Source organism: Microtus oregoni, unplaced genomic scaffold (assembly GCF_018167655.1).
Source record: "Microtus oregoni isolate MIOR12 unplaced genomic scaffold, Mior012 000036F_ref0000092, whole genome shotgun sequence".
Classification (NCBI taxonomy): domain Eukaryota; kingdom Metazoa; phylum Chordata; class Mammalia; order Rodentia; family Cricetidae; genus Microtus; species Microtus oregoni.
This window is the reverse complement of record NW_024543095.1, coordinates 4,954,974-5,026,880: the sequence shown is the minus strand read 5'-3', so window position 1 is coordinate 5,026,880 and position 71,907 is coordinate 4,954,974. Positions and strand designations below refer to the sequence as shown.

The following is a 71,907-nucleotide window of genomic DNA, read 5'->3' as shown; positions in this document are numbered from 1 at the left end:
TGTTATCCCAACAACCAGTTATAGACTGAAAATGTCTCCTAACAATCTTTGAAAGTCATCAAGAGTCCATATCCAGTCTCTCCTAATTTGTGCCTTTTGTGTTCTAATTTTCTGTGAACCTATTTTATAACTTAGGTAATTGACAGAATTTCCTCTCTGTATTTTTTCAGGAGCAATTTATAAAACCCATTTTTGGCAAAACTTTTTTTAACTTCTTCAAACATTCTTTCTAAAGTATCTATGTTTGAATCAGATAGAAAAATTTCATTCACGTAATGGTAAATTGTAGACTTAGGAAATTGTCTGTGTGTTATTTCCAATGGGTGACTTACAAAGTATTGTCAAATAGTGGGGATATTGAGCATTCCCTATAGGAGGATAGTTCATTGATATCTCCTAGTAGGCTGGGAATTATTATGAGTATGCATTGTGAAGGCAATTTTTTGCCTATCCTTTTCTTGTAAAAGTATAGTGAAGAAACAATCTCTCAAATAAATAATTATAAGAGGCCATCTTTTGGTAATAGAGAAGGCAGATGAATTCCAAGTTGTAGAGGGCCCATAGGTTGAATTACCTTATTGACAGCTCTTAGATCTGTCACCATTCTCCATTTACCAGATTTCTTTTTAACAACATGCAGAATTCCAAGGGCTGGTTGATTCTTCAATATGGTGAGCATCTATTTGCTCTTGTACCAGCTGTTCTAAAGCCTACAGCTTTTCTCCAGTTAGAGACCTTTGCTTAACCCATATTGGTTTCTTAGCTAACCATTTTAAAGGTTAAGCTGTTGGTACCTCTAAAGGTTTCCTAGGTGCTTTATGTTCTTGTACAGCCTGATTGGCTGGTGACCTTTGTGTATAGCACCTTATAATATCCTTCCCAGAATTATGAGTTCCTGGGACTGCAGGAATGTTAATCTGGGTATTCCATTGCTGTAGTAGGTCACAACCCCATACATTTACTGCAATATTAGCCACATCTGGCCTCAGCTTCCCCCTCTGACCTTCTGGCCCTATGCAGTCAACCCAGCTCGTGCTTTGTTTAACTTGAGATATGGTTTCAATTCCTAGTAATTGAACATTTGCCTCTTGAAGAGGCCAATTTGGATGCCAAGATTCTGGAGTAATGATACTAACATCTACACCTGTGTCTATCAAACCCACAATTAGTGTCATTTATTAGCACTCTTAGCTTTGGTCTTTGATCATTTATAGAAGTCTTCCAGAATATATGTTTTCTATTTCCTATTGGAATTTTTATTTATCCTCCATGTTTATGCCATTATGTAGAATAGTATGGTTTTTTTTTTTTTTTTTTTTTTTTACAGAAGGCCCTGGGTTTTTAAATTTTCCTGGTGAGGCATGTCCTCCACAGTGACTGGGAATGACTGGGCCACTTTTTACTTGGGGGTCTGTGAGAGGCCTCTCAGAGAGTTTCCCAATGGTATCAGGTTGCCTTGTCTGTTACTCCTGTTTGTACAACCTTAGTTAATCTTTGTAAAAAAAATCACTAAAGAGTTCTCTCTGGCCCCATTTAACCCTGGTAAATGATTCAGTTCAATTTCCTGATTCTTGAATTCTGTCCCAAACATTTAAGGCTGCTTTGTGGTATAATGACAAGATTTGTTTATTGTAAAGAGCTTGAACCTGTGGGTCAGCATAAGTGTTCTCACCAAGAATTTGATCTTGGAAAGTCTCAAGTCCTTTTGATTTTTCTTGTTATTCTAAAATTTTAGCTGCTTCTCTGAAATAACATTTAAACATCGTTTGAGGCCCATCATCCAGGACTGCTGAAACTAACTGAAGCCAGTCATGTGGCACCATCTTAATGCTAGAGGCCGTTTTTATCATCTCCCTAACGAATATGGAATGCAAGCCATAAGTTGTGACAACTTGCTTAATTTCTTTTAGATCATTCATTCCTATAGGTATAAATCTTTGGATCCTTTTGGGCCTTTAGAACTTGATGCTTTGTCAGAGTAGATTACAGGGTAGGAAGCTAAAACCCTGGGTAAGTCATCTCTGACATCTACTGGTGATGTTGAATCCTGTCCTTGTGCCTTCTTTCCCTGTTTATCAGCTCCAATAATTTCCTCAATCACTTCAAATCTTTTTACTATTGTCTTTGGTTAATCCTGAATCTCCTGGCCTGTATATAGTTCTAGTGATTTCATTGAGGCACCTAGCCTCTAGTCTTATTTCTGCACATGTGATTCCAAGGTCTGAAGTTTCTCCTTTAAAGATAGCACCTCATTCTTGGACATTATTTGGATAGCATGTAAATTGCCATCCTGGAGAGATACTCTTATCTCCTAACCTATCATAACTTTTTAACAAATTTTGATTGTCAAATTCAACAGTATGAATTTCTTCAGATAATCTTCTCAGTACCCTTAGACATGGGTTCAATTTTATCTGTCAAATTAATGTTACCCTTTTCAATAGTATTAATTTTTTCAGGTAACTTTTGATTTTCGATGGTATTAATCCTGTTAACTAGCTGTTCATCGTTAATCTGTAAAGACCGTATCATTTGTAAAAGTGCCACATTATTTCTTAAGGATATAATATGAAGAAAAAAACTGAGTCCCAATATCCATAAATGGATGTATTATATAACCATATAAGCCTTGCAGAATACAATCCATAGCATTAGCAAAAAAGTTACTAAAAGTTTCAATGTTAATGTAGTCTGCCATATTGACTTATTAATTACTTGTTTTGAGATCTGGTAAATTGTTTTAGATATAGTAATCTTTACTGTCCAGCAGGTGTGTTGTGGTTGCAGAGTCGTGACTAGCAGTGATGCAATTGGTGGCAACATGTATGGTCCTGAGCCGCTCTAGTTTCCTGCCTTGATAATGGTTAAACACTGAGAAATATGCTTTCCTTGAAAATTAAAAGCAATTAAATCAATTCCATACATGGAGCAAGAAGCCCAGAACTCACGGGCAGGGAGTATAAACTGGAAGCTGCACAAGAGATGCCATGCAGCAAGGAATGCGACAGTGGGAGCTGGAGAGGGGGTTGTGCATGCTCTTGGGCAATTTCCAAGTCACTGCATGCAGTTAGTACAGCTGTGGTGGGGTTCAACAAAAATCCGCTTAGTTAAAAAAGGCAAGGCAAGCCAGCAGGCTTGGGAGACTTTCTGGGCTGTGGACAAGTTAGGCCCTCAGGCCGTCTACCAGGTAGGTGTGGAGTCTGAATCTACATGAGGCACCAGATGAAGAAAGACGCTTAAAAGAAATCCTGCACTATCTCAGAATTGAGAATAATAGAGGGTAATTTATTTAGGGGTAGATTCATTCACAAGTCACAATCCTCTGCTGGAGCGGAGAACAGCAACTGAATCCCGCAGCTGGAAAAGAGGCCAGACATGTACTTTACATGGGCATAAATAGTACAAGAAGCCATACACCAAGTGAGCCATAGGCTATTGGGAGTATGAATTTCTATAGCAGGATTTTGTCTGGTGTGAGCTTGTACAAGTCTTGTGCATGCATTCACAGGTGCTGTGAGCTAATGTGTACAAATATTGTTTTCCTACACATGTTCACTTCCCCTGGCTCTTAAATTTTTTTCTGCTTCCTCTTTCATGATGATCCCTGGGCCTCTGGGAGAAGGCCGTGTGATAGAGATGTCCCATTGAGCGGAGCACTCTGTGGTCTCTTATTATCAGCATATTGACCAGCTGTGGGTCTCTGTGTTTATCATCACTTACTGTAAAAAAAAGTTTCTTTGATGTAGATTGAGAAACACATTCATCCATGCCAAGACTGGCTGCATTTGCAAACTCAGGGCAGCTGTAGGAAAATGAAGTAGAGTGGGCAGATGCCAGTGAGCAATGTTGAGGTCAAAGAACTTTTGGAAGAGAAATGGAGCCAGGCGGGCATGTTCTGATGGCTTCTCAAAGGTTTGTCAAACTGTGGTTAGTTTTGTAGGGTGAGAAACTTCATTTTCTCATAAGTGTCTGGCCTCAATGCATCTAAGGAAAATTCTTTTTTTATGATATTTTTTATTGTTTTTATTGAGCTATACATTTTTGTCTTCTCTCCTTCCTTCCTTTCCTTCCCCCTTTTACCCTCTTCTATAACCTCCACGATCCCAATTTACTCAAGAGATCTTGTTGTTTACTCCTTTCTATGTAATTCCATGTATGTCTCTCTTAAGGTCCTCTTGTTGTCTAGGTTCTCTGGAGTTGTGGACTGTAGGCTGGGTTTTCTTTGCTTTATGACTAAAAGTGAGTACATATTATATTTGTCTTTCTGGGACCGGGTTACCTTACCCAATATAGTTTTTTCTAGACCCATCCATTTGCCTGCAAATTTCAAGATGTCATTATTTTTTACCGCTGAGTAGTACTCCATTGTTTAAATGTACCATGTTTTCTTTATCCATTCTTTGGTTGAGGTGCATCTAGGTTGTTTCAAGGTTCTAGCTATTACGAATAATGCTGCTATGAACACAGTTGAGCACATGTCCTTGTGGTATGATTGTGCATCCTTTGGGTATATACCAATATATGCTGGGTCATGAGGTAAATTGTTTCCTAATTTTATGAGAAATCACCATACTGATTTCTAAAGTAGTTGTACTAGTTTGTACTCCCACCAGCAATGTGGGAGTTTTCCCTTTACTCCACATCCTTTCTAGCATAAGCTGTCATCAGTGTTTTCAATCTTGGCCATTCTTATAGGTGTAAGATGGAATTCAGAGTTGTTTTGATTTGCATTTCTCTGATGGCTCAGGTTGTTGAGCATTTCCTTAAATATTATTCAGTCATTTGAGATTTGTCTCTTGAGAGTTCTCTGTTTAAGTCTGTACCTCATTTTTTTATTAGATTATTTGTTCTTTTGATGTCTAGTTTCTTGAGATCTTTGTATATTTTGCATATCAGTCCTCTGTCCGATGTGGGGTTGGTGAAGATCTTTTCCCATTCTGTAAGTTGCTGTTTTGTCTTGTTGACTATGTCCTTTGCCTTACAGAAGCTTCTCAGTTTCAGGAGGTCTCATTTATTAATTATTTCTTTCAGTGTCTGTGCTATTGGGGTTATATTAAGGAAGTGGTCTCCTGTGCCAATGTGTTCCAGTGTACTCCCCACTTTCTCTTCAATAAGATTCAATGTGGTTCGTTTTTTTGTTGAGATCTTTGATTCATTTGGACTTGAGTTTTGTGTGTGGTGATAGATATGGATCTATGTTCTTCTACATGTTGATATCCAGTTAAGCCAACACCATTTGTTGAATATGCTTTCTTTATTCCATTTTATATTTTTAGCTTCTTTGTAAAAATCAGGTGTTCATAGGTGTGTAGATTGATATCTGGGTCTTTGATTCTATTTCATTGGTCCTCCTGTCTGTTTTTATGCCAATACCAGGCTGTTTTCAGTACAGTAACTCTGTAGTAGAGTTTGAAGTGAGGGAATGTGATGCCTCCAGAAGTTTCTTTATTGTATAGGATATTTTTGGCTGTCCTGGTTTTTTGATTTTCTGTATGAAGTTGAGTATACTTTTATTGAGGTCTGTGAAGAATTTTGCTAGGATTCGGATGGGCATTGCATTGAATCTGTAGATTGCTTTTGGTAAGATTGCCATTTTTTTACTATGTTAATTCTACCTACCCAAGGGCATGGGAAATCTCTCCATTTTCTGACATCTTCTTCATTTTTTTCTTCAAATATTTCAAGTTCTTGTAATGCAGGTTTCACTTGTTTGGTTAGAGTTACTCAAGATATTTTATGTTATTTGTGGCTATTGTGAAGAACTATGTGAAGCATGATTAATAAAAACTCAGAGAGAGAAAATGGGGTTCACCCTAAAGGTCAGAAAAACAAAACAGCCAGCCACTGACTCTTACCTCTTCTTCAGTCTGAAATTGTGATCATGCCTCCAAGAAACTCAGAATGAGACAACCTGAGAGCTGTCTCTTCATGTCTTTTATTCCTCTCTAGTTCTGGGATTAAGGGCATGTAACCACTACTGCCTTTCTATGGCAAGCTAGTGTGGCTACTTTGATTAAAGGCATGTGTCATTGCTGCCTGGTCTGTAAGGCTGACCAGTGTGGTTGTTTTATTTTTATGATCCTCAGGAAAGCTTTATTTATTAAAATATAAGTGAAATGCCATTACATTTTCCATTTTTGTCTAAAATAAAAAAGAAGGCTATAACTTATATAAGAAAAACCATGTACAATAACTCTATAGAATATATAAGGCAATAAATAGATCAACAATGTCTAGCCCATTTGCATTTGGCAAATTCAGAGAAAATACTCCACATCTTTCATATCTCGGTGAGTCCAAGTCTTGTACCTAATTTACTTTCTATCATAACTTGCTTTCTGCATCATGTAAACAAGAAAAAATGTAACTATCTTGTTTTCAACTCCTTCAGAGACCCAAGAAGAAAATAATATTAACTGAGTAAACAGGAAGTACAAACAAGTAACCTCTGAAAAATGTGAGTTATTACAGAAATAGATGGCTACCTGGACACTCATCCAAAGTTCCTCTGCAACATTGGGGCATCCATCTTTGGTCTACAGGTCTACCATATCTGATAGATCTTTCTGTGAAGCAGGATATTCTGAAGGTCTGTCCTTCCTTGTCTTGACAATGTTTGGCAGCCACTTTCTTTTGTGTCCTGCTTGTCCAATTAGGACAGCATACTGTGAGCAGTCGAGGCAAAAGCATTTTCTTGCCCAGTGGTTTACTTTTGTCACAAAGAAAGTAAACTCCATGTGGAGTTTTTTCAATACCCATTATATCTTCTCTGAATTAGATTGGTGGTGCTAGGAGTGGAAATATCTCATTGCCATAAAAAAGAAGAACCTAGGTTATTAAAACATCTAAATGTCATATTCTGTAGATCTCTGAAGTGTTTGAAGATCTATCTAAAATATATCTTTATTTGACTTTGAAAACATACCTAATGTGACTACAAGTTCAATTATACTAGGTAATTAACTACTAACATATATTTCCTTATTATCCTAAACAGTTGTTAATAATAATTTTCAAGGACTAGAAATTTGCATTACATTGCTAAATTAGCTGTATAGGTACAATACTTTGAGCAAGACTAGAAATGTTTGTACAGTATGTTTTGACAAAATTAATCTCAAATTTGTATCAATATACAAAATTTTATACAACATACAACAGTCTAATCAAATGTAAAACATTTAAAACTGTTAAGTACTTTTTAAAAGTAGATTCAATAAATAGAAAACACTATCCTGAGTGAGATAAGCCAGACCCAAAAAGAGGAACATGGGATGTACTCACTCATATTTGGTTTCTAGCCATAAACAAAGAACATTGAGCCTATAATTCATGATCCTAGAGAAGCTAAATAAGAAGGTAAACCCAAAGAAAAACATATAGGCATCCTCCTGAATATTAACCTTCATCAGACGATGAAAGGAGACAGAGACAGAGACCCACACTGGAGCACTGGACAGAAATCTCAAGGTCCAAATCAGGAGCAGAAGGAGAGAGAGCACGAGCAAGAAACTCAGGACCGCGAGGGGTGCACCCACACACTGAGACAATGGGGATGTTCTATCAGGAACTCACCAAGGCCAGCTGGCCTGGGCCTGAAAAAGCATGGGATAAAACCGGACTCGCTGAACATAGCGGACAATGAGGACTACTGAGAACTCAAGAACAATGGCACTGGGTTTTGATCCTACTGCACGTACTGGCTTTGGGGGAGTCTAGGCAGTTTGGATGCTCACCTTACTAGACCTGGATGGAGGTGGGTGGTCCTTGGACTTCCCACAGGGCAGGGAACCCTGATTGCTCTTTGGGCTGAGGAGGGAGGGGGACTTGATTGGGGGAGGGGGAGGGAAATGGGAGGTGGTGGCGGGGAGGAGGCAGAAATCTTTAATAAATAAATAAATAAAATAAGATAAAATAAAAGTAGATTCAATAATCTATCATCTTTTTATCTTATCATATTTATATCCATTTTTATCTTTTCAAACTAAGAACCTTAAATCTAATTTTATTTGTTGAGTTTTTTTTCTTTACCACTCTCCATAACAATTTATACCCAACACACTAAACAAAGACAAACATCCATAATTCGTTTTTTTGGGAACATGGCATAGTTTTCTAGGCTAATTCTTGATAATTGGGGATGCTGGTAATTTTATGGGACCCAAAGAAAATTTAGGATTATGGTCCAGTCCTGACTGGATTATTCTGTGAGGTTTGATCATCTTAGTCAGTAGCATTGAAGCTCTTCTGGATGCAGAACTCAAAAGAAGCTGCAACAGAAGTGTTCTGAAACATTTGATCATCCAGGCCACTCATTCCCATTGGAGTTTTTCAGGGGGTCTTCCTTGATCAAACCTTATTTTCTTAACCAAGGAAGAATCCACAGCCTCCACTTTCCTGTAGTAACAAAAGCAAAACATCTTCTCCAAAGTAACATTTCTTTTAACTTAAATTTTAAAGTCAAAGCATTTTCAAAATATATAGGTTGGATTAATCCAGCAGCATGTATAATCAAATATCTTTTAGCAGCTGTTGCTCCTTCCTCAGCAGTCAAACAATTCAAAGACAACACAATAACATACAGTATCCATATTCTTTGTGTATTTTCCATCTTTACATGAAAGCTAAGATGGGGTGGATGGGAGCTTGGAGTGCTAGTTTTTCTTCTGATCCTGGTTGGATAGGCTTGGGTTTCAGTTCCTAGAGCTGGAATTACATTCACAGTTCTGGCCTGGGCTGGTGGCTAAAAAGCCTCAGGCAAATGTCTTTTTCATAAATTTGTGTCCCAAAAGTTGGGAGTCAAATGAAACACAATTAATAAAATCTCAGAGAGAGAGAGAGAGAGAGAGAGAGAGAGAGAGAGAGAGAGAGAAAGAGAAATTGGGGCTCATCCTGAAGGTTAGAAAACCGAAACAGCCAGCCACGGGCTTTTACCACTACCTCAGTCTGAAATTGCAATCAAGTCTCGAGGAATCTCAGAATGAGACTGAACCTGAGAGTTGTCTACTTCCATTTTATAATCCTCTCTAGTTCTGGGATTAAGGGTGTGCACTACTACTGCCTGGTTTCTATGGTAAACTAGTGTGGCTACTGTGATTAAAGGCATGTGTTATATCATTGCTGCCTGGTATATAAGACTGGCCAGTGTGGTTGTTTTATTTTTCTGATCCTCAGGCAAACTTTATTTATTAAAATACAAATGAAGTGCTGATATATTTTTAGGGTCTTGTTTTGAAAAGATAAAAAAGGGAACTTCTGTGGAATAATGCTTTTGTACACTCTAAAAATTTGTCACTTGTATTAGTTTAATAAAATACTGATTGGTCAGTAGCCAGGCAAGAAATATAGGTATGGCAGCCAGACTAGGAGAATTCTGGGAAGAGGAAAGACCCAGTCTGCCATTGTTACTCAGACTCAAAGGAAGCAAGATAAAAATGCTGTCCTAAAGAATAGGTACTAAGTCACATGGCTAAGCATAAATAAAAATTATGTGTTAATTTAAATTGTAAGAGCTAGTTAATAATAAGCCTGAGTTATTAGGCCAAGCAGTTTATAATTAATATAAGCCTCTGTGTGCATCTTTGGGATTGAATGGCTATGGGACTAGGTAGGACAGAAACTTCCATTTACAGTGATGTTTCTTTGATTTCTTTCTTAACCCATTTATCTTCTATATAAAGGAGGGCTACTGATTTTTTTCAGATAATCTTGTATCCTCCTACCTTATTGAAGGTGTTTATGAGTTGTATGAGTTCCCAAAATACACTTATGTATATTATCAAATCATCAGCAAATAGTGAAAATTTGAGTTCTTTTCTGATTTGTGTTCCCATGATCTCCTTTGTTGTCTTTTTACTCTATCTAGAGCCTCAAGTACTATATTGAATAGATATGGAGAGAGTGAACAGCTTGTCTTGTTCTTGTTCTTGATTTTAGTGGAATCGCTTTGAGTTTCTCTCTATATGGTTTGATGTTGGCTGTTGGCTTGCTGTATATTGCCTCTATTATATTTAGGTATGTTCCTTGCATCCCTGCTCTCTCCAAGACTTCTATCATGAAAGGGTGTTGAATTTTGTGAAGGTTTTTTTCAGCATCTAATGAGATAATCATGTGTTTTTTTCTTTTCGGTTTATTTATATAGGGGATCACATTGTCATCTTTTTGTATGTTGAACCATCCCTGGGTCTCTGGGATGAAGTTTACTTGGTCATGGTGGAATATTTTTCTGATATGTTCTCAGATTCAGTTTACCAATATTTTATTGAGTATTTTTGTATCAATCTTCACGAGTGATATTGTTCTATAATTCTCTTTTCTAGTACTGTCTTTGTGTGGCTTGGGCATCAGTGTGACTATAACCTCATAAAAAGAGTTTGGCAATGTTCCTTCTGATTCTATTGTGTGGGACAATTTGAGTAGTATTTGTTGACAGAGGTTTCTGTCCTGACTGGTCCTGCAGCCATTCAGTCCCAAAGACACACACAGAGGCTTACATTAATTATAAACTCATTGGCCTATTTGCTCAGGCTTCTTATTTACTCATATATCTTATATTAACCCATAATTCTTGTCTGTGTTATCCACATGGCTTGGTACCTTTTGTCAGTGATGCATTCTTATCTTGCTTCCTCTGTGTCTTAATGATTACTGCAGACTGAGTCTTTCCTCTTTCCAGAATTCTCCTGTTCTGGTTTTCTCACCTATACTTGCTGCCTCCCTACTGGCCAATCAGTGTTTTATTAAAACAATACAACTGACAAATTTTACAGGGTACAAGACCATTGTTCCACAGTAAATATTGGTATTAGTTTGTTGAAAATCTTGTAGAATTCTGTGCTGTAACCCTCTGGTTCTTGTTTTTTCTTTTTCTTTTTTCTTTTTTTGATTGAGAGACTTTTGATGACTCTATTTCTTTACTGGTTATAGGTCTATTTAATTTGCTTGTCTGGTCTTGATTTAATTTTGGTAAGTGATATTTATCCAGAAAATTTTCCACTTCCTTTAAGTTTTCCAATCTGGTGGAGAACAGGTTTTTGAAGTATGACTTTTAGATTCTCTGGATTTCCTCTATGTTGCTATGTCCCCTTTTCATTTCTGATTTTATTAATTTGGATGTTCTATCTCCACCTTTTGGTTAGTTTAGATAAAGGTTTATCTATTTTATTGATTTTCCTCGAAGAACCAACTCTTTGTTTCATTGATTCTTTGAATCAATTAGTTTCTATTTTCTTGATTTCTGCTCTCAATTTGTTTATTTCCTGTGATCTAGACCTCCTGGGTGAGTTTTTTGTTGTTGTTCTAGAGCTTTCAGGTGTGCTGTTAACTCACTAGTGTGGGATTTTCCCAGCTTCTTTATGTAGGCATTTAGTTCCATAAACTTTCTTCTTAACACTGCTTTCATCATGTCCCATATGTTTGGGTGTTGTGCAGTCATTTTTGTTGAATTTTTAGAAAGTCTTTATTTTTTTTCTTTATTTCTTCCTTGGCCCATTGATGCTTCAGGTGAGCACTGTTCAATTTCCATGTGTTTGTGGACTTTCTGATATTAGTGTTGGTGTTGAATTCTAACTTTAAGCCATGGTGATCTGATAAGATACATGGGGTTATCCTAATTTTTTTTGTATCTGTTGAGGTTTACTTTGTTTACGGAGTATGTGGTCAATTTTTGAAAAGATTATATTAGGTACTAAGAAGAAGGCATATTCTTTTTTTAAAAGTTTTTTATTTTATTGATTTTTATTGAGCTCTTTATTTTCCCCTGCTTTCCTCCTTGCCTTCCCCCTTCTCTTCAACCCTCCCCCAAAGTCCCCATGCTCCCAATTTACTCAAGATATTTTATTTTTTTCTACTTTCAATGTAAATTAGTTCTATGTATATCTCTCTTAGTGTGCTTATTGTTGTCTAAATTCTCTGGGATTGTGGTTTGTAGGCTGGCTTTCTTTGCTTTATGATTAAAAACACCTTATGAGTGAGTACATGTGATAATTGTCTTTCTGGGTCTGGGTTACCTCACTCAAAATGATGTTTTCTAGCTCCATGAATTTTCTTGCAAAATTCAAGGTGTCGTTATTTTTTTCTGCTGTGTGGTACTCCATTGCGTAAATGTACCACATTTTCATTATTCATTCTTTGGTTGAGGGGCATTTAGGTTGTTTCCAGGTTCTGGCTATGACAAACAATCCTGCTGTAAACATATATGTTGAGCACATATCCTTGTGGTACGATTGAACATCCTTTGGATATATACCTCAAAGTGTTATTACTGGGTCTTGAGAAAGGTTGTTTCTTAATTTTCTGAGAAATTGCCACACTGACATCCAAAGGGGTTGTATCAGCTTGCATTCCCACCAGCAATGCAGAAGTGTTCCCTTTACTACACAACCTCTCCAGCATAAGTTGTCATCAGTGTTTTTGATCTTGACCATTCTTTCAGGTGTAAGATAGAATCTCAGAGTTGTTTGGATGGAACATACTATAGATATCTGTTAAGTCCATTTGAGTTATAGCATCTGTTAGTTCCCTTCTCTGTTAAGTTTCTGTCTGAAAGCCCTATCCAGTGGTTAGAGATTAGTGTGTGTGGTTTAATGTGTGATTAAAGCTTTACTAAGTTTCTTTTACACATAAAGGTGCTCTTGTATTTGGGGTATAGATTTTTGGAACTGAGATTTCCTCTTGATGGATTTTTCCTATGACAAATATAAAATGTCCTTCTTTTCTCTTTTGATTGATTTTAGTTTGATCTATTTTGTTGCATAGTAGGTTAACTATATCAGCTTGTTTCTTAGGTCCATTGGATTGGAAATTTTTTTCCAATCCTTTACTCTGAGATGATGTCTGTCTTTGAGGTTGAGGTGTGCATCTTGTTTGCAGCAGAAGGATGGATTCTGTTTTCTTATCCAATTTGTTAGCCTGTGTCTTTTAATAGGTGAGTTGGCTCCATTAATATTAAGGGATATTAATGACCAGTGATTGCTAGTTCCTGTCATTTTAGTTTTTGTTGTTGGTGATGTTATTGTGTGTGCTTTTCCTGTCTTTGGGATTTGCTGATGTGAGATCATCTATTGTCTGTGTTTTTGTGGGTGTAGCTGACTTCCTTGGGTTAGAGTTTTCCTTTTAGTACTTTGTATAGGGCTGGATTTGTTTAAATCTGGTTTTCTCATGGAATATCTTCCTTTCTCCATCTACTGTGATTGAATATTTTGCTGGGTATTTTAGTCTGGTCTGACATCTGGGGTTTCCTAATGTCTGCATAATGCTTCTGGTTTTCATGGTTTCCACTGAGAAGTCAGGTGTAATTCTGATAGGTCTGTCTTTATATGTTACTTGGCCTTTTTCCTTTGCAGCTCTTAATATTCTTTCTTTATTCTGTGTGTTTAGTGTTTTGATTATTATGTGGTGAGGAAACTTTTTCTTTTGGTCTGTTTATTTGGTGTTCTGGCAGTTTCTTGTGTTTTCATAGGCATGCCCTTTATTAGGTTGGGAAAGTTTTCTTCTATGATTGTGTTGAATATATTTTTTGTGTCTTTGAGTTGAACTTCTTCTCTCTCTTCTATCCCTATTATTCTTATGTTTCATCTTTTCATTGTGTCCCAGATTTCCTGGATGTTTTGTGTTAAGAATTTGCTGGATTTAACATTTTCTTTGACTGATAAATCTATTTCTGTTGGCGGAAGGCCACTAGCTTGTTCCCAGAAGCTCAGCCCTGAGATAATTAGACAGAAACCATATTATTTGCAATACTATTTGGCTAATTGCTTAAGCATATTTCTAGCTAATTCTCATATCTTCTATTAATCTGTGTATTGCCACATGGCTGTGGCTTACTGGGTAAAGTTCTGTCTGATGTCTGTCTCTTGTGAGGCTACATGGCTTTTTCTTGACTCTTCCCTCTTCCTCTATAGATCTTTTCCAGCCTGGTTATAGTCTGTTAAGCCATTGGCCAAAAGCAGTTTCTTTATTCATTAACCAATAAAAGCAACACATATATAGAAAGACTTCCCACAGCATTTCCCACTTTTCTGTTTAAATAAAAAGGAAGGTTTTAACTTTAATATAGTAAAATTACATATAACAAAGCAGGTATCAAGAAAGAATTAAAGTTATAATATTTATATCTACTTTATCTTATATCATAATTAAGGAAAACTATAGTTATACCTATCTATTCTTCAATTTCATCAAAGACTCCTGAAAGATATATTACCTAAGTAAACAGGAAGTGAATTGTAAGCAACTTCCAAAACTCTAGAATTGATGAAACACCTTGGGTCAAGAGGCTGCATTAGCAACTAGCTGACAGAAAATATTCACAGAGCTTAAGAGGGCATCTGGGAGAGATAGAGAGACACAGGAAGTAGTAGGGTGGGGTTTAGAATGTCACATATTTTTCTAGTTTGGCAAAGCAGAAGTTTGAGTCTTCCATGGATGCCAGCAAGGGGAGAGAGTTAACTAGTTGTTATGTAGGCTCTCTGAGCTACCAGGTTTTCACCCCAGCCTTTGAATCTTGGGTCTTATTCATATTTAGAATGCTAGAGATTTCTTTAAAGCTACCTGTAGCATTAGTGATAGAACTAGTGCCTGTGGGAGCAGAATTCTTGCCACACTGCAGCCTAAAGGGCCAGGCTTCTTCTATAGAACCAGACCAGTAACTGTGGAGTCACAATTGCTGGCTGAGATAGTAGTAGTTAAAACAATCACTTTCCCTAGCCCTCCATCTCTAAACGGCCATTCTGAGTAAGACTCACATCCCACTTGGCCTTGGCAGAGTTGTCTTTATTTCATATGAGTAAAACTGTCCATAAAAGGTTCATTGAATGGCATGTGTATCAGGAGCTGTGTCTCTAATACAGCAGGCTTCTCGTACTGATCATCCCACCTCCAGAGCAAGCTGGGGGCAGGGTGGCAAGAATGTACAGATGTGGCACATGATACTCTCAATATCACTTCACCAGTTGGTGACACAAGATCTCAGAAGTACACGCTGATGTGTGTTTAGTTTCAAACACATTCCCAGAGGCTGGACACAAGGTAGGATTTCTCATGGTTCATTCGTCATTAGGAAAACAATGATAGGATGTCGAAGCTAACCAAAGCGACAGCAAGTAAACAAGGCTCCAGCAGAAGAGACATATTTCAAGGTAACTCCACAGAACCTGCCCGTCTGCCCCACCCAGGGCCTGTGTCAAACATGGCCTTTGGACTTTCCAGAGTTATTTTGAAAGCTTCTTGGCTTGGCTGTTCTTCTAGATGGGACATGGAAATGTCACTAGCTAGGAAGTCACCTCACCTGTGGCTCTCTAAGCATCCTCCAACGTATCTCCACTACCAATGTATTAGAGAGTTTGAGAAATCCTGAGGCCACGACCCACTATGAGACAACTGCTTTGTGTTTGGAATGCACTTCTCTGCCACGGCTGGCCTCTGGGAAGGGAGGAACAGTGTGAACTGCTTTCCAGAGAAAAACTACTTGACTTCCTCCCTTGTTGGGTTCCTTCTCAGGGTCATGCTCATTTTGGATCTGTATGGTCAGATTAACATTGCTGGTTCTTTTCTCTGAAACCATGGAGACCCCCTCCTGATGATTAAGCCAGTTCAAGTTCCTGGGTGATGCTGTGTCCCTGGTTACTGAGCCCAGCACTGAAACTTGGTTATGGAGCAGAGGTTCCAGATGTCTACTCCTGAGGCCATGTCCATCTTCATGGTATTTTCACTGTGGGCTACTAGCTGTTGGTACCAGGCCACCAACTGTTATTTTTAGAATGGGAAAGACTCTTTCTTATTCTCTGTCTTAAAAAAAATGTCAAAATAGCATTTATTCCATGAAGACAATACAATGGCAAACAATTTTTTATTTGTATCCAAGTAACAAAGCAAAAATTGGTAGCATTTGGGTCCTCATTTTTTTTAAAAAATTAAATTTAGTTGTGAAATTAAAAAAAAAATCTGTAACCACTGTTTTTGGTGTTCTAGGGAAAATTAATGCCTGAGGCCCTCAATTAGGTGTTTTTGGTTTTTTTTTATTTTAGAAGAGAGGAGGGTGCCAGGTGATGCTGGTGAATGCCTTTAATTCCAGCACTCAGAGGCAGAGACAAACAAATCTCTGTGAGTTTGAGGCCAGCCTGGTCTACAAACTGAGATTCAGGACAGGCTCCAAAGCTACAGAGAAACTCTGCCTTGAAAAACCAGAGCTCATTGCCTCTAAACACTATGCTCCTCCTCTCTACATAGCTTGCTCTTTCTTGGACCCTCTTCTGGCCCTAGCATTAACCTAGTTTCCTTATTGTGCTTCCTGCTTTCTTGAAGAACACAGTGAACTTGACCCAGGAGAACCAGGGTCTATGTCCACCCCCGTGGCTCACATACTTTGATGTTTTCCGCCTGACTAAATGGCCTGCTCACTCTTCAGGACACAGAAGGGGGTTGTCTCTGGTTTTTCCTACTGATATTTTTGGCTATGTAGTTAGGAGAAAGATTGCATTTAAAACATGAATATCTAAGGAGTAGATTCTAGTTTGGTAACATGTTTTGAAAGGTCTGCATAACTTTCAAAAAATCTTGCAGAAATATCTTAAGAAATACCATATCTTAAGTCCTCAGTGATTTTCTAATGCTCCTCCAGAAAAAAACCAAACCAAACAAAACACTTAACTGGTGTCACTTGAAAATGGTAGAAAACTGGTATAGGTTAATAGAATGGTGTAGCCCACGGCCATGAAAGAATTTATTTGACCATCTTTATTTCATATAACATATCCTAGGGCCCTGAAGGAATGGGACTGAGCAGGTAGGTTTTGATGCAAGCATGATACAGTGTCAATATTCATTAGGGCTGTGTCTATTTTAAACTACTTAGGTTTCCATTCTTAGTGGAGTAGGCTGCTGGTGAGGTTTAATATGTATGTGAGTTTAATATGTTGTCTATCAAGGACAGGAGGGCAATGGAGCATAAATGAGACAATAGGGGCTAAAGGAAGATATTGCACACAAGGCATAAAGCTTCCCTGCCTCAACATCCCATCCAAGGATAACTGTGAGGGTAGGCAGTAAGTCTGCCCCTAACATTTGTGGAACTGAGTAAGAATCAGGTTGAAGTCCTGATTTCATATGTCTAGATATTAAAAAGTTATAAGTCAAGCCAATGACATATTATATAAAATGTGTCCTATGCTCTTAACTTGATAAATATTTACCAGTCTACATCACTTGTGGGTTTTATGCTGTTACTTCTGCCTACTTGTTTAACTTTACTCATAGCTTTGAAACAAGTATGTACAGCACATAAGCCCATGGTCGCTCATAACCACAGAGTGATAAACAGTTGAATCGCCTAAGTGCACACTTCTATCCTAGGGCAGCATAGTGGACTCTGCCTTTTTGTTCCAGATCTCTCACAGTTGCAGACACATCCTTCTTGTGGTCCTTTAAAAATATTTACTTATTTAAAATATATGTGGGTATACCTGGGTATTTGTATGGGTACCATATACACATAGGAACTAGTGGAGTCAGACAGGGTATCAGGTCTCTTGGAATTAGAGTTACAGGCACTTTGAGTCTCTATATATGGATGAATGCTTGGAATTGAACCCAGGTCCCCTGCAAAAGCAGCTAAAACTATAGAGTCATCTATGATAGCTATTCTTGGTTGTCACCTTGGCTATATCTGGAATGAACTATAATCCAGAAACAGAGGGATACTTGTGGTCTTGAGGCAACTAAACAACATGCCTTTGATCTGAATCTTGAGGCTGAATGACACACATCTTTAATCCAGAGGTGGGAAGACACACCTATAATCTGGGCCACACTGTCTGCTGGAAGCCTATATAAGGACAAGGGAAGAAGGAAGGGGTTGTTCTTCACATACTTGCCTTGTCAACACACCCATTCCTTACTGACATTTGGAGCCTTCTTCTTTGGAATCCCAGACGACCAGCTGAGACACTCCACTTCATTAGACTGAGCAACTACTTGGTTTAGGAGGTCCTTCTGTTTGTGTGTTGCTTTCATTGGTTAATGAATAAAGAAACTTCCTTGGCCTATTTGATAGGACAAAACTTAGGTAGGTGGGGAAGACAGAACTAAATGCTGGGAGGAAGAAAGGCAGAATAGGAGAGACACCATTGAGCCACCAGAGACAGACATGCCAAATTTTACCTGGTAAGCCACTGCCATGTGGCGATACACAGGTTAATAGAAATGGGTTAAATTAAGATGTAAAAATTAGCCAATAAGAAACTAGAGCTAATGGGCCAACAGTGTTTTAATGAATACAGTTTCTGTGTGGTTATTTTGGGGCTAAGATAGCTGGGCAGCCAGGATAAACAAGCAGCCTCTTCTTGTAACAACTACTAGATTCTTGGACTTTCCATTCACAGCTCGTCATTGTACTGCAGCCTGTAAGTCATTTCAATAAATTCATATATATGCATAAAAATTCATTCTCTAAGTTCTGTGACTCCAGAGAAGACTGTCTAACGCACCATCTTTCCAGCATTTCATGTGGTCCTTCGATGCCATGCTCTCCTGATTGTTTTTGTTGGTTTATATCATTGTTGAAAACAGCCCTGAAGCCTAGTACTGAAGAGCTGTTAAGTATTCCTTTGTACAGGATGGCTATGTGCCTCATGAAGAAATTACTCAGGCATAGGTTATATTGGTATTGGCACTGAATTCACTGTTTACTGGGTCAAAAAACAAAGGTGTTTTGAAGCAGAAGAACACACCAAATAAGACCCTATATTGATTAGTTGACAAAAACAGAAGTCCAGATTAAGTGTTAGCCATTTCAAAAAATGTGGACCATCAAAGACATGTAGAAACCTAAGCCTGCATTTCTCTTTAGTGCAGGATTCCAAGTTCACTAACTCTGTGTTGACAGTGGTCACAGAACACATGTGTTACAAGAAGTGGCCTAACCTTTGAGGTGACAGAATTGAAAAATATATATTGAACTAGCATTTATATCTGATTGACACATCCCAAAATATCAATGCTCATCAAATATTAGTTATTAATACTATCTCATTCATGCAGGCCTACATCAAAGCCTGTGATAGTTGGTAAATATTGACACATACAATTTGTTATAGATTTCTTTTCTTTCGTCAAAATCACTATTTAAATTCTTGTAGTCGATATTTTTATCTAATTGTGTACTTACCCACCCCAGTTGTGTTCTATAAAGAGTGAAGATTTAAAACTGTAATCATGCCGAGTGGTGGTGGCACAGATCCTTTAACACCAGTACTTGGGAGGTAGAAGCAGGTGGATCTCAATGAGCTCAAGGCCAGCCTGGTCTACAAAGCAAGCTCCAGGACAGGAGAAACCCTGTCTCAAAAAACCAAAACCAAAACCAACAAACAGAAAAACCTGTAATCACCCAGAAGTAATATGTTTTTGCCAGAATCCCATTTCCTGGGTGGGAGATACTCTCCCAAGAGTTGTTGGCCGGGAAGCCTCCAGAGACTCACAAAACAATACAGGATATTACCACTGTTGTGGTTATGCAGCAGAACAAGACAGTTAAACTAGTTACTATTCCCAAAGAATACACACCCTTTTTATTTCCTCAGGACATGGAGAAATCAAGCTAGAACTGAGCCGACAGCTTCCTCTCTTCTCACTAGTGTTCGTAGTTCTGGAAAGTGTTATACAGACTGCTGGGGGAGACAAGTGATCCATAGCATCACCCAGCTGTGGATCTTGTATGTCACAACAATGAGCTGTCAGGTGAGACATACATACTGGTGCCACAGTTAAATGGATCTTCATACTTTGTATGAGCGCAATAGTTGTGTAAATCTTCTGGGGTTAACCAACTGCTGTCCAGTTGAGGCTCATTCCACAGAAAGGACTACATGCATGGTATTCTTTTTTTTTTTTGAGACATGGTTTTTCTGTAGCTTTGGAGCATGTCATGGAACTCCTCTGCAGACCAGGCTGGTCTTGAACTCACAGAGACCTGCTTGTCTCTGCCTGCTGAGTGCTGGGATTAAAGGCGTGTGCCACCACAGCCTGACTGCACCACTACAGCCTAGTGCCTGGTCAAAAACCATGACTAGGGAGGTCACAGGCCCCAGAAAAACTCAGTAAAATACAATAGATTTGTTTACATACTCCAAAAATACATGCGAAAGCTCATAAAGAACAATCATAAAGAACAAGTAACAGTAAGTCCAGGGGGAAACACGGTTAATTTAGTTTTAAAGATATGTAACTTTTGGTAGTTTAAATTAATGTGTTTCCTTCATCTTTTACATTTACTTAGAACAGTGTTCTTGATTATTTTATTTCTAATTATTTATTACAAGCAAAAATTGTGTCAAATTTAGATGGATAAAAATTAAAAGGGGGCAGATTCAGATCATGATGGCAAATGGTTCTCATCTGATCCATGAGCTTCTTCTATAATAGACTTACTAGCTATTCCTCTCTCCTGAAGACTATTATCCTGCCTACTAGGATAATATCAAGGTCAGATCTCAGGAATGAGTCTTCCTAACTGCGAGGGACACACCATATTATTTAATAAATGATATGTGGCCTCCACACACATAGAATGTGATGCTTAGCAAACAGGGAACTCTGAACAAAAGTTCCAAGAAGGAAAGCACACCTTCAAATGGAAACTTCTGGAAGGCTGGTTAAGTGACAAGAGCTTCAGTGACCATGAAGAGTTAGGATGTGACAGGTCTAGTTACAATTTATTTTGGGTTATCTTTAGCAATAGCCATTCCTTCCCCATCTTTGGGTGGACGTAACATCCATGACTAACAGATAAAAACCTTCTGGAAGGTATTAGCAAAGCTGTGGTTTCCACCGACTGAAGGGCCGAGTGTCAGCACATGGTGGCTGAGCCCTACAGTCAATATTTCCCTGCTTTGCTGTAACCACCTACTTAATGTCTCCACTAATGGACTTGAAAAGCGCTTTGATCTTTCTATTTTCTTTGTTCTGTTGCTATAAACTGCTTCCATGTTGGGACAAGGAATAGGACACCACATCTGTGTTCCCAGGCCATGGTCGCTCATACTTGGCTCCAGAATAAACTGTCTGTTATCCCCACTGAGGTGAGAGCTGTGTTTTTACATTTTGTTATGATAACCACAACCCAAAATGATTCACAGAAAGAGTTTAATTTTGACTTACTGTTCAGGAGGGTGAGTCCACAATTGCAGGGGAGGCATGGCCAAAGGAGGCCAGAGAAGGAAGATGAGAGATTATATCTCAACCACATGCAGAAAGCAGCATTGTAAGAACTGGAAGTGGGGTGAGATTACAAATTTCCAAAGCCCACCTGCAGTTTTCCAAGGAAGGCTCCAATGCAAAACTATCCTAGACAGTGCCACCATCTGGGTACCAAATGTTGAAATACATGAGACTATTGGTGGACATTTCTCATTCAAACCACCACACTATATAAGTTTGAGAGACATCAACATTAAATCTATAACATATAGACTAAAGGTTAAGAATATCACTAAGCAGTGGAGGCACATGCCTTTAATTCCAGCACTCAGGAGGCAGAGGCAGGTGGATCTCTGTGAGTTTGAGGCCAGCCTGTCTCAAAAAACTCTTGTGGTTACTCCATTTTTTTTTTGTATCTGTGGATGCTTGCTTTGTTACTGAGTATGTGTTCAATTTTCAAGAAGATTCCATGAGATGCTGAGAAGAAGGTATATTCTTTCCTGTTTGGATGGAATGTTCTATAGATGTCTGTTAAGTCCATTTGGTTCATTACATCTGTTAGTTCTCTTATTTCTCTGTTAAGTTTCTATCTGGTTGACCTGTCCATTGGTGAGAGAGGAGTGTTGAAATCTCCTACTATTAGTGTGTGGGGTTTGACGTGTGATTAGAGTTCTAGTAATGTTTCATTTACATATATGGGTGCTTTTATATTAGGGGCATAGATATTCAGGACTGAGACTTCATCATGATGAATTGTTCCTGTTATGAGTATAAAGTGTCCTTCTCCAACTCTTCTGATTGATTTTAGTTTGAAATCAATTTTGTTAGATATTTGGATAGCCAAACCCACTTGTTTCTTAGGACCATTTGATTGGAAAACCTTTTCCCAACCCTTTACTCTGAGGTAGTGTCTGTCTTTGAGGTTGAGGTGTGTTCCTTGTAAACAGCAGAATGTTGGGTCCTGTTTTCATATACATTCTCTTAACCTGTGTCTTTTTATAGGTGAATTGAGTTCATTGATATTAAGCGATATTAATGACCAGTGGTTATTTTTTTTGGTGGTAGTGTTTGTGTGTTTCCCTTCTTTGAGTTGTGTTGGTGGAGGGTTGTCAGATGTCTGTGCTATTGTGGGTGCTTCCTTAGGTTGAGGTTTTTCTTCTAGTACTTTCTGTAAAGCTGGGTTTGTGGATACGTATTATTTAAATCTTGAGAATTTTCTTGGTCTGCCCTCTCTTAGGTCCCCTCAGCACTGGAGCAGGCTCTCAGATCCCCTCCACCCTGAAGCAGGCTGTGTTGGGGGATCCAAGGCAGGGTGGAATGGGGTAAAGAAAATAGCATCAGGAAACTCACCCCACTGGATGGCCAGAAAAGCTTAGGGAATTGGAGGGGGCCTGGATTCAGTCCCCCAGGACTGTCTGGCCATGTGGCCACTTACTCACCTCTTAGCTATTCATCTTTTAACTAGAATTTTTTTTACCATTTATTTTATTATAGTCATTAATTCTCTTAGTTTTTTTTGAACCATACTTTTCTCATTTATTGAATAATATTTTTATTGAATATAGGAAATGTTCTAGACTGATGTTTAATTATTTAATCATTAAAACATTTAATTTTTAAAATTTAATTGTATTACACATAACTTCATGAGCTCGTGAGAACCACATTATGACTGTTTATCTTCCATAATTTTTTTGTTTTGGTAAAAATCTATCTTCAAGTTAATTTTGTTTTCCTTTAAAAATATCATTGTTTTATTCTTTGACAACTTTATAATATATACAGTGTGTCTTGATCCTAAGTACCCGCTCTATCTCCACGCATCCAACATATCCCTCTCCCACCTGTAGGTCCTTTCCTAAGAAATATCTTTATAACCTGCTGAAAGCAGTTAATGCAGCTTGCTGGAATATTGATGGGTCTTGTTGGCTTGTTCTTATGTAGGCTGCCATTACCACAGTGAGCTCATGAGTGCAACGCCCATGATGTGTCCAGAACACAGCATCCCATGACACTCCTCTGCTGTGGGAGAATGCTCTTGTACCTGTAAATATTTGTCACTTGTATTGGTTTAATAAAACACTGATTGGCCAGTAGCCATACAGGAAGTATAGGTGGGGTGACCAGACTAGGAAAATTATGGGAAGAGGAAAGGCTCAGTTTGCAGTCACCACTTAGACACAGAGGAAGCAAGATAAAAATGCTGCACTGAGAAAAGGTATCAAGTCATGTGGCTAAACATAGATAAGAATTATGGGTTAATTTAAGTTGTAAGATTAATAATAAGCCTGAGCTAATAGGCCAACCAGGTCATAATTAATGTAGGCCTCTGTGTATTTCTTTGGGACTGAACTCGCTACAGGACCTGGTGAGACAAAAACTTATGGCTACATTCTTCACCATCTTCCAGTTTGTGGATTCTTTTCTCCCCATCTTTTAGAATGTTCCCTTAGTCTTGCGAGTGTTACTCCAATTTAGGGCTGAGCACTGGCTAGCCTGGAACTCACTCTGTAGACCAGGCTGGCTTTGAACTCACAGAGATCCGTCTGCTTCTGCCTACCAAGAATTGTTATCAAAGGTGTACATTATCATGCTTTTCCAGATTTGAACTTTTATTGAGCCTTATGTTCCATTTTTGGTATTTTTATAATGGAGGGGTGATGGAGGAAGGTCATTGGTTAATTAATAAAGAAACTGCTTGGCCTCATAGGTTAAAACATAGGTGGGTGGAGTAAACAGAACAGAATGCTGGGAGGAAGAGGAAGTGAGCTCAGACTCGATAGCTCTCCTCTCTGGGGCAGATGTGAGGAAGCTCCGACCCAGGATGGACGTAGGCTAGAATCTTGCTGGTAAGCGCACCTAAGGGTGCTACACACATTAATAGAAATGGGACAAGCAGTGTTTATATGAATACAATTTGTGTGTTGTTATTTTGGAGCATAAGCTAGCCAGTGGCCTGGAGCCAGGCTGTGAGAAGAGGCCCACAGCTCCCACAACAGAATGGCAGCCCAATGTGTGGACAACTGAATCCACAGAAAGCCTGAGAAATCTTGGGAAAGAATAGAGTACAGCATGGCTTCTTGGTAGCAGCAATTTCTCGGGTCTGCTCTGCTTGCCAGAGGCAAGCAAGTGCTCTCATCTAAGAGAGGCTTCCTGACTCAGCTTTAGCTGCAAAACCCTGCAGCTCTTAAGAGGTCCAGCCCCAAACACTTAGATGGTGTTGATGAAAAGCTGAATGCATGCTTTTCGGTTTTCAGCCGTAGCAGGAAAAAAGCTGCGCTGTTTTAAAATGCCGGCTTTCTGGGCTGTCCTGCCAGGGCAAACTCTGACTCTTTGAGGCAGGAGTCAGCTACAGAGAGAGCACTTGAGTATTGTAGCTTGTTTGCTGGCAAGGACCTTGAAACACTGTAGACTTGTGGCACTGAACGGCAGCTCTGGCTGGTACCTCAGCCACAAGGTTGGAATGGCAGAAAGCTAAGGAATGGGCTGGATCCAGCCACCAAAGCCACGGCTTTAATCCTACCCATATTGCTCAGTAATTTAAAGGCTCATGTGGTCAGAAAAAGAGAGAGAGATACAGTAAAGAGAGATTCAAAAACAAAGAAAACATCTAAATGATTTACAGTGTGTTAAGAATATATTCAGGCTAAAAGTTAAAGTTCTTAAAGTAAAAAAAAAAGAGTAGTTGGGTGTGGTAGTACACACCTGTAATCCCAACACTTGGGAGACAGAGGTAGATTGACCTCTGTGACTTCAAGGTGTGGCAGGATACACCTTTAATCCCAATGCTGTGGAGGCAGAGACAGACTGATCTCTGAGAGTTCAAGGACAGCCTGGTCTACAGAGTTATTCCAGGTCAAAGATATATAGAGAACCTGTCTCAAAAAGCAAAAAGTTAAAAGTAAAAATAAACGAAATAGTGGTTAAAACAAAGCCTCACAAAGATGGAAAATACACAGAGAATCTTGATACTATATGCTATTATGCTCTCTTTGAATTGTTTGAATGCTGAGGAAGGAGCAATGGCTGCTAAAAGATATTTGTTTATAAATGCTGCTGAACTAATCCAGGACAGATATTTTGAAAATACCTTGACTTCAGAATTTGGATCTAAGGATATGATACTTTGGAAAAGAGATTCTCCTTTTGTTTTCACGGAGGATGAAACCCTGTGGATTGCTTCTATCCCAATATGGTATGATGGACCACACCCTCCTGAAAGGTTGCTGTGAACACCCTCAAAAAATTACTTCATTCAACTGCCAACTGAGATGACCCTGGCACACAGGTTATTCCATAAAAGGCCTAAATTACAACGCCCCAATTCAGCAGGAAGCAGTTTGGAGAGAAATAACTGTGCCCATGTTCCCATATATTGTTTATAAATGTTTTTTTTACATTTAAAGGGGGATATGATATAGGTATGAATAATTTGCATTAGTATAGATTTTGCTTTATTGATAGAGATTTAAGGTCAATTTTGTTATATGTATATGTATTTCTGATCTTGATTAAGGTATTGTGATTGTGTAGTTCACTTAAAATGTAGTGTATATAGGTTGTTAATAGATAATCATAATAGTCAAGTTTGTAGTAATGTTAGTTAAGATTTTTCTAGATGTACATAGATATATTAGATAGTCATTCTTCATATTTTTCAAAGATTATAGAATATGGCATTTTAAATGTTTTAATAACTTAGGGCTTTTCATGACAATGAGACACTCTGCTCCTGGCAGCACCAATCTACTTCAAGAGGAAGATGGGCATCGAAGAGGATCCTTATGGAGTTTGATAGCCATTTGGGCAAGAAACTGCTCTTGCCTGGACTGTTGCATAAACTGGACACAGAGAACCCTCAGAGAGAGGACTGCTGAACTTGCCTAAAGGTGAGATGACCTTTTGGGGTTCCTGATTCATGAAGGAGTCTGCGAGACATTCTGCAGGACACAACAGATAGTGACTGAACTGACTTTGAAATGTCCTGCTTCATGGAAATGTCTCTGGATACTATGGGCCTGTAGGCCGAAGATGGATGCCCCAACGGTACAGAGAAATTTTGGGTGATGTCTCTGTCATTTCTAGAGTTTGGAAGTTGCTTATTTCTTGTTTGCTTAGGTAATATTGTATCTTTCTGGAGTCTTTGATGGAGTTGAAGAATAGTTAGTTATAGTTTTCCTTAGTTATGATAAAGATAAAATAGATGTAAATATTGTAATTTTTACTTGATAACTGTTTTGTTATATGTAATTTTGCTATGTTAAAGTTAAGGCCTTCCTTTTTTTTTTCAAGACAGGGTTTCTCCATAGCTTTTGGTTCCTGTCCTGGAACTAGCTCTTGTAGACCAGGCTGGCCTCGAACTCACAGAGATCCGCCTGCTTCTGCCTCCTGAGTGCTGGGATTAAAGGCGTGCGCCACCACCGCCTGGCTCAAGCCTTCCTTTTTTTGTTTAAACAGAAAAAGGGGAAATGATGGAGGAAGGTCATTGGTTAATTAATAAAGAAACTACTTGGCCTCATAGGTTAAAACATAGGTGAGTGGAGTAAACAGAACAGAATGCTGGGAGGAAAAGGAAGTGAGCTCAGACTTGATAGCTCTCCTCTCTGGGGCAGACACGAGGAAGCTCCGACCCAGGATGGACTTAGGGTAGAATCTTCCTGGTAAGTGCACCTAAGGGTGCTACACACATTAATAGAAATGGGACAAGCAGTGTTTATATGAATACAATTTGTGTGTTGTTATTTCGGAGCATAAGCTAGCCAGTGGCCAGGAGCCGGGCAGCAGAACACAGCCCGTAGCTCCTACTACAGAGGGGTGTGGAAGAGTGCAATTTTCAGTTGTTTTAAAAACATAAAATTTGTGTTCTTACACTGCCATGAGCTGTTGAGGATGAGGTATGGAATTTTATGATTTAGTGATGTTTGTGTCAGTTTGAGCAAGGGTAAACTTTAGGTTAGTTTTCACTGTTAATGCGACTACTTTTAGAACCATCTACATGATGCACCCCTGGGCAAACCTATGAGGGTGTTTCAGAGGGGTTTAGTTAAGAAAGGAAGATCCACCCTGAATGTAGCCAACAGCATCCTACAGGCTTGGATCCTGGACTGAATAGAAAGGAAAGAAAAGAGAAAGAAAGCCAAGTACCATTGTTCATTTGTGTTTCCTAACTGCCATGCAATGTGACCAGCCACTTCATACCCTGACATAATGGACTATACTTTAGATTGTGAGATTAAATTATCATTTTCTTTCTTAGATTGATTTTTTTGACACTTGTAATGAATGTACTCTTTTAAGGGAATGCTGCACATTGAGAAAAAACAGTTTGGAACTATTTGCAACAATGTGGATCACACACACACACACACACACACACACACCCCAAATACACTAACCATGCCTTGATCACAAGGCAGTAATTACCCTTCCCAGAGAAAGATAATTCTCTGAAATTTTAAATGGCTATAATATACCCTTCATGGGCAAACCAAAACTCCTTTTTTGGGGCTTTCATGTTTGGGCTACTATATGCCAAAGTTTTAAGTATCCCACGGTCAAGAAACAGCCAGCCAGGATCAGCCTCTGTATTCCTGATCTACTAGACATAAAATAGTCTTCCTTATTCTGCCTCATCTGTTTAGTCTTGATGCCTCCTGTTGGGCTCTGCTGTTTCTTGGGGAATCTTGTATGGCATCCTGTGTCTCCTGTTTCTAAGGACTTAAGAATGTCAACTTTTCCTCTCATGACCATCATTTCTGTGTCTCTGTGTCTTACAATCACTGAGAAAAATAAATTCCAAGTGCCATTAAAACACACACAAAAGCAAATACTGTCTGATCCCATTTAAATGAAGTTCAGAAGCAGAAAAGGCTAATTTATGGTATTTGAAATGAATATGGTAGTGGTTTATTCTGTGAGAGGGTGGAGGGAGGTGGGAGGGCAGCCCCTCGAATGAAGATTTGTCTCTTGACCTAGGTACAGGTTCTAAGAACACATTTCCTTTATGAGAACCAATCGAGCTTGACATTTGCAATTTTATCCCTTCTTTTGTGTATCTAATGCATGTTGCTTTTTTGGATTCAAGTCTCTTCTTATATCTCTTTGCCCTTTGTTGTGTAACTTTGTAATAAATTTTGTGCTCCTATAGTGGAAATGAATCAGCCATGTGATTTGATTTGGCCAATAGAATGATGAGGAAGCAAGAGTATGTTGGGTCTTGACCTGTGCCTCAACAGGTCTTATGGGTTTATTTTTTTGTGATTGTATTTTATTGGCATTACTTAGAATGGTAGGTCTAGCACACTCATTCCAGGAGAGGGCCTGGGCTAAGGCTGCTTCTTGATCAAAGTGCTACCTGAAGCTGTGTATGTAAGGAATACATACACAGAGGAATGTATCTCAAAGGCAGCATCAGCTAAGCTCAGCCTGGATCAGCCACTCTCTGCCAACCCACAGACACACAGGCTAATGGTTTTATCATGCAATTGACTTTATGATGGAGGAAGGTCGTTGGTTAAATAAAAAGAAACTGCTTGGCCCTCATTGATTAGAAGATAGGTGGGAGGAGTAAACAGAACAGAATGCTGGGAGGAAGAGGAAGTGAGCTCAGACTCCACAGCTCTTCTCTCAGGAGCAGACGCCTCAGAGAGAGAGAGAGACGCCATGCTCCCGGCTCCTGGGCAGACACACTCAATGAAGCTCCGACCCAGGATGGATGTGGGCTAGAATCTTCCCGGTAAGACCGGTGCTCACAGATTATTAGAGATGGGTTGATCAGGATATCAGAATTAGCCAGTAAGGGCTAGAGCTAAAGGGCCAAGCAGTGCTTAAAAGAATACAGTTTCCGTGTAATTATTTTGGGTAAAGCTAGCCGTGGGGGTGGCCGAGTGCTGGGGACGCAGCCCCGCCGCCCCATTACTACAAATGGCGCCCGACGTGATGGACTAAACTCACTTAAAAAACCTGAGAAGGCTTAAAAATAAGGGAGAGAGAGTTTAACACAGATTTTTTCTGTTTGTTGGTGGCGTGCTGTAGAGAGATTTCCTGATTCGGCAACAGCAGCAGAAAAAACGCTGTGTCATTTTAAAGCGCAGCTTCTTGGGGCTGTGCTGCCAGCGTGAACTCTGGCTTTAAAGCATTTGTGGCACTCTGCTTGCTAGAGGCAAGCAAGCGCTCTCATCTAAGAGAAGCTTCCTGACTCAGCTTTAGCTGCAAAACCCTGCAGCTCATTAAGAGGTCCTGCCACGAAACACTTAGATGGTGTTGACGAAAAACTGAACACATGCTTTTCGGTTTTCAGCCGTAGCAGGAAAAAAGCTGCACCGTTTAAAAATGCCAGCTTTCTGGGCTGTCCTGCCAGGGCAAACTCTGACTCTTTTATGCAGCCGGTTCGTGCGGTTTGCAAGCACAGGCTGCTGAAGCTCGCTTGCTGGCAGGGACCTTGAAATGCCATAGAGTTGTGGCAGTAAACATGGCTACAGCCAGTACCTCAGCCATGAGGCTGGAAAGCTAAGGAATGGGCTGGATCCATCCGTCAAAGCCATGGCTTTAGTCCTACTGAGATTGCTTGGTAAATTAAAGACTCATGTGGTCAGAAAAAGAGAGATATACAGTAAAGAGAGATTCAAAGACAGAGAAAATTTCTGAATGGTTTAAAGTGTGTTAAAAATATATGCAGACTAAAAGTTGAAGTTCTTAAAGTAAAAAACAAAAAAAGGAAGAGAGTTGTTGTGTGTGGTAGTACACACCTTTAATCCCAACACTTGGGAGGCAGAGGGAGATTGACCTCTGTGACTTCAAGGTGTGGTAGCACACGCCTTTAATACCAGTGCCTAGAAGGCAGAGACAAACAGATCTCTGTGAGTTCAACGTACACCTTTAATCCCAATGCCTGGGAGGCAGAGACAGGCGGATCTCTGAGAGTTCAAAGACAGCCCGGTCTACAGAGTTATTCCAGGTCAAAGATACAGAGAACCTGTCTCAAAAAGCAAAAAATAAAAGTAAAAATAAACAAAATAGAGTTAAAATAAAGCCACACGATGATGGAAAATACACAGAGACTTTTGATACTGTATGCTATTATGCTCTCTTTAAATTATTTAAATGCTGAGGAAGGAGCAACAGATGCTAAAAGATATTTATTTATAAATGCTGCTGAACTAATCCAACATAGATATTTTGATGCCTTGACTTTGAAATTTGGATCTAAGGACATGATGCTTTGGAAAGGAGTTTCTTGTTTTGTTTTCACAGAGGATGAGACCCTGTTCATTTCTTCTATTCCAATTTGGTATGATGGACCATGCCCTCCTGAAGGGTTGGTGTGAACACCTTCAGAAAATTGCTTCACTCAACTGCCAACTGAGATGAATCTAGCACACAGGTTATACCATGAAAGACCTAATTAACGACGCCTCCATTCAGCAGGAAGCAGTTTGGAGAGAAATAACTGCACCCATATTCCCAAAAAATGTTTATAAATGTTCTTTTACATTTAAAGGGGGATATGATATAGGTATGAATAATTTGCATTAGTATAGATTTTGCTTTATTGATAGAGATTTAAGGTCAATTTTGTTATATGTATATGTAATTCTGCTCTTGATTAAAGTATTGTGATTGTGTAGTTCATTTAAAATATATAATGTATAATTAGGAAATATAGGTTGTTGATGGATAATCATAAATAATAGTCAAGTTTGTAGTAATGTTAGTTAAGATTTTCTAGATGTGCATAGATATATCTCAGATAGGCATTCTTCATATCTTTCAAAGATTATAGAATATGGCATTTTAAATGTTTTAATAACTTAGGACTTTTCATGACAACGAGACACTCTGCTCTTGGCAGCACCAATCTACTTCAAGAGGAAGATGGGCATCAAAGAGGATCCTTATGGAGTTTGATAGCCATTTGGGCAAGAAACTGCTCTTGCCTGGACTATTGCATAAACTGGACACAGAGAACCCGCAGAGAGAGGACTACTGAACTTGCCTAAGGTGAGATGATCTTTCGGGGTTCCTGATTCATGAAAGAGTCTGTGAGACATTCTGCAGGACACAACAGATAGTGACTGAACTGACTTTGAATTTTCCTGCTTTATGGAAATGTCTGCTGGATACATGGGCCTGAAGGCTGAAGATGGATGCCCCAGCGGTACAGAGGAACTTTGGGTGACTGTCCAGGCAGCGAGATGTCTCTGTCATTTCTTGAGTTTTAGCCTTTGCTGGAGAGGTTGTGGAGAAAGGGGTACACTCACCCATTGCTGGTGGGAATGCAAACTTGTGCAACCACTCTGGAAAGCAGTGTTTCGGTTTCTCAGGAAATTCGGGATCAACCTACCCCTGGATCCAGCAATACCACTCTTGGGAATATACCCAAGAGAGGCCCTATCATACAACAAAAGTATATGCTCAACTATGTTCATGGCAGCATTGTTTGTAATAGCCAGAACCTGGAAACAACCTAGATGCCCTTCAACGGAAGAATGGATGAAGAAAGTATGGAATATATACATATTAGAGTATTACTCAGCAGTAAAAAACAAGGACTTCTTGAATTTTGCATACAAATGGATGGAAATAGAAAACACTATCCTGAGTGAGGTAAGCCAGACCCAAAAAGAGGAACATGGGATGTACTCACTCATATTTGGTTTCTAGCCATAAATAAAGGACATTGAGCCTATAATTCATGTTCCTAGAGAAGCTAAATAAGGTGAATCCAAAGACAAACACATAGGCATCCTCAGGAATATTAACCTTCATCAGGCGATGAAAGGAGACAGAGACAGAGACCCACACGGGAGCACCGGACAGAAATCTCAAGGTCCAAATCAGGAGCAGAAGGAGACGGAGCACGAGCAAGGAACTCAGGACCACGAGGGGTGCACCCACACACTAAGACAATGGGGATGTTCTATTGGGATCTCACCAAGGCCAGCTGGCCTAGGTCTGAAAAAGCATGGGATAAATCCGGACTAGCTGAACATAGCGGACAATGAGGAATACTGAGAATTCAAGAACAATTGCAGTGGGTTTTTGATCCTACTGCACGTACTGGCTTTGTGGGAGCCTAGGCAGTTTGAATGCTCACCTTACGAGACCTGGATAGAGGTGGGCAGTCCTTGGGCTTCCCACAGGTCAGGGAACCCTGATTGCTCTTCGAGCAGATGAGGGGGGGGGGGACTTGATCGGGGGAGGGGGAGGGAAATGGGAAGCGGTTGTGGGGACGAGGCAGAAATCCTTAATAAATAAATAAATTTAAAAAAAAGTTGCTTTTTTCTTGTTTGCTTAGGTAGTATTGTATCTTTCTGGAGTCTTTGATGGAGTTAAGAATAGTTAGTTATAGTTACAGTTTTCCTTAGTTATGATAAAGATTATTGTAACTTTTACTTGATAACTGTTTCGTTATATATAATTTTGCTATGTTAAAGTTAAAGCCTTTTTTTTTTTTGTTTAAACCGAAAAAGGGGAAATGATGGAGGAAGGTCATTGGTTAAATAAAAAGAAACTGCTTGGCCCTCATTGGTTAGAAGATAGGTGGGAGGAGTAAACAGAACAGATCTTTGGGAGGAAGAGGAAGTGAGCTCAGACTCAACAGCTCTTCTCTCAGGAGCAGACGCCTCAGAGAGAGAGAGAGAGACGCCATGCTCCCGGCTCCTGGGCAGACACACGCAATGAAGCTCCGACCCAGGATGGATGTGGGCTAGAATCTTCCCGGTAAGACCTCACAGATTATTAGAGATGGGTTGATCGGGATATCAGAATTAGCCAGTAAGGGCTAGAGCTAAAGGGCCAAGCAGTGCTTAAAAGAATACAGTTTCCGTGTAATTATTTTGGGTAAAGCTAGCCGTGGGGGCAGCCGAGTGCCGGGGACGCAGCCCCGCCGCCCCCATTACTACAACTTTAAGTGTGGGTTATTTATTGGCAAAAAGTTGCTGTAGGTGTGGGGATAAAAAGGACAGCGAACACTCAATTTTGGAAAAGTTTTATAAAGGGAGAGGATGAAACTGAGATGGAGACTTTTCATTCTTTCAAATGAGCTGATTTAGAAAACAACACCAATGTTCTGATTATGTCACCATGACATCCATGGCTCCCTGACTCAACAAACCAGCCTCCTAAGGCGGCTATGGCTCCGGAAGGTAGAGAAGAGGTAACAGCCCACATCTAGAGAGAGTTTGGGTAGAATGGAGGAGAAGATAAATGGGTAAAATTTGAAGTCTTTCTTTGAAAGGCATCTAAGTGGAGTTTTCTAGCAGGGAGAAAGTGCAATTTTGACGGTTGGGCTTTCTGCTAGACATCTAGATTTATGCATCTTTCAGGGCCCGGTAGGAGCTGAGAAGTTAGTGATGAACATACAGTAGGCCAGTGTTCACACTGCAGGAAACTGCTGAGATATTGATGCTTGGTTATCCCACGCAGAGTGCTTATCTTAGAATTTTATTGCTGCGAAGAAACACCAAGATCACTGTAACTCTTAAAAAGGAAATCATTTAGTTGGGGCTGACTTACAGTCCAGAGGTTTAGTCCATTATCATCATGGTGAGAAGCCTGGTGGCTTGTAGGCAGACATAGTGCTGGAGAGGTAGCCGAGAGTTCTAGATCCACAGGCAGCAGGAAGGGAGAGTGAGCCACTGGGCCTGGCCTCGAAGTCCACCCCCCTCCCTCGTGACACACTTCCTCCAATAAGGCCACACCTCCTTAATTTGCCACTCCCTATGGACCCATGAGGACCTTTTTATTCAAACCAGCATAGAGCTCCAGTCAGTCTGGGTGTTTTCTGCGTGCTGATCATTTTCAAACAAACATGGTTATTTGTTTTATTTTTAATGCAAGCAGGGTGATTTTTACTACTTCTTGGTCAGCAAGAAGAGGATGTCCTGTATCGCTAAAGAATCCCCATCTGTCACATATCCCAGTGGGGAAGAAACTTCTCTAACTTGGAGCAGACTGGGGATGTGCATTCTTTTGAGTAGTCTCAGGACTGGCTGGAGTGGATGGGGAAGTGAGAATGATTCTACAGTCGGTGAGCTGGAATTAAGGGGAGAGAAAGATCCCAGTGATTGGAGAGAGCAAAGGGGGAAAGCCTGGTGAACAGTACTCCAAGCGGGAAGCAGAGGGGAAAATAGGTGTAAAGTAATCAAAGAAGGTTGAGACCAGAAGATGGAGACTGAAGGAAACAGCAGGTGGGAAGAGAAGGTCGGGCCAAAATAGAGGGCAGAGGAGGGAAAGGAAGGAGGGAAGAGATGAAGAAAAAGCAGCCAAGAAAGGCTGGGTGCTGAAGCAAAGAAAAGGTAGAGAATACAAGAGCTGCGGGCTGTCTGGAGGTTGAGGGAAGAGTGAGAAAAGGCAAACATAAGCGGAAAAGAACCGGCCCTGTGTGCGAATGCTGGGCTATCCAGAGAGCATCCTCACCAACCTATTGTACCCCACTGGAGCGCTTCAGAAGTGGGAAAGGCGCTCCCCCCCCCCCCTCTCTCTCTCTCTGCAGAGTTTGAACCTGGGGGCGATGTGCGCATTTTCAGGACCAAACCAGAGCATCTGAGGGATGTACTTCTCGCTAAGGAGAAGGAAGGAGCTGCGAAGGGAAACCACGGAAGAATTAGGGCGCTTACCCTCGAGGCTGGCATCTGCTTAAGGGGTTGAGGGAGGGCTAGCACTGATGCTGAGTGAGGAAGAAGCACAAAGGAAAAGGCAGAGTTTCGAAGCACCAGACTGCCAAGTCTAAAGTCCAAGGAAGTACCTGGGGTTGGTTAGAAACTGAGGGGAGGGAAGAAACATCGGCCACTGGAGCAGGTGGAAGTCCTGGTTAACGCGATCTGTAGTGGGCATTGCCTGGCGACAGCGCAGAGAGTGTGCTTAAGGGATGGAGAAGCATCAGTGCCTTCCTCTGGGCTATTGCTTGATCCCAGAAGTTGCAGAATTGGTAAGGAGCAAGTCATCCTAGGGCCACCTGAAGGGGGGCGGAGTTGAAATCGATGCAGACAGACGGCGGGCACGGGCGAAGGAAGCCCCCCTCTCCCCCCAAGCACTCTTTGACTCCACAAGAGCTTTGGTCCTGTGCCCCAGCTGCAAACTAAAGAGCCAGCCGGGCGAAATGGGCGTTGCTTCTAAGCAGAGCCATGGCGGGCTGCGCCAAGGTGGGAGGCACGATGGAGGGGGGCTAAGGGGAGGGAACCCAGGTTCGAAGGGCGGACACGGGGTGGCGTCTGATGCTCCATAAAGGGGCAGCGCTCTCCGCCATGCGTGCTGCAGCCACCAGCTGTGAACAGCGAGATGACGATTGTGTGCCACCAGGGCCCGGTGCTAGCAGGTAGCGCCACTTTGGCTACCTTGGGATCCTTGATCCTGTACTCAGGGACACCTGGCAGGTACGGGAAACACAGCCAGAGTGCATCGTTGGGAGTTTCCCTCCTGCCTGCACGAATCGCCTGGTTCCTGCAGGAGCTTCCCTCCTTCGTGGTGTCAGTAGGGATGCTCGCTTGGCAGCCCCGCTCCCTCTTCGGACAGCCCGGGAATGTGCTGCTGGGTCTCTTCTCCGCACATTACTTCCACAGGTTAGCGTTTTTCTCTGCAGAGCGCAGCGCCGGGCTGGGCTCCACGTCGAGGGGTAGCATGCTCAGTGGGGAGAAGCTCGGAGCGAGGCGGACTTTGAGTGCCAGACGGGCCCCCAGCTTCAGGCTGAACTTCCCAGAGTTGGGGCTTCTCCGGTGGGTCAGGAGCAGCCTTCACTGTCCCTTGAACGCCCTTCAGATACTACAAACGGTCCGGCAGTGCTGGAGAGGAAGTGGCAGCGGCCAGAGTGGGTTGGGAAAGCTGGGGAGCCCAGGCTGGAAAGGAGCTATTGGCCAGGGCGCGTCCCTCTCCAACCATTCACCTCGCCAAGAGCCTGCTCAGTCTGGAGACCTCACCTTTTTGTTGTAGAGCTAGGTCAGATTGGTTCAGGGATTTGGCGAGGTGAGGTCTCTGGAACTCTCTGAAGTTCTTCTATCGGTTTAGTCTTTGTGTGATTGAAGACGGAGGTGGGCAGAGTCCAGCCCGGACTTCACAGATGAGAACAGGATAGAGTGGGGTTTCTGCTTAGACCCCACCTCGCAAAAACTGCGCTTACTGCCAATTGCTGTGCCCACCTTTCCAGGTCCTTCAGGACTTAAAAGGTGAGCGACCCAAAGCTAATGGAGAGCGCAAATATTCTCGATGAGTAACTTCGAGTTCAGAATTTTGCCTTTCTCGCGCGGGAGGAAAGACAGGAAGGCGATCAAAGAGAGACTGAGAGTCCAAGGATTGTTCAGCCTCCAACCGAGACGACCAGGGGGAAGGGCATAGCAGAAGCGCCTGCGAAGCCCGTTTAGCTTCGGTTGTCTTGTTTGGCTTCACTGTAAACATACAAGATGTCCTTGGTACGCCCACTGTACAGTAAAAGAAACGGAGATTGAGAAAGGTTGTGGAGGGGAAGGAAAGTGACCCCGCTGGTGCCTGGCAGGGTTCCCAGCTCATGTCTGCTGAACAACTTCAGTTCAAGCCCCGCCCCCTTTCAAGACAGGTAGCTACTCCCTGCAAGCGGGGGGGGGGGGGGGGGGGGGGGGGGGGGAGGGCAGATCAAGTCGATTTAGGAAAGTTAGATTTAAAAAAAAAATCTGTGGGAGACTAAGTGTTTCCTCTTAAGGAACACCTCATTTCCAGGAAAGAAGGGGCCAGACATATAAATTTAAACTTAGTGATCATGCAGTGTCAACGGAATTCTCATTCATTTAGTAAAGATAAGTACTGGCAAGTAGGAATACATTAATGTTTGTCCAATAAATATTTTCCAAGAGCCTGTTGTGGACGGGATCCCAGGGTAACTGTCACTTTATTTTATGGAGGTGTACAGAAAGAAGGATGTTGGGTGCAGGAGAGAAAAGACAAGCATTTGATTTTGCTTGCTGGGAATAGACATTTGACAAGAAAATATGACTGTATGGACATTTATTATCTTCAGATTTACTTTCGGTCAACATCAGCCTCCCCTGCCAGGGTTTTTTGAGACAAGGTTTATTATGTAACTCTGACTGGCTCGGAACTCACAAAGAAGATTCCCTGGTCTCTGCCTCTAGAATGTTGAGATAGCTTGGATCTAAACAATATTTTTATGAGTCCGTTTCATATAGAAAAATGATGAATATTTTCTGACAATCCTATAAACTTTTTTTTTTTTTGAGACAGGGTTTCTCTGTAGCTTTGGAGCCTCTCCTGGAAATAGCTCTTGTAGACCAGACTGGCCTTGAACTCATAGAGATCCTCCTGTGTTGGGATTAAAGGTGTGCACCACCACCGCCCGGCTAGATTTTAAATTTGTTTTTAAACCCAAAAGGTGTTTTGTGCAACAAAATATGACCAGTATCCTCTAAAACAAACAAAGAAGTAATTGCCCATAAAACAATTAAGTACATATTGTCCATCATCTTCAGAGGAACTTTAAATGAATCAGGGATTCAATCTGTCTGAGAGAAATTTGCCCCCTGGAAACACAGCTCTGAGTGACTTGTCGCTCAGTCACCGGATATGATATTTGTGGACCTTCCCACCTGTGTTTCAACTCTTCCTCTGAGACTGCTGAGCCCTTCCTGTGCTGTTGTTTTGGGCGCTTCTTAGATGTTAGACTGTGCCTAAGACTCTATGTGATGTAGGTACTAATCCTTACACCAACCAGTTAGATAGGGATTCCAATCACCTCCATTTTGCATATGGGAAATTGGGACCAACAGCAGACTGTGCTAAGTTACCCCAGTGCCTGGGCAGTCTGAAGACTCTGAGTCGATACCTGGGTGCTTGGATCCCATCTTGGGCTCTCACCACAGTGACAGGCTGTTCAGACCTGTTTTTCCTTTTTAAAAGTCATAAGTTTAACACTGTTACTGTTTTAGTCACACAAGGTAACCCATGCCTGTTAAAGCAAAAACTGAATTTAAAAGAATATAAATATACTTTTAATATGTAATTCATGAATTAAAACACATCTGTCATTCTTTTTAGATGTTAACAGATTTTCACACATCCTTCTTATATCAAATACATAAATTTTGTTCTACCTGAATAACATTTTAAAGCTTTCAAAAAATTAATCTTTGTGTGTGTGTTTCTTGCAATGCATTCTCCAGGTTATTTGGGCCAAGAACTTGTGAGCAATTCTGTCTCTACCTCCATCTTAAGGTAGGCGTTCTGGATTACAGATTGTCTGACATTGGCCTTTATGTGGGTTCTTAAGACCCAAACTCGGGGTGTCAGGCTTATGTTGCAAGCATTTTTACCTGCAGGGTCTGTTAACATTTTATGATACGTATCTCCCTACATTAGTGCACACTCTTTGGACATATCTTTTCCGTGTCTGCTTTGTATTTAGTCTCATGTAAAAAGGCATGATTTACTTACCTCCCCTCTGACAGCTGTAAATCAATTTGACTGATAGGTTAGATGAAAAGGTACCATGCACTTTTTGGTACCCAATTCAGTTCAGAAGGTAGCTTTTGCTTTGCGTTTGTCTAGAATTTGTGAGGCTCTGAAAAAAGTAAAGATTAGAATGCTGTGAAGATTCTTTAGGCTCCTGGTATAAATATTCCTGGAAGATTTAGGATCCATTGGCTTGGAAACAAGAATGAATTAAGTCAGCAGCATCAGGTTGTCTTGCTACAACAGAGGATAAGATGGAGGCCAGTTCTGAGGAAGATGAAAGGCATAGGTTTGGTTCACATTCTTTTAAAGTGTTCATTGGGGGCCATTCAATGCAGCAAGCTATTCTGTGGGGGGGGGGGTTGTTAAATCTTAGTCCACTTCCCTCAACACAAGGATAACACACTAGACTAAGTCCCACAAGGACAAGCTGTTTTCTCTTTTTGTACCATCTCTTTACACGCTGTGCTCTTAGAGAAAAGTGTTGGTATACAGCTGGCACCCACCTCAAATGTGTCAAATGCAGGAATGAACTCGACCGTTGATGACAGACGGCATTGTGGGAGTGCTGGCAATCACTTAGGAATCATTATCGCTGAAGCTGCATGGCCAGGTCAGCTCACATCATGTCCTTTTTTCAGAGTCTATTGTGGTGAATTGTTTAGCCACGTGGAAATAAATGACTGTTGCCTAACCCCGCTGAGTTGATTGCAGACAGTTATCTCACCTCCTGCTGACCTCTGCTCCAGTGCTGGAAGCGCTCTTTGACCATATTCTTTTTCGATATTCTCTGTCCCAAGAGCACTTGGTCTCCTACATTGCAGCCATCGCTGTCACTTAAGCACCTGGCATAGATGGTATCTTTTTAGAGAATTGCAAGTGGCATCAATAATAATAAAGTGACCTTAAAAAATTTCTCCCCTCAGAAGGTTAGAAGAGCTGGATATGGCGGTGAACACCTTTAATCCTAGTGTTCGGGAGGCAGGGGCTGGAGGGTCTATGTGTGTTTGAGACCATTAGGGCCTGGTCTTTATGGGGAGTTCAGGCCAGCCAGGGCTGCAGAATCAGACCGTTGTCTCAACAAAACAAGACAACAAAAACAAAGATAAAAGAAAACAAAACAGGTTAGATGGTATTGGACTGTGAGAGTCACACCGGAGTCTTAGGACTTCTAAGAGATGCTAAACTATTTCCCAGTCAGCGAAGTAAGAGGATGGCTTTAATAGAAAGTGCTTGTTGCTTTCTCCAAGAACTCTCCTGCATCCCAAATTCTTCCATATCACTTAGGACTCAGACTAGGCTTCATTTCTGGCAAGAAATCATGACTAAACCACGGCCACTCCGTGACCCTATCCTGATGCCGTGCCTCGGGTTTCCCAAAGGTCCTTTGCACATGGGTTAAAATCTAGTCTAAGAAGACTTAGTCTCCTGTGTCCACCTTTCACAACCTCTGCATTTTACAGAGACCATGCACCCGAGTTTGAGCTGACAAGCAGCAAAATGAGGTTTTGTCCTAAGTCCTCCTGGCCCTGGGGTCAGTGGGTCACTCGTCATCTACGGGGTGCAGATGTCTCAGGTATTCAGGAACAGGATTACTAAAGCCCACTAAAACAATTCACCGGCTGAAAATCAGTGATGATTAATGTCTCCATCGGTGACAACAGACAGGTCTCTGTTCTTCTAGACATGCAACATGAAATAAGCAACATGCTTTTGGTCATGTGTTGAGGGCATTCATGATATGTAATTTTTATCTATTGACATTCATTGAAAAAATTTTAGAGTAAGAGTCAGCATTTTTCTCTCCCTTCCTTCCTTCCTTCCTTCCTTTCTTTCCTTTCTTTCTTTCTTTTTTTTTTTTTTTTAAGACAGAATCTTAAGGTAACCCAGGCCTGAACTCACTGTTCTCCTGTCTCAGCGTCTTGAGTGCTCTGGTTACTGGTGTGTGCTCCTGGCCACAGCAAACTTGAAAGTCAGATGGTAATTATTTTAGATTTTGCAGCCATTTAGTCTCTTTTTTGCAGTAAAGGACCCTCTGTTCGGGATGTAGCAAAAAGCAGCATTGGTAGATATTATGTAAGCAAATGAGTGCTGTGTGTTTGTGTGCCAATAAAACTTTGTTTACAAAAGCAGGTAGTGGTCCAGATTTGGCCCTTGGGCAACAACTTAGCAACCCTTAAGAAAACAATGAGTGTCATAGGTTTACATTCAGTGCCCTGGGAAGTCTATGGTAAAGCTTGGTTAAATTCTATAGCAAGGCATTGGGCGTGTTTTACAAAGCATGTGCTATATTTAATTAGAGACTTGGTAGCAAACATGGCTGTCTGAGAATTCTCAGGCTCCAGTTCCTTTATGTGGACGCCTGTCAGAGAGAGCATCCATCCTGAAGTTTTCCTTTTTAAAGGGATGACATCATAAGCACATCCGAAGGACTGTATGGTTGTTTACCAAAATGTAAACACACCGTGGAGTTCTTGACCATATAACTTTTACACATGGCAGAAAGGGCCAACTCCTTGCTGGCATTAAATCTAACTTAGGGCACAGAAAAAGAACAAGCAGAAACAAGCAAACAGGGATCCAAATGTGTGCTGTGTGTCCAGGTGATGGGTACCGAGTTACATGACAAAGAAGAGGAGTGGGTGGGGCTTGAACTCCTGACCTCTACCAGAGTCTTGAATGTCCCTCAGGCTTGCCAAGTCCTACTGGAAACAAAATGAGCTATACTGTTCTGGGTGCTTGCCTTCAGGGGAGAAGCAGGCGAGGGCCATTAATGCATGCTTGCCACTGTTTCCCGGTGGACACTTGGGTGGTAGCAATATCAGCAAGGAAGAGATGAGGGGGTAATGTGAACAGAGAGGGCAAAGGTACATCACTGACATACTGGGATCCTGGGACCTGTCTGTGTTTGAGTGCACATGAGACAGGACAGATTGTGGATGGGTTTTGAGGGGTGTGTGTGTCCCCAAACAGCTCCACTGTTGCCTCCCAGACAGAACGAGGAATTGATAGAGACAGACCACCACCCTTCCTACAGACAAAGCTGGTTTAGGGGACAGTGAGAAAATATGATCACGTGGGTATTCTAACACCTTGTCTTCAAACTGCCTCATGCACGTTGCTGGACAACTGGAGGTTTTCCTTGGGTGTGTTTACTCTGAGAAGATGGAAAGACTGAAATATGTGCACTTTTTGAGAGATCCTGTTCTCACATTGGCCTGTTGAGTAAATCACTTTTCCTTCAGTGAGGAGGAATGGGCTGAGGACAGTTGGAGAGGGGGACATGCATTTTCTTCCTTTTTTCTTTTCTTCCCTTCTTCTTCTTCTTCTTCTTCTTCTTCTTCTTCTTTGTTGTCATCGTCGTCCTCCTCCTCCTCCTCTTCCTCCTCCTCCTCCTCCTCTTCTTCTTCTCCTCAGAATCCACCAGTTTTCTCTCTTAGGAGTTTTGCCAGGATGCGGCAACTTGCTTCTGGAACCTGGGATTCTCTCCACCCTGCTGTTGACTCTGTAGATCAGTGGGGGAGCCTCAGCCCAACTCAATTTGTTTCAGAAGTTTCTGTCCTCAACCCAGAAGCCTCTAATGACCCTCAGTCCAACACAGGAGCTCTAAAATTTAAAAACCTCTGAATTGGGTCCAACAGTGCAATTTGCCTTCCATTTGGTTATGGAAACAGGGAGAAGGGGGAGGGGAAGCCAATATTTATTGGGCTCTGGGTGTTCCGGGCATTATGCTAATGATTTACATGGGTCATCTCATTTTGTTCTTACTTGTCCTTTTCCTTGGTGAGTGTGTGTCGAGCTGTGGTGGGTGAGTGGATTGGAGCAGTGTGTGAAAGCAAGCGCTTGAGCTGATCCCCCAATGATGATGGCGCATCTCTGGATTTGTGGGTGGAAATGGGATACCCTGTCATGAAAGGGGCTCCTCTGGTGACCCCTGACTTAGAACCGTCCTGCACCCTATACACTCAGTCTTGGACTGTCTCCCCACTTTTTAATTCTTAACATCCTCTGCATCTACTAGTTGATCCCATTACCAAGGTCTGAAGTCAGGCTCTGGGCCATTTTCAAAACTGGTCCATTATATTTGATCCATGTTGCTGGCTCTTCATTACAAAATGGCGTATTTTTGGCTTTCTTATTTTTTTCTTCTTCTGTTAACCATCTGAAGATGCTTTTCAGTGGAGAGGGTCTTGCCTCTCCGCTTCTACCGCCTTTTTTACAATACAGGTGGCTGTGCTTCTGCACTTCCAGCCTTGCCTGTTCTGTGCCCCCGTCTCTTGGGGAAGCTCCTTTACATGCCCAAAGCTACATATTTAATGAACAAATCTAAATAGTGGTCTATCCGATTGTCTTCTTTTTTAATAACTTATTTATTTCTATTTTATGTGCATTGGTGTTTTACCTGCATGTATGTCTGTGTGAGGGTGTTAGGTCTTGGAGTTACAGATAGTTGTGAGCTGCCACATGGGTGCTGGGAATTGAACCCAGGTCCTCTGGGAGAGCAGTCAGTGTTCTTAACTGCTGAGCCATTTCTCCAGCCCTTCAATTGTCTTCTTCTTAAACTTTAAGGTTATTTATATACTTGAACACACATATTTTGCCAGGTAGGCATTTAGCAAGTATTTTTCTTTCATCTTGTAGTTTTTCCTTTTCTTTAATTCTCTGTCTTCTGCAAAGCAGGGGCATTTAACTCAGCTGCTCTTGTTTATCCATTTATCTGTGCTTTTGTTGTCATAGGAAGTCTTTGCCCAACCTTTGGTAAAAAGGGTGCTCTCTTGTGCTTCCTTCTTGAAGGTGTACAGCTTTGGGTTTTGTATTTAGGCCTATGGTTCAGTTTGAGCTACTGCTATCTCTAGCATTACAATATGAATCAAAAGTCCTTCTGCATATGGGCAGCCAGTTGTTCTAGTATTACTTACTAAAATATGTTCTCTTCTAATAATTGACTTTACACTTTTTCTTATTGGAAAAATTACACAGATACATATTTTACCCAAGAAAATAGCTGAATGCTCAATAAGAACATGAAAAGATTCTCATTATGAGCTAGCAAGAAAAATGCAAATTAAATTATGATATCATTAGTAACCTAACAAGTGGGCTAAAGGAAGATGTAGCCATATGTAGCTCTCACACATTGCTGATTGAAACATAAAATGATAAGTTCCTTGGGAAATATTTTGACAGTTTTGAAAAAGCTAAACATTGAAAGAATTTTAAAAAGTAAGTGTTTACATTCTCTTCGGTTCATGACATTTCATTTCTGGATATCCCCTGCTCCCAGTAAAAACGCATGTTCATAGACTGACTTGCGTGGAGATATTTGCAATAGCTCTTTTGCTGGTAGCTCTAAATTGGAAATATTACAAATGTTAGTCAGTAGGCGAAAGTAATAAACTGCGATATAAATATACAACAAACCATTCCTCAGAAATAAAATGAATGGAATATTGGCACATGTTACAGTATGGAAAAAGGGTAAAATAATTCTAGGAAAAAGAAACCAAGCCAAAATGAACGCATGCTTTCTCATTCCAGTTCTATAAAGTCCTAATAGCATGTGATGACATAAAGGATACCCCGTGGTTTGCTGAAGGTACAGAGGACATGAAGGATCTCTTGGTGGCAATGGCCATGGGTGAGTTTGATGTGATGCAGTATCATGGATATGCGCATACCTAAAGCATCAGATCATACACTTTAAGTCTGTTCCATTCAGTTTCATAGTACATAGACCTAAATCTGTCCTTAAAAAGAGCATTGGAAATCCTGTGTGTACGGCTGTGGGTCCCTGAGAATTATTCAAATTTTCTATAAAAATATTCTGATAATGTTTAACAGGATCAGAAAAGTAATTCATTTTTAGGGGTGCATGTAGAAGGAGCAGCGGGCTGCGTTCCTGCCGTCCAGCTCCCGGCTGCCTGGCTAGCTTATGTCCCGAAATAACAACACACAAATTGTATTCTTTAAAACACTGCCTGGCCCATTATATCTAGCCTCTTAAGAGCATTCTGTTCTGTCTACTCCACCCACCTAAGGGCTGGCCTATCAAATGGGCCAAGGCAGTTTCTTTATTAACCAATGAAAGTAACTCCTCCATCAGGTGCAGAGAGAGATAGACAGGAGAGAGAGAGAGAGAGAGGGAAGAAAGAGAGAAGAGAGACAAAGAGGAGAGGGGGAAGAGAAAGAGGAGAGAGGAGAGGAGAGAGAAAGAAACACACACACACACACACACACACAGAGAGAGAGAGAGAGAGAGAGAGAGAGAGAGAGAGAGAGAGAGAGTAAAATCTGAACTCAAGGGAAATGTTCAGAGGAGATTCCCTAAAAGGAAAAAAATAAAAGGTTACATGTTTACAAGTTTAAAGCTAGAGACACCTGGGAAAAAGCAACCTCCACCCGAGGACTTGCCTCCATCAGATTGCTCTGTGGGGCTTTTTAAAATGGTTAACTGATGAAAGAGGGTCCAGCCCACTGTGGGCAATGCCATCCCTAGGCTGGATAGGCAAACAGAGCAAGCAGGCCAGTAAGCAGTAATCCCATCATTGTTTTCTGTTTTAGATCCCTGCCGTGAGTTCTTGTCTTGGCTTCCCTTGATAGACTATAAACTATAAGTCAAATAGACCTTTCCCCTCCCAACTGTAGTTTTCATCCATAGAAGTTTGAATTTTTAGAAAATCTTTTATGGCTTGGCTTAATTTCAAGAACACATGGAATGTAGTTATAATAGCCATTTGAATGTCATCGCTTTTCTCATGCCTGCTACATTTCCTTTTTAGCTTTCTTTCTTTCTCTGTGAATGCATATGTATGTGGAAGTCAGAGGATGACTTGTGGGAGCAGTTTCTTTCCTCCACCATATGGGTCCCAGGGATGGGACCCAGGTCATCAGGCTCAGTGGCAAGTTCCTCAACTCACTGAGACACTTCCTGACTCTTCTATGTCTTTCTTTATCGCTGTCAATGGAAACATCATTGGCCTGGGAGACAGGCCTATGATCATGTCAGTGGGGGGAGGGGTGTTACCTTGATTGCCTTCATTGAAAAGGGAAGGCCTGCTCCCTGTTGGTGGCATTATTCCCTAGGCAGAGGACCCTGGATTGTATACATGAAGAAAATAATCTGAGCGCTAGCATGCATACATTTACTGCTAACTGTCTCTGTGGCTTCCTTGCTCTGATGCCCTGAGACCTGGAACCAGGAGTTCAACAAAGCCCCTCTCCATTAAGGAGTGTTTGGAGAGAGTGTGTTATCACAGAGCAGGATAATAACAATAGAACAGTTTGTTCTATTGTTGCATATAATTTGTCTTGCTTATTTCCAGTCTGAAGGATAAACCCAGGTCCCATTACTCCAAATTTACTAGAAGCAGAAGTATCTCCAATGGGGTCTATAATTCATCTTTGCCAATTTGACCGTCTTCAGTACTAACTGACTTGTGGGTTTGTGTTGATATGACTTATGACATATCTAACCCATTTGTAGAATGTGTTGTAGTATTCCTCTGACTGTATTCCCAACAGTGATGTAGATGGATCATATGATGTTCTAGTTTTAGTTTTTTTTAAAGGAACTTCCATATTTATTTCCATAGTGACGTCACCACTTTGCGCTCTCTTCGGCAGTGAATAAGAACTCTCAGAGTTTTCCTTTCTCTGCATTCTTGTTTGCGCATTTAAAATTTTTATTTGACATGCATGTGTGCTTTGCCTGTGTGGATGTCTGTATCCCACTTGCATGTGTGGTGCCTGCAGAAGAGGGAATCTGAACCCTTCGAACTGGAGTTACAGATGGTTGTGACTCTTCATGTGGTTTCAGTGAATTAAACCCAAACCCTCTGCAAGAGCTGCCAGTGTGCTCAACCGTTGTGTTAGTCAGGGTTATTATGGCTGCGAGGAAACGCCGTGATCAAAGCAACTTGGGGAGGACTGGCTTTACTTGCATATGCTTCCATATCACTGGTCATTGTCGACAGGCGTCAGGATAAGAACTCAAACAGGGCAGGTCCCTGGGAGGTGGAAGCCGATGCAGAGGCCTTGGAGGGGTGCTGCTTACTGGCTTGCTCCTCATGACTTGTTCAGCCTGCTTTCTTACAGAACCCAGGACCACCAGCCCAGGGATGGCACCTCCCACCATGGGCTGGGCCATCCCCCATCAAATCACTAATTAAAAAAAACGCACTACAGGCCTGCCTACAGCCCCATCTTAGGGAGGCATTTCCTTACTTGGGGCTCCCTCCTCTCAGATGACTTTAGCTTGTGTCAGGTTGACACAGAACTCTGTGGCACAACCATGGAGTCATTTTCTTGAAAAAAATATTTTTGAGTTGTGTGGGTATGTGTGTGTACGTTCCTGTGCGTGGATGCAGCAGACATGTGCACACCAATGTTACTTATGTAGAAGTCAGAGGACCACCTTGCGCGTTGGTCATTGCCTTCTTTTATTGTTTGAGACTGGGTCTTTATTGTTTTTCCTCTTTATACAACAGGCTAGAATATTCCATCCCTGTCTCCCATCTCCCCATAGGCCACTAGGATTACAAACCCTGGAGCTCCAGCCTTCTGCTTTTATGAGAGTTCTGGGGAGTTGGCTCGTGTTTTCATGTTTGTGTGGCCAACAGTGGTACCCACTGTGCCATCTTCTCAAGCCTAAGAATTGCATGTTATAGTGTACTGGCCTCTGTCTCATTTTTTTTTCTTTCAATTTGAGATCTTCTTAGTACTTGGAATGGTGAGTGATTTTCAACTGGGACATATGAGAATTATGAAACTTTGAATCTCGCTAAAATCTGCTTTGGGGTGTGTGTGTGCATGTGTGTGTATGTGTGTTTGTGTGTGTGGGGGTATGTGTGTGTGTTGGTGTTTGTGTACGTGCGTGTGTGTTGGTGTATGTGTTATATGTGTGTGTGCATGTGTGTGTGTACATGCACATATGTGTGTGTTGGTGTATGTTGGAGACTGAGCCCAGGGTTTAGGCATGCTAAGCATGTGCTCATCTGCTGAGCTGTGCCTTCTGTTTCACTAGCGTCTCCTTACACTGTTCCAGCTAAGGATGTGGGAGCATCACCACATTGCTGCCTAGTGTGGGCAGAAGTCCAGGTTACCTGAGAGTGAAAACCCCTCCTTACAGTTGCCAGGGATGGGAACTCTGGTTCATACTTGCCCTCCACTGGTTGGAGACTTTGTATTTCCTTTCTCCTCCTAAGTTGTCTCTCCTGACTGTGGGGAGCAAGAGTGAGCAGCCTCACTTTGGTTGGGAAGTGGGGAACAGCCCCGCTCTTCACTAAGCCTTCTCTAAACAGCGCCTGGACCAGAAGGAGGATTAGGGTCCAGGGACAGACTCCCCACAGATCTCACATTGCACTGAGAGGCTATGGGAACACTTAAAGTGCTGGCTCCTCTTAATGCCCTCTGACAACTTGACAGGGCTTAAAGTGCTTTTCCCAGCTCAGGGGTGGGGTAGGGAAGTTTTTCTGAATTTTGTTGGTGGGTGGGAGTGGGGATACATTTTCCCCTTGTGGTAAAGCACCCATTTCCTATGAGTTTCTATTTTGCCAGGCTATTTTGTTCCTGGTCTCAGGAGAGGGAGGTGGAGAGGGGCGGGGAGAGGAAAAGGGAGGATTTCCATTGTGTTTTGTGTCTCTGCGTGTTCTGCCTCATCTTTGTTAGCGCCATAAGCTCTAGCTCTTGAAAGAGGAGGCAGACAGAAAACTTGAGGAGCTCAATGTCACCTTGTTCTTTAGGTCTCTGAGTCTTTGCTGGGCGCCTTTCTTCTGCCACCACTCAGAATCCTCCCACTCTTGTTTTATGAACAATGACCACCAACTTAGTCTTGAGCAGCAAGAAGACTAGGTGAAAAGTACGCGTGGCTCACCATCCTGTAAGTGGAAGTTCTGACCCGTCTTCAGGGGGATAGAATTTCAAGATCTGTGTACTGGATGTCATCCATTTACAGCAGGTGACAGACCAACATCCATTTCGTATCTAGTCCAGGCTCACTGTGTGCCAGGTACCACAGGTACAATAGTAAACAGGATAGATAACATCACACTTCCTTAGGAATTTTACATTTTTTAAATGGAAAATAATTTTTATGCAGTATACACTGATTACAATTTCCCTTTCCTTATCTTTTCCTAGATCCTCCCCAACATCCCACCTTCAAATGCCACGCCTTCTTTCTCTCTCTCTTGAGAAACAGGCAAATGAAACAAACGAGAATAAAACAAAATGAACATGGATCTAATTTACACGGGAAGTAGAAAAGGACAAGATCTCCTGAGTAAATTGGGAGCATGGGAACCTTGGGAGAGGGTTTCAGGGGAGGGGAGAGGCAGGGAGGGGAGCAGAGAAAAATGTAGAGCTCAATAAAAATCAATAAAAAAAATGCTAAAGAAACAAAAAAAGGAAAAAAAGAAAAAGTCGCCCAAGTCCATAGGAAAGGAAAAAGAAACAAAGGAAGAGCAAGAAACACACACAACATAAAGACAGAAAATAGGAAACCATAACATACAAGCAAAAGACCAGTAAGGTAAAAAAAAAAATCCCAAACAAAGCAATAAGAGACAAAAAAAAAATCTTGGCAAATACCTTGGAGTTTGTTTTGTGTTTGCCATCTACTGTTGGGCATAGGGCTGGCCTTCAGTGTGGTTTATATATCCACTGGGACTCCCTCGGAGACACTAATGTTTCCTTTCTGTAAGATACTGTTTCCTTGATATTATCCTTCCTTCTTGGTTCCTACAAGCTTTCTTAAACTTAGGGCTTAATTGGGTTTGCCGAGTGGAGAAGAGACCATAGTGGAAGGAGTGTGGACTTCAAGCCAGGAGGATTTTACAAAGCTGTTCAGCAAAATGTTAGTGGTGACGTGAGCTCAAAGAGGTGGAGTGGGTGAGATGGGGCTGCATTCTGGAAGTAAGGTTCTAAGATACAGATGACAGAATTTGCTAGCAGATTTACCGGAAGTAGAGGGAGGTAGGGGGAAAGGGATGGAGAGAGAATTTTAGACAGGAATTGGGAGACTTAACTAGGAATTTCCTGGGATGAGGAAGCCTTGAGGAAGTGTAAGTTTGAGGTGACTGGGGAATCCAGACTCTCATTTGGGTGTGTTAAAACTGAACTCTCCAGGACATAATGGCGGGAAACATCTGGCAGGGAGCTGCCTATGAGCCTGAGTGATTGGCGGAGTGGGTGACTGTCGTCGTTTACTTTCCACCTCTAGGACAGCACTACACACTTGGACACTTGGAAAGAGTGTGAGCTTTAGCCCTCACAGTTCTGGAGGCTGGGAGATTCAGTAGTAAGGTGCTGGCACCTGGTGAGAGCCTTCTTGTAGTATTCTCATGTGTTGGAGTTTAGAAAGGCAAGAACAAGCAGCCACTCCCATAAACCCTTCACTAGAGGAATCTCTGTCCATCCATTCACTAGTGTAGAGCCCTCAATACCCACACACCCCTCCAAAGACCTCACCTTCCAATGCTGTTGCGTGGAGATTAAGGGTGAAACATAATCAGACCATAGTGACACTAAGGGTGAATAATCAGACCATAGTGACACTATTTAATATTTGAGATGTTATCACATCGATAGGGGTGGTTAATAAAGTAGAAAAATGTCTGAGACCTCGGACATCAATATTTGGAGGACAAAGGATTGAGGAGAAACCCTCAAAGTAAAATCAGGATAAATCAACAAAGCAGAAGAACCAAAGGAGTGTGGTGTGCTTGCTGGAACTGTTTCCATGAGATGGGAGTGACTGATTTGTCCAGTTTGAAGAGGGCTGAAAATCTGATCTTGGTCTGGAAATGTGGTATTGGGTGACCTTGCCAAGGCTTGTTTTTATGGGGAAGGAGGTAAATAGATGAGAAAAACATCACAGAGATGGAAAGTATGGGCCACTCTTTGGAAGAGTTTTGCTGTGAAAGAAACCAGGGAAGTGGGATAGTGAACGAAAGAAGATGTAGGGTCGCTGTGTAGAACAGCTAAATGTGATGCTGGGAGCTTTGTACATATTTGCAGAATTTGAATTTATTTTGATTGGCAGTGAAGTCTAAAATTTCATATAGTGGAGAGTCTTCAATTGGCTTGATAATCTTAGCAATAGTACTTTTATTTGAAGAAGATTTAGTTAAATATGAGTTGGTTTGGGTTTAATTTGGATCTGCAATTCCAGTTAACTCTTTCCAATGAGAGTGTCTCCCTCCCCACACTAGACTGAACATTTACTTAAAATGACAGAAAGCTGTACGTTTAGAAAATACTTATCAGTCTCCATCTGAATGTGCACAAAAGAATTAAAATTTACAGTAGAAGTGTAGGAAGGAATTAAAGAGACTTGATCCCATAGCATGGAATAGCCATAGAGTATAGTAGGGCATAGGATGCTGTCTTAGTGTCTTCTGTTGCTGTGACAACACTATTCAGGCTGGAGAGATGGTTCAGGGACTGGCTGTTGGGTTCAATTCCCAGCACCCACATGGCAGCTCACAACCATAGATAACTCCAGCTCTAGGGGATCTAATGTCCACTTCTGGCCTCTGTGGGTACTGCATGCACATGGTGCACATACATACATACATACACACACATTCATATATGTAAAATAATATTAAAAGTTTTAGGTAAAATACTCTGACAAAGTAATTTAAGGGAGAAGGGGTTGCTTTATCCTGACTCATAATTCTAGGGTACAGTCCATCACAGTGGGGATGTCAAGGCGGCAGGAGCTTGAAGTAGCTGGTCACATCATGCACAGAATCAGGAAACTGAGCTCTCTCTCTCCTTTATACAGTATGAGATTCTCAGCTCAGGGAATGGTCCTGACCACAATTAAGATGAAACTTCCCACATCAATTAATGTCGGCAAGATAGTTTCTCACAGGCACATCAAAGGACCATCTTCCAGGGGGCATCCAGATTCTTGTCTGGCTGATAAACCATCACAAACCTGAAGGGGAAACTTGCCTCGACTGTTTGGTATTGATTTGCAGTCTTGTGAGCCAGTTAACTCTTTAACTCTTTCCCTTCTATTTATTTATTTATTTATTTATTTATTTATTTATTTATTTTTTAATCTTCTCTTCTATGCTGAGCTACATCTTTTTTTTTTTTTTTTTTGAATTGCTTCCAACTTCCCTGAGCAGAGTCATTTGTATCCTAAGAGCCTTATTTGTTCCCTAGGACTTCTGGCTTCCCACCCATTTCTCACTGGGAAACCTGGTGGGATACATTTTCCAGTTTTCTCTATGGTTGTGTGGGGGCAAAGGAACAAGGATGGGATAATACACACCACTTCTATCCCAAAACTTGATTGTCAATAAACTCACAGAACCTTCCACATTCTTTTGTTTTTGTTCACTTACACGCCTAAGACCACCTGGAAGAGCCTGATCCCAAATGGCTGCACACCAAAGCCTCACTGCTATACCTCAACTGTGTTGTGGTCTGAGTAACAGGAGCTCCTAAGCGTCTCGCACCTCTGACACTTCGTTAACTGTAGACGGCCTACTCTGACGTGTCCCTTTAGTTAGGAAGCAAAGATTATTGATTCAGGAGGCCATGAGTTGGGTTGGAAACATGGTTTACTTTGAAGGTATTGTGAACTGGGTATTTGAACTCATTTGGTCTCATTGGGGACATTGTTGAAACGGACAAGACTATACTGTTAGGAGCCAAACAGTTATTTTTTTTTTTAAGTTTTAAAACAAGTTTATTGAAGAATATTCTTTTGAAGGCAACCACTTTTGATTTGTCATTTAAAAAAGTTCCATTTATGCTGTGTACTAAAGGTCATGTAAGAGAACAGAGCCACATGCTTCTCTCTGTGGAACCCTTGGGTAGTATAGCACAGTGTTGTCATTTCTGCACCGTGAGAATAAATTAAAAAAAAAGTCTCTTCTATGTTTCTCTTCAAAAAGCGATGAAAATAACAGAAGGTGGCATAAAAAAGCCGCATTTCTTACTCATTCCGTAGTATTGGAGCCAGTATTTTTACCATCACAGGCTACAATTTTCACTTTATCCACTTTAATAAGTTCTGTCACCTCTCTGAATTCAACATCATTCAATACAAAAGTCCAAACATTATCGCAGAATCTGTATGTATTTAGAGAGCCCCTGAAATTGACTCTGTTCCTGACTCTCTGAGCCAATGCTGAATTTATAGCTTTATCAAACTGAAGTAGAACTTGAAGGGCAAGCTGGGGGGTGATCTGTTGAGACTGTATGAGCTCATCAAGGCTCTCTTGAAGACTGTTTCCCAAAGTTGTATTTCTGTATAACTGATATGCCATGGCTTAAAATGAAGCAATTACTTTTTCTTCAGGCTTGCATTGATGTCCTGAGGGAAGGCGCTTCCGCCGCAGCGCCAGCAGAGCCGGGCAGGGCGCCTGCTGCGACCACCTCCTCCCAGTTATTTTTTGAAATGACTTTCTGTTGGCCTTCTAGACCCTTTCCACCTGAGAACTTAACCTACTTTTAATTTAATCTACCTTTAGGGCCCTGAAGCTCTCAAGAATGGGAGTCTGTGGAGAAATGAGTGCTCAACACTAATCTTGTTAAATACTTTTTCTTGAATCATTGTATTTAATTTTCATGATAATCCTATAGTTATGACTCACCTCTGCTTGCAGACAAGACGTTTGCCCGGGATCTGTTATGGAGAAGTCAAATCCATCAAGTCAGAACGTCACCTCCAAGGAGTACTTGCTTTCTCCATTTAATTTTCACTCCGCCCAGAAGGAGAGTCAAGTGGACTTGCAGAACTACTCTGGTGTCAGAGCTGCAGGCTCCTCTTATTTCTTTTGCATTTTGAAGGACATGGGAGGCCGAGGTGGTGATTTTTATTTATAGAAGTGAGTGTGTTCCCTGTTATGATTGAATGGAAAGAGGGCTCCTTAGCGGCCTGCATCCGAACGTGCTGTTGGGTACTAGGGCATCAGGAGGCAGCCTATAGTTTCAAGAGAGCTGATCCTAGAAACAAACCCTTCTTTCCTCTGCAGCTCTGAACACAGAATTCAAGATCCTATGACCCAGCACCTGGCTAGGGACTGGACCATGAAGTGGACAGGTTCGGAAAGGCAGAGAGAAGTTTCTGTGTCCTCCCAGGGTTGGTGGTATTTGCCAAGAGAGCCAAGACGTAAGATTTGTGGACCCGCGAGACTACCTGGCTGTTTAAGTCTATAAAATTTGACTTGGATATAGAGCAACAAGTGTGTATATCCTTTTGTCAGTCATGCTACAGTTTAAATATCTATCTACATAGATTATTTAAATGTTTTTTGTGGTGCTAGAGATAGTAATCTCTTGATTGAGATTGCTTGTACTATATGCTTAGATTACCAAGTTTGACCTCACAGCGATCTTGAGATGTGACAGGGAAAGAATAAGACTCCATTTCTAGAAAAAGCAAAACTGGTCCAAGTTTTCTGACTCCAAACCCAGTGCTTTTGTTAGGTGAGCTTCTGGGCTTTGAAGCTAGAAGTTCTATCTAAAGGGTAACTGTGATTTATATCATAGTCTCCAGACTTTGTCTGCTCTGTATTATCTGCAGATGGTCTGATGAAAGGCATATGTGTGTGTGCACACACACGCGTGCATGTGTTCATGTGTGGTTGCATACATGCATGTGTGTGGATGCATGAGTGCATGTGTTCATGCATGGTTGCATGTATGTGTGTGTGTGAGTAAGTGTATAAGTGAATATGAAGTGTATAAAGTCAAGTGACAATTGTATTGGTTCACCTTCTGTTACTAGAACAAAATACCTGAGATTCTATCATGTATAAAAGATAGAAGTTTCTTAAGCTTTCAGAGCTAGGGCCTGGGAAGTTCAGGAACATGATACTGGCATCTGTGTCATGTGTTTGAAACTGCATCCCTCAGGTTCATATGTTGACAGTATTTTGGAGATGGGACCTGGTGAGAGCATCCTTTCTGCACAAAAACATGGCAGTAGGCATCACATAGCAAGACCAGACACATGTACCATACAGCAAACTCACTCCTTCAATAGCCTATTAATCCATGGGTAGATCAATCACATTCCTTAGGCTCCATCTCCCAAACATCATCAATATGTGAACCAGAGGGACGCAGGTCCCAACACATGAAATTCAGCTCCAATGCCCGGGATTTTCAGACACATTTCTGGTTCTGTGATGAATGTGGTTCACAGGTCCATTTAAGAGAGCCACTATAAGCTTAAGCACCTGGATGCTTGATGTAGGAAGTCCTTCTGTATATGTGTTGCTTTTATTGGTTAATGTATCAAAAAGCTGGTTGGACCTAGGACAGGACAGAATAGAGGTAGGCAGGAAAACTAAACTGAATGCTGGGAAAAAGAAGGTAAATTCAGAGAGATGCCATGTAGCTGCCGAAAGAGACAGATGCTTGAATCTTCCTAGTAAACCATGAGCCTCGTGGCAATACATAGAATAATAGAAATGAGTTAATTTCCAATATAAGAGTTAGTTAATGAGAAACCTAAGCTAATAGGCCAAGCAGTGTTGCAATTAATATAGTTTCTGTGTGCTTATTTTGGGTCTGAGCGCCTGGGGAATGAACGAATGAGCAGCCTCAGATGCTTGAATAAGTAAACATGTAATTAAGCCTTGATTGACATAACAGATTTTGGGCTTACTTAACTGCAGTGATGAGCCTACCACTTATTCACATATAACAGTATGTTTTATTTTTTTGAAATATCAAAGGAGTAATCAACAAATTTACTGTAGGTAATTGAACCTAACAAAAGACCTTTATTTGTTTAATTTAATTAATCTTTTAAATGGGTATATGGTGTATGTGTGTGCCCAGGTACATATGGGTTGCACTCTTGGAGCTGGCTCTTCGTGGGTGTCAGGGAACCAAACACAGGCTTTTATGCTTGTGCAGCAAGCACTCACTGACTGAGCCATCTTCTCAGACCTAGAAAACCTAGATCTTGCTGCTACTCCATCAGTTGGATCTATAATTATGAGCATGTTATTCTAGCTTCCTTAGGCTCTAGCTTTCCTGTGTGTAAAATAACAGGAGTTTGATCTGAAGATTTTGCCTCTGAAAATCCATCATTCTATCCCCTTGGCCTTAAACTCAGGGTGCTACCCTAGACATCACGGAATGTGTGCTATGTCCCTAACTCTGTAGTCAAACCTCACCTGCACATCTCTTCAAACAAGCGTGTTGAATATCGTTTTCTCTTCTGCTACATTTCTGGCACCTAAATATTTTTTCAACCAGGAAAAAAAATTAAATGTAACTGATGGGCTAGAGAGACGTATGCAAAAGCACAGGCAATGAGAGTCGGAGGACCTGAGTGGGATCTTAGACCCCAAGAAAAGGTGGAAGAAGGAAACTGACTCCCCAAGTTGTGTTCTTTTTTTTTTTTTGTTTTGTTTTTTTGTTTTTCGAGACAGGGTTTCTCTGTGGTTTTGGAGCCTGTCCTGGAACTAGCTCTTGTAGACCAGGCTGGTCTCGAACTCACAGAGATCTGCCTGCCTCTGCCTCCCAAGTGCTGGGATTAAAGGCGTGCGCCACCACCGCCCGGCTAATAAATGTGTAGCCCAGGCTGGCCTCAAACTCGTGATCCTCCTGCCTCTGCCTCCTTCAGCAAATCCTAGCGGCATGCGCCACCACAACCGGCCCCAAGTTGTGTTCTTATCACCAGGTATGGTGCCATGCACCTGCTTCTCTCCCACATCCCACACAGAAAGAAAGACCGACAGGCAGATAGACAGGCAGGCAGTCAGACACACACAGAGACAGACAGACACACATGCCACACACACACATGTAAATTAAAACAAAAACTCTAATGGATGTGGTCCATTTCCTCCCTGAATAACGTCTTGAGTCTAGTCATTCATTCCTTCTTGAACGTCCAGGTCAATGCCATCTGCTCTTTATTGTAAGAATTGCACCTAATAATTAACTAGTGTATTTTTCTTATACTGTATTGTTATGGAGTTCCCTTTTAAGCGATATTTCCTGTCTTGAAAACATTTCTTGGAGGATACTTTGGGGCTTATTTAAAGTCATTCTGTTATGGCAATTCCACTTCACCCAGTGTGTGTTGTTCAATGTTATTTACTCAAGATGTTTGCACATTTGTTGGACTTCTTGGGTGTCTAATTAACTTGGCTCAGAGTCATTTCTCCTGAGGAATATCTTTGCCATGTGAGCTAGGCCAGGGATAAAGAGCAGGTCCCAGTCAGTGTCCTCCTGTGAACTTAAGAAACAGGAGAAAAGAGACTCCAGGTGAGAACCACAAGCATCACAAAACAGTGCCCCCCAGAGCCACTGTCATCCGGGCATCAGGGAGGTATGCAGCTCTGGGGACAGGAGTGGATAGATTGCGACATGTTAGCCGGGAGAATGGATGTTCAAGGATGAACAGTTAGAATGTGATTGTTTTTATTACTGCCATTCTAGTGGGGCTTCAGTAGACCTTTGATGAGACAACCTAGATCCTAGGTGACTTGAGCTGTTCTCCACACCAGCGGCTGTGGGTCTTGGGACTTCTTTTCAAGCAAGAGAAGAATTAATAAAAATATCCTCGGAAAGTCCTGTGCTATGTCACAGCACTGCTGACTTCAGATACTGCAGTGACGCCCTCCTCGCCTACCGGCCTCCGTCCCTGCAGGGGCTTCTCATGGAAGTTACACATCTGCCATTTCTCCAGCATTGAACTGAAGAGCAAAGGAAGAAATAGTTTGTGCTATTGCCTTCTTGTATGAGGTCCCTCTGCTAAACGGTGGCTGTGGCCTCTCTCATGACCCTGCCCGAACTGGTTCTTCCATTCTTTTGTACTTAGTCACTCTTTTAAATCAAGTCATGGAAAGATGACAGTCTGTGGCTGATTTTGGAGTTCCTCAGATGATAGCTTTTCTAACTGTAGTATTTACTTATTGCTGTTTTACTGAGAAGAAAAGCTTTTGCTCATCAATTGCAGGTGACAAGTGTAAGAAGGCAGGACCATGGGACGTAGGATAAGTGCTTAATTGTCCCTCTAGCTATGTTTTATCAGAGCAAGGATTTAATGTAATAGTTACCTCTAGCAGTGACAAAGTTTTTAATATTTTTAACGGACCAGGATGGACTCACAGAACTTTACTGATCAAATATTTGCAATTGTCTACAACCATTATTTTCCACACTCTGTTTATCACAAGCACGGCTAGTGGAGCAGTTGGTATCTATAACTGGGGCAACCGCCCATCTCCCTACTCATTTTCAACTGTTCCTTTACTTTCCAACTCAATAAAATATCCTGATATACTGTCTATCCTCCCTGCCCTTGATGTTCGATTAGCTATTTCTCCATGGTGCCCTAGCTCCTTTAGGGAGTGGGATTGAAGGATGAAGGCCTAGCTGCATGCTGCTGCTGGCAGATCTTTACTCCCAGGCCTTGGAGAGGGCCATTTTTCTGAACTCCCCATTTATATTGATATTTCCAATTACAACTTTCCCATCTGAGCATTGCAATACTCCTGTGAACATCTCATCCCCAGCTTTTTCCTTTCAAACTTTTATATGGTATATCTTTGCCCCTTAGGGTACCAAGCTACCAAAACACCAAAAGGCATGGCTCACCTTTAAATCATTCAACACTGTGTCAGTTGGCATAGAGACAAACTTTTGGAGCTGAGCTCTTCAGGGAGCCACTAGACAGGTGGAGTAAAGGTGGGAATGAGACCTGTGAAAGAGTCCCACACCTTCCTACCCTCACCAGCACTTGGAACATGGGCTCTTAGTTTTCAAGCTGCAGAGAGCGAGAGCGTGGTAAATGGGTCTAGGGTAAGATAACGTCACAGGGTTTGTTGCCTTCGATGAAGTGCAGCATTTTCTTTATCAGAGTCCTGTGGGTTGCTGCAAGGTTTTTTTTAGTGAATATTTAAAGTTATGAAAAAAAATTGATTTTGACATTTTTTTTTGTGGGGCCAATTTTTACCTTGATTTTTATAGGGGTGATAATTCTTTGGGTCTTCCCCCGCCACCATGAACTGCTAGATGGAGTTTGTACCTACCTTTCAAGGCTGTTGTGTAAATAAAATGAAGACCAAATGGTAGTTTCTATGCATTTTTAATGTCATAAGACAAACAAACAACTCCCCAACCCCCTCAAAACACAAACCAAAACCTAAAAACCAAAAAAAGACTCAGGCCCTCATGCTTGTTAAGAGAAACACTTTACTGACTGGGCCAAATTCAAGGGAAAAGTGTTTACAGTAATGGCCTTGATGTGGTTATTCACTTGGACTTGAGACAGGGTTTCTCTGTATCCTTAACTGTCCTGGAACTCACTCTGTAGACCAGGCTGCCCTTGAACTTACAGAGATCTGACTGCCTCTGCCTCCCGAGTGCTAGGACTAAAGGTGTGCACCACACCCAACTACTCTTTTTTTTTTTAAAAAAAGAACTTTATCCTTTTTCTTTTCTCTCCCAAGCCTATGTATATTTTTAAACATACTGTAAACTATTTAGAGTTTTTTTTGTCTGTCTGAATTGGTCTTTACTGTATATTTCTCTTTTTCTGACCACATGAGTCTTTAATTTGCTAAGCGATATGGCTAGGATTAAAGCCATGGCTTTGGCTGCTAGATCTACCTCACTCCTTGGCTTCCTAAGAGTCTAGCTTCACCGGGCGGTGGTGGCGCACGCCTTTAATCCCAGCACTCGGGAGGCAGAGGCAGGCGGATCTCTGTGAGTTCAAGACCAGCCTGGTCTACAAGAGCTAGTTCCAGGACAGGCTCCAAAAACCACAGAGAAACCCTGTCTCGAAAAACAAAACAACAAAAACAAAGCAAAACAAACAAAAAAGGAAAAAAGAGTCTAGCTTCATGGTGGAGATACTGGTAAGAACCACATATTTTTTTTTTTTTTACCACAACTTTGTGGAGTTTCTAGACCACATTTTTTGCTATAACTCTGTGGAGTTTCTAGGTCCATGCCACCACCAAGAAGCATGCCACCTAAACACCATTTAAGTGTTTGTAAATAGAAATTTTTGTCACACCTAGTCCCACAGCTGTTCAGTGTAGAGAGCCACACCTGATGGCAATGTAGAGAGCTGCGTGGAGCCACCTGATGGTACTGGCTCCCGCCCTCCGCGATCCTGAAAGTGAGCGCTCTCTGTGATAATCAGCTCCGAATATTGGCTAAGACCTGACTTATGCTATTATCACGCAATGATTGTCAGCTGCTTGCATATGCGTGGACCTATGGGCAGTGCCCACCTGGCAATCCGGGGTTGATAGCCTATGCCTTTTTAAGGGCTGGGAGAGGTTTGCCCTGAGAGAGAGAGAGAGGAGAGAAAGAGAAGGAGAAGGAGAAGGAGAAGGATTGCTGTGAATAAAGTCCTGAATAAAACTGCTACAAGAAGAGCTCCAGGTGTTGCGTCTTCCTTGCTGGTCGAGGGTGAACGCGACAGTTCAGTCCCAAAGAAACACACAGAGGTCTCCATGAATTATAAACTGTTGGCCTGTTAGCTCAGGCTTCTTATTAACTAACTCTTACAACTTAAATTAACCCATAATTCTTGCCTATGTTTAGCCACGTGGCTTGGTTCCTTTTCTCAGCGCAGCATTTTCATCTTGCTTTCTCTGCACCTGGGTGGCAACTGCAGACTGAGTTTTCCTCTTCCTCGACCCTACTCTGGTCACCTCACCTATACTTCCTGCCTGGCTACTGGCCAATCAGTGTTTTATTAAACCAATACAAGTGACAAATCTTCACAGGTTACGGGAGCATTATGGCACAGCCCTAGTCTATCGTGGTTTGGCCACTCCCTCCCCTCCCCTCCCCAACAATAAAGACTCTTAATCACTCTCTCCTTCCCTTCTAGGACATTTATTTATTCCTTGCTCACCAGAGGGAGGCCTTACCCAGTGATTCTCTTTCTGAGAGCGATTGCCTTCTGCATAGGAAATGGATTTCTTCAAGCACACTATCTGATTTACTGCGCAGAATACCCTGAGGAGTGGTACACAGATGTACGGTTTAGCTTGGGTAAGTGGATCCGTCTCTCCTCCCTTCCCAGCTAGCCCCAGCCCCACAGTGTCAGTCACCACTGTCTCTTATCCTACAGCAGCCTCCTTACCAGCTTCTTTTCCACTCAGACTCCTCCTCTGGCCTCCTCCCCACAAGGCAGCCGGGGAGAAGATTTAAATATGTGCCATGCCATCATCTCCCATCTCAAAACGGGCAGATAGATTTCTACTGCTCCCATGATACACACAGGCTCCCCTACCTACAAAACCCAAATGTTTTGGGTCTTTCTGACGTGGAGGTTATTCCTGCACCCTGTCACCTCATTTTCTATCCTAGTCCCAGAAGCTCTGCTGCTGGGACTCAAATAGTCAGGCCTGTTCTGTGCCAATGCTTCTGTCCAGGATGCTCCCCGTTCCTAGATGGTTCTGCTTCACAGCTTCCAGGCTTGGCCCTCTTCCTTGCTTTGTTCTTTACCGGTTTTATCCTCCTCAAAGAAGCTTTCCCTGAACACCTGAGATAATGGAAGAAACTGATCTTTGAAAATTTCTCCTATTTTCTGTGGAAGAGAAGGTGGGAAGAGTGTAAAGGCCAGAAGGGATGGAGGACACCAAGAAAACAAGGCTCTCTACGTCAACAACAGCAAAGCTCATGTGATCTCACAGCGGTTGAAGCCGCATGCACAGGGCCTGCACGAATCTATCTTGTCAGGTCCTCTGAGCTTTTTTTTTGGATTTTTTGAGACAGGGTTTCTCCGTAGCTTTTGGTTCCTGTCCTGGAACTAGCTCTTGTAGACCAGGCTGGCCTCGAACTCACAGAGATCCGCCTGTCTCTGCCTCCCGAGTGCTGGGATTAAAGGCGTGCGCAACCACCGCCCGGCTCCTCTGAGCTTTTTATTATGACTTCCAGTTTAGTGTTTTTATGGGACTCTTAAGTGGGCAAACAACTGCATCTCTGATTTTTGTTCTTCTCCGATTTTTGAGCCTTCTCTTGGGCTCTTTTCCTTCTGTTGCTTTGTCTTGTCCAACTTCAATATAATAGTTTTTGTTTTATTTTATTATATTTCATTTTGTTACATTTTAAAAATGAATAAATGAGTGAGTGATTGAATGAGTGAAAACCAAGGCACTAGGGTCAAGGTTAACAACTGAACTGTCATTTATATCTGCTGGAGAGGGAAAAATCAATTTTCCCCAATGGTGTGACCCAGGGTATATGAACCACTCCAGGACAGCCCTCATGTTCAGGATCAACATATAATGGACTCCCCAGGATTTTTTGTTTGTTTGCTTGTTTTTGGTTTTTTGTATGTATGTGTGCTTTTTAAAAAAAAAATTTTTTGTTTGTTTTTGTTTTCCAAGACAGGGTTTTTTTTTTTCTTGTTCAACAGCCCCTGGCTGTCCTAGAACTCACTTTGTAGACCAGGCTGGCCTTGAACTCACAGAGCTTTGCCTGCCTCTGTCTCCCAAGTGCTGGGATTAAAGGTGCATGCCACCACTGACTAGTTTTTGTGTGCTTTTATTTGGTTACAGTTTAGTAGTTTTTTTTTTTTTGGAGGATGAGGTGTTGTTTTCTTGGTTTGGTGTGATTTGTTGTTGTGTTGAGTTTTTGTTCTTTGAGAAAGAACTTCATGTTGTATAGGATAGGGAGGAGAGGCTCTTGAAGAACTTGGGGGAGGGAAAGAATATAATTAAATATATTTAAATTTAAAAATAATTTGAAGTAATAAAAATATAATATAATTTTCCTCCATGTATTCATGTGTATATACATGTTTCTTTGTGTTTGTGTATGGGCGCACATGGAGGTCAAAGGTCAACTTGGATGCTGTTCCTCCGGACAGCTGCTTGCATTGCTTTCTGAGACAAGGTCTCTCATTCAAGTTGGAGTTGCTATAGGACTAGACTAACTGGCCAGGGACCTTTTTGTCTCTATATCTTCTTTACTTGGTTTCTAAATGTGTGTCACCATTCTGGACTTTTAAAAACATGGACTGTAGGATTAAACTCAGGTCCTCGTGCTTGCAAGCCAAGCACTTTACTGACTGAGCCATCTCCCTGGCTCGCTCCACTCACGTCTGTAAGAAGAACCAAGGTCCAGGATATTTAAGTTCTTTGTATACTATGTTGGCTCATGTAAAAAAAAAAACAAAACAATAGATCAATATAGATTTTTTTAAACATGGTTTCTCTGACTGTCCTGAAACTAGCTTTGTAGACCAGGCTGGCCTTGAACTCACAGAGGTCCACCTGCCTCTGCCTCCCGAGTGCTGGATCAAAGCTGTGTGCCACCATTGCCTGACCTAGAAATCATTCTTAATCCTTATTAATATCACTTGTCACATTCTGCCTATTGACTTAAGTACTTCTGCTGTCTTCAGAACTAATTCCTGCTGGGCTCTCTTCTCCTTAGCTGCATTAGTTTTGTCCTACACCAAGCCACAGGTCTGTCTAGCCCAGATGTCTGCCGTCAGTGACCTCCCCACTGAGAATCCTGTCTCCAGCCTGTCCTTCAGCCTCTTATGCTGTAGTCAGAGTGACATTCACACATCACCAAGGAGCAGAGGCTTCACTGTGAAATGCGGTTACACACGTAGGGTGTTGTTTGGCTATAAAACAAAGAAGTGGAACAAAACAGCAGAGAGGGAAGACCTTTGGGTTAAAAATAATAACTCTTATTTTTTATTAAACCATTATCTTGAGCATAATATTTATATTTATAAATTACAAAGAATATGAGTCACTTTTTATTGATAAAGTTTGTTCACTGTCAATTGCAAGCATGTGTATGTCAACTTCCAACCTTCACAGTGGGGCATGACAAAGGAGAGCGTGGAGCTGGCTGGTGAATGAGCCAGCCAGTTGGCCATTAGTGAGTCAGCCACGTGCTTGCTGTTACTTACTGATTTATTATGGTGGTTTATTTAATACACACAATGCCTTCTGCTTGCCCACTCTCCCTCCTCTGTTCATCACACCGTTAGAGAGCGCTAACATTTTTACCCTAGGAACAGGAAAACCTCTCCTCCTAGAAAGCTTCAGACCATATCTGAATATCATTCTTAGATTTGGCAACTACATGTCCCTCCCTTTATTTTAGGAAAGAAAGAAAACATCTTGTGTGAAAAATATCAAATCAGAGTGTATCTTTTGATCTGTTTCCTCTCTTCTTTGCCAAGGTGTCTTCCTATTTGTTTTGGGAATGGGGATCAACATCCACAGTGACTACCTGCTGCGCCAGCTTAGGAGGCCTGGAGAAATCGTCTATAAGATTCCACAAGGTAACACCTCCCTGACTCCCAGATCTTCAGTGTTCACTGGAGCCTGCCCCAGGGGTTGACAAATGGGGAGGGTTCATGACAGCACAGCTATGCAATATATACACTGTGGCTTGCTGCTGTCCTCCCCTGCGTACTCTGTCCCCTCTGCAGAGTCTAAGGAAACTCCAAGACAACTAGGGCTCTAACTCAGTTGGTGGAGTGACTCCCTAGCATGCATGAAGCCCTGGGTTCCATCCCCAGCAACACTTAACTCAGGCATGGCCGTACACATCAATGATGCCAGCCCTTAGGAAGGGGAGGCAGGAAGATCCGGAGTCAGAAGTTCAAGGTCCTTCTTTAGTACATAGTGAGTTCAAGGTTGGTCTTGTTACAGGTACTCCCCCACCCAACCACCACAGAGCGAGACAGACAGACAGACAGACAGACACACACACACACACACACACACGCACAGAGAGAGAGAGAGAGAGAGAGAGAGAGAGAGAGAGAGAGATGGAGAGTGAGTGAGTGAGTGAGAGAGAGAGACAGAGAGACAGAGACATAAATGACCTCTTGCCCACCCTAGGTAGGAAGATCATAGTACCCTCAAGGTGACAGAGGGCACCAAGCTTGGCTAAGAGGGTGGGGATAGTTTACAGCCTAGTATATAAGCCTGCCATTTACACAGAGTGTGAGCCTTGGCTGTGCTAGCAAAGAAGCTAAAGATGTCAGGTGAACATCATACTGTGTTAACAAGAACCTGGATGGGGTGGCCTACTGCACAGCTAGGGCTATTTTAAATGGTAAGTATTATTAATTCCTTAGTATCCAAGGAACTAAGCTAGACCATGTTCATGGGCAATTGGACCCTCACAAAGTCAAGGGTGTCATGGGCAGGAAGACAACGACACAGTGTCATCCTTCGGAAAAGCAATAGTCAAGGAACTTGCCCCTTGTGCCAGCCATGTCTCTCACAGCTGGGTCAGAACACTGGGTGGAAGCACCATTAGTTATCTCAGCGTCCAGGTAGAGAAGGTGAGGACACCTGGCGTGCTAGCAGGGCTCTTATCACTGGTGGCAGAAACGTGAGGCGACTTGCTTACATCTATCTCTGTAGCCAGCCAGAAAGTAGAGAGCTTGGGCAGGAACCAGGCCGGCTATCCCCCTCGGGCCCACCCCCAATAGCTTTCCACCTGCCAGCAAGGACCCATGGCTGGAAGGTTCCACAGCCTTCTGAACCGGTACCACAAGCTGGGGACAAAGTGTTCCCACAGGACTCCGTGGGCAGCGCTCACATTCCAACACTAAGTGCACTCAACACTTGAAAACTCCGGTTTAACGATTAAGTCAAGATGAGCTGGGACAGTTCTTAGAAACCAGATCGCCAAGGTCAGTTTCCAGCCGAGTTCTAAGAGTGAGAGAGAACGACTTGAAAGCACGTTTTTAACGTAATTACAGAAGGAGAAGAGCTGTTTTGGTCACAACTTTTCTAGTTTAAGACGGCTCATAAAGCTTGAGTGTGGGTATATTTAAGGTCGTCAGAAATGCCTTGATTTCTAGATAGTTCTGAGACGAGAGCTCTCTGGTGGGTAGAAGAGAAACGCTTCAATAGCAACAGAGCATTTTAGCCCCAGCAGGGCGAATATCTTCTGCTCTCAGCAGGAGCAGTGTTGAGGGCAGGGAACCAGGTACTGGAGGATCAAAAGGTCCAAACGAATCAAATCATTTCTCACACCTATTGAGATTTCATTTCAATGTAGCATGTTGTTTTACTTTGTGTGACTGGGGTCTTGCCGGGGAAGGCTTGGGAAGGTAAGGAGTGGCGTGAAAATGTCCTTTAGAATGGAACGAGATGAGAAGCAGCCGTCTGTACCTCTTGCTCCTCTCGTCTCAAAGCTGGTGGCCTAACAGTTGTAAAGAAATCCTGACAATGCCCATCAGTAGATGGGGCCACTGCAGGATTCCAGAACCTTCGGCAGGCAAAGGGCTGCGGTTGCTTTGTTTTCCTCTATTTCTAAGAGGCTTCCTCTAAACTCTGGCTGTAGAAGGGGCTTCCCATCTTACATTTGTTTACCTGTCTTTGTGTGTTCTGGAACAACAGCAAGGGATGCGGTATCACAGAACTGAGGTTCTGAGCACCGTTTTTCTGATTCTCTACACACAGGTGGCTTGTTTACATATGTTTCGGGAGCCAATTTCCTGGGTGAGATCATTGAATGGATGGGCTATGCCTTGGCCACGTGGTCCATTCCAGCCCTTGCGTTTGCATTTTTCTCACTTTGTTTCCTTGGGATGCAAGCTTTTTACCACCACAGGTAAGCTTTTCAACGAAGGCGTCTCAGTGTTGTTTCCCGTCGCCGTGATTAAAACGCCCTGACAAAAGCAACTTCAGGGAGAAAGGGTTGATATGGCTCACTTCTGGCTTATGGGGCGGGGTCATTGCAAAGATGTCAAGGGGGCGGGAAGTCGAAGCAGGTGGTCCCATTGCATTCATTCACAGTCAGATGCAGAAAGCAGATGAATGAATGCATGTGTGCTATGCTCCGCTTGCCCTCTCCTTTTATACAGTGGTTGTCTGCCTTCCCACGCTTCCTCATGCTGTACTGACCCCAACCCTAACATTATTTAATTGCCACTTCACAACTGTAAATCCGTTACTGTTTTGAATTGTAATGTAAACATCTTCTCACCAGGATGTCTGATATGTGTCCCCATAGGGGTTGTGACCCACAGGTTGAGAACCTCTGTATAAATTTTATACAGTCCAGAGTCCCTCACCAGGGAATGGTCTTACCATGATTGAGATGGGTCTTCCCATAGCAATGAACTTCGTCAGGACAACCCCTCACAGGTGTTTTCTGAGGCCATCCCTTCATATAAACAGTCCCTCACAGTTGTTACCAGAGGCTTGCCTTCGAGAAGTCAAGGTGACAGCTAACAGTGTCCCAAGGTTGTAGCAACACAGAGCATTCTTCTCCAGTGAGACTGTAGCACATGGAATCAGATTTACAAACACACGATAATGGAAATGTGATAAATAATCAAATTGTGTGATTAAATCCTCACTTTTTAAGCTTTTACTGAAGCTGGAATTGAGTTGGTTAATGGTAGCAGTAAATAAATAAATAAAAAGACTGTATAGATTGATATTATTGTGCGCGAGAGAATGGACCACAAGATATACAATGAAACCCACTTTAATAGTTTTATTAATAAAGAATGGGGGAAGGGGAAGGAGGGAATGCACAGGTCTGTCTGGAAGAAATGTGGCAGGAGAGAGAGAGAGAGAGAGAGAGAGAGAGAGAGAGAGAGAGAGAGGAATGGGTGTGTCCACTTTTAAAGGTAGTTCAGTGCATGAAAAAGTGTGTGGGGGGGGAGTGTAGAACAGGAGTTCAACTGTAACTATGAACAATCCATTGAGATAACTCACTACCTTCGGACCAGCCCAGGTAATATGCATGCTATGAAGATTATGTCCAAGGATGAGACATTATCTCTACTGGACAGACTTGATACCTGGGAATCCTCAATGATGGCATTAGAGCAGAACACTGGACAGGAGATCCAGACATTACAAAAGGCAGTGGTAAACAGATTTAAAAAGAGTGAGGAAATTATCAAATTTGATGCCCAGGAACAAAAGGTAAAAAGGCAAAATTTAACCTCATCGGTATGTAAAAATCTCTGGGATAGTTTCCCACACCGTGCTTGTGTATAGATTATGTGGCCATGCTGGCATAGATTACATAGGGTGTAAGGCCTGAATGCTGTTGGCACATGAGCAGCCACGGGACCCTGGAAATGCTAGCACCTGGGGTGACTAAGCATTTTGCCTGAATGCTGACAGCTGGGAGGCCAATGGAAATGATAACTTAGTCAGAGGCACCAGAGGTGATGGCTGGGCAGCCATTATGCCCACCTTGTTAAGGAGGGTCTCCCACTCTCCTTCCCTGAGGATTTAGTTGATGGTTGATGGGAGAAAGAGAGAGACTTTTTTTCCAGTGGTGTAGCCAATGGTAAGGTGCCCATGTTCCTATGAGCAACCCTAATGAAACTCGATGAATCATAAACAAGCCATAAAAATAGAAGGGAAATAGTTGGGAAGAGAAAGGGGATTAGTGGGAGTGGGAAAGGACAAGAGAGGGTAACAGAAATGATCAAAGTGCATTTACAAGTGTATGAAAATGTCACAATGAAGCCTACTACTATGCATAGTTAACACTTGAGAATAAAAGTAAAAGATGGCTTCCCACAGTGAGTGAGTTGGTTGGTCCAGGTTCTATGCCTGGTGATGGTAACCACTTGACTGGAAAGTTCAGATAATGGGCTAAGAGGTGAAACAAATGTCCGTGCTTCAATTCAGTTCTCTTGCGTCCCATTTCTTGACGTGTGTTCCACGGATGAGACCATTGCCAGCACGTCCAGGCTTCTTGGAAAGGTAAGGTAAGCAGGTGAGCCCTGAGTGCGTCATCTGCTGGTACATGTTAGAGCTTCAGGCATTTAAGGCGTTCCTTTGGAAGGTTGGTCTTCAGCTTTAACCCATCAGGCAAGGGTTGAGTAGGATAACAGAGATAACGGAGAGTGGTGCTGGGGAGGAAAGGGTAATGAATTGTTTACTTCACATGCCTACCTTAAAGGAACTTTTGTAGCGAGAAAGCTGAGAGACCAGGGAGGAACACATGGGGTACAGAACGGGGCTGTGCGCTCCTTAAGTTCGTGCCTCAGCGTCTCTTCTGTTAATGATTTCTCTAATAGTCTTCAGGATTAGATGAGGTGTAGTCTCCTTTCTTCTAAGTGGGAACTGAGACCAGTTCGGGAACAGTCAAAGTGGAAGTTTCCCCATGACCTATTTCTATCACCTCCTGGATTGAAAGGTACAGGCTAATCCTAGCACTGGGGAGGCAGAGGCATGTGGAGCTCTGAGTTCGAGGCCAGCCTGGTCTGCAGAGCCAGTTCCAGAACAGCCAAGGCTGTAACACAGAGAAACCCTGTCTCAGAAAAAGAAAGAATGAAAGATAGGTAGAAGTAAGAAAGAAAGAAAGAAAGAAAGAAAGAAAGAGAGGAGACACGGAGACAGAGGGCAGGGTTTCAAAGGTTCATGGCCTTTGAGAGACAACATAACAGCCCTCCCACTTCAGGAGAGTCTGCTGCCCATCAGAGGCAGTGAGAGAAGGGCAGAGGTCAGCGCATTGCTGGGTGCATAAGGGGGTCTTTGAGAAACCTAGACCGCGAAATACTTGGTCAGGAATTCCACCACAAGTTTCCTGCTGGTGCAACATCAGAATCAAATTGAGCCCATCTGGTTATGGTCCTCTTGGAGGGAGAGCCGGGGGGGGGGTGCTTTTTTAATAGGACCAAGAGGGCTTTGTGTAGGTGCTCATGAAGCAAGGACAGGCATTGGCAGGGCGGGCTGAGCACTCGGAATCTTTTCAAATCAAAGCAGCACAGGCCAGGACCTTCCGGCACATTTTATTTATTTATTTATTTATTTATTTATTTATTTATTTATCTATCTATCTTCTGGTTTTCCAGTCTAAACCCAAAGCACTTTAGCTGAGTGTATTTGGTCTTTATTATGCCTCAAGGGCCATTAGCTTCAGCTAGCAAAGAGGACAATTTAGTCCCACAGGGTAGAGGCTTTTTGTAAGATGCATTAATCTCATTAGGCTGTCGAAGGAAACGACCCTCAGCTGCATGGGCTTAGGACAAGGGAAATCTCTCTCTTCAGAGCTCTGGAGACCAGAGGACTGGTCTTAAGGTACAGGTAGGGCCGTGCTCTCTGGAACGGCTTGAGGAAGAACCCTTTCTTGCCTTTATTTGGTTCTGGTGGAGACTTTTGTTCTTGGTTTTCCATGACTGGGGCAGATCTCTAACCTCTGCCAGTCTGCCTGTGACCTTCCCATCCCGTACGCCTTCCTGCCTCTTTTCAGGTCTGTGGGATTAAGGGTCCACCTTGCACCGTTATGAGCTATTTTAATTAATTACATCTGCAGTGACCAGAGTTCCAAAAAAAGATTGCATCTTCAGGTGTCGGGAGGTAGGACTTCACCCTACCTTTTAGGGGGCAAAATTCATAATGATAGTGGCATAGCAATCCATAGTAACAGTGGCATTCCCAAGTCTCAGGAAGGGATTTTTTCCAAAAAGTGCTGTCAATTCTCTGAGGTTAACTTTTCCCATAACTTTTTGTATTTTTTTTTTTGATTAGCATGTGTTAGTTAGACACAATAATGAGCCTCATGGCATTTTCTAACATATATAATGTATTTTATCACGTTCATCGTTACTACTCTTTATTGTTTCCCCCTGCTCTTAAATGGTTTTATCTTAATTTGAAAGGCTTATTTTTATTTTATTTACATGTATTGTGTGTGTCTGTGTGTTCATATGCATTCATGTATGTGTGTGTGTATTGTGTGTATGTGCACACCCAGAAGAGGGCCTCAGTTCCTGGAGCTGAGTTACAGGCATGGAGTTGAGAGCCACTGGACGTGGGTGCTGGGAACCAAACTCGGGTTCTTTAGAAGACCAACAAGTGCTCTTCACTGCTGGGCTATCTCTCTAGTCCTGTTTATTTACTTTTCATGACCGAGTGAGTCTCGTAGAATTGCTTACAGGGTAAGGGGTTGTTTACAAGAGCTTGGGATCCTTGTAGGTGGCCACACCACCAAAGCAAACGTCTCTCCCTCACCCTAGCAACCAGTAACTGCCTGCAGATCCTCAGGGGGAGGCCAGCTAGTAGGAACACCTTCCTACTAGCTATGATTCTCTTCCTGGAGGTCCTGGGGAGGGGACCACGACAGGCTGTTGACAAGTCAGTCTAGTGTAGGTCTCGGGCCTCAGCTGCTGTAGGACCAGGCGTGCAATGGTGACGCCGTGTTCTAAAGACAATATTCTGCTTCATTTCACTCCTCCTCCTGACCCGCAATTCTTCCTCTCCCATCTTCTGTGATACTCCTTAAGCCTTGGCGTGATCCAGAAGCTCCTTTCATGGCTGAGCACTTAGCATTTCCTTGTTCTTAACACTTTGACTCATTATGAGTCTTCGCAGTTTACTGCTGCCTACTGCCAAAAGAAGCTGCTCAGAGCGAAGTCTCAGCACCCGTCTACGGGTATAAATGTAGCTCTTTAGACAGCACTTCGAGGGGCACGTCTTTTCCACTTAGCAGAACAGTTGCAGTAGGGGCCTAGGACCTCCCCAGCCATGGACTCTTGTCCAGGTTTTTCGTCCTAGATGTGGATTTCCTCCTGTGGAGCAGGCCCTTGGTCCAATCAGAGAGCAGTTGGTTACCCCCATTACTGATTCGCCACTAGTTCACCAGTTGTCCAGAGTCTTGGGAGGCTCTGGCTTCCTGCAGTTTTCAGCAGAGTGAACCCAAATGAGTACTTCCTTTGTCTATTAAAAAAAACTGGTGACATATGCACAGCATAAAATTTACCACTTTAACAATTTCCAGTGTAAAGCTGAGTGTCAAGTGCATCTGTAATATTGTAAAATCATCTCCACCACCCTCTGATCGTTCTCTGTACTTATGTGCACACAGGCGGCCGACATTTACAAGAGACAGACTGTAGGAAAGGGGCCGATGATGGGCACAGGGGTCCCAGGTAGGGTCAGGTGCTGAATAACCGGGTTGACGGACGTGCGCAAGCTCAGTTGTTCACAACTACTCTGTTTGTAATCATTCCTTCCTTTCTTGTCTTTTCAGGTTCTACCTCAAGACGTTTGAGGATTACCCCAAATCTAGGAAAGCCCTCATTCCATTCATCTTTTAAAGAACCCCAATTTTAAGGAGCAAAGCTTCTACAAGGAAACTGCCCAGCTGCTGAAACTATAAGCTGTAAACGAAACTGGCCTGTGTCTTGCGCATATGTATATATATATGATGATGTATGTGATCATAGGTCTCTTGTTATTCCAGTTGCCTGAGGCATGCTGAATCATGCCTGCTTAACCTTTATTCCTGTTTGCCAGGGAGCTTTAGCCTAATTTCCTGTTGGAGCTTCACAGAGGACCTTCCTTGGAGACATTTTCTCCTCAGCTA

General features: G+C 42.1%; 2 protein-coding genes across 2 annotated transcripts; one reads left to right on the top strand and one right to left on the bottom strand.

Moving 5' to 3' along the window:
• Positions 1 to 35,469: 35,469 nt before the first annotated feature.
• On the top strand, positions 35,470 to 71,681 carry Srd5a2 (steroid 5 alpha-reductase 2). Its single transcript, XM_041631220.1, has 5 exons — positions 35,470 to 35,750; positions 60,461 to 60,624; positions 63,782 to 63,883; positions 66,027 to 66,177; positions 71,572 to 71,681. Exons 1-5 carry the CDS (start codon positions 35,470 to 35,472, stop codon positions 71,636 to 71,638), a joined length of 765 nt encoding a protein of 254 aa, XP_041487154.1. The 3' UTR covers positions 71,639 to 71,681.
• Positions 52,301 to 53,000, bottom strand: LOC121433001 (transcription initiation factor IIA subunit 2). The gene has a single exon (XM_041631221.1). It carries the CDS (start codon positions 52,908 to 52,910, stop codon positions 52,581 to 52,583), a length of 330 nt encoding a protein of 109 aa, XP_041487155.1. The 5' UTR covers positions 52,911 to 53,000; the 3' UTR covers positions 52,301 to 52,580.
• Positions 71,682 to 71,907: the final 226 nt, after the last annotated feature.

Excerpts from the sequence above, each read along its gene's own strand:
- Srd5a2 (XM_041631220.1), top strand. The coding sequence starts at position 35,470 with ATGACGATTGTGTGCCACCAGGGCCCGGTGCTAGCAGGTAGCGCCACT. Across the intron at positions 35,751-60,460 it reads TCCGCACATTACTTCCACAG|GACATTTATTTATTCCTTGC; the intron begins GTTAGCGTTTTT and ends CTTCCCTTCTAG. Across the intron at positions 60,625-63,781 it reads AGATGTACGGTTTAGCTTGG|GTGTCTTCCTATTTGTTTTG; the intron begins GTAAGTGGATCC and ends TTCTTTGCCAAG.
- LOC121433001 (XM_041631221.1), bottom strand. The coding sequence starts at position 52,910 with ATGGCATATCAGTTATACAGAAATACAACTTTGGGAAACAGTCTTCAA.